This window comes from Helianthus annuus, chromosome 1, assembly GCF_002127325.2.
Source record: "Helianthus annuus cultivar XRQ/B chromosome 1, HanXRQr2.0-SUNRISE, whole genome shotgun sequence".
In the NCBI taxonomy this organism is placed as follows: domain Eukaryota; kingdom Viridiplantae; phylum Streptophyta; class Magnoliopsida; order Asterales; family Asteraceae; genus Helianthus; species Helianthus annuus.
Window position 1 is genome coordinate 71206376 of NC_035433.2, and position 72089 is coordinate 71278464.

Consider the following 72089-nt stretch of genomic DNA (forward strand, 5'->3'; position numbering starts at 1 on the left):
AGTGGTGGAGCAATTTAGGGTTTTCTTTGTCAGATCGATCATTTGTAGTGGAAGATAAACACAAAACTCAAGAGTCGGCTTGGAGTGGGCCTTGCTAATTGGGCTGGGCTGCTAACATAGTACTATAGTAAGGGGATGTTTGGCAACTTTCTGAATGATTAAGGGGTTGTTTGGTAACATCTAAATAGTTAAGTGCTGAACTAGTAACAGCTCTGTACCATTAAGTGTTGAACCAATAAGAAATCTGAACCATTAAGAGCCAGTATAATGTTTAATCATTCAGAGTCAAATGTCTGACCATTTCAGGTTAGAAGTCTTAGTTATTCAGACTTGGTATAATGCTTAACCATTTAGAGGCAGATGTCTGAACCATTCAGACATTTATTCGCGAAACAAACAGTCTGAACCATTAAATAATGAACCAGAAAGATGTCTGAACCATTAAAAGTCCCATTAAGAGCTAAAGAAACATCCCCTAAGTGCTGAACCAGCAAGAGGTCTGAACCATTAAGAGTCAATATAATGCTTAACTGTCTATAGGCAAAATGTCTGACCAATTCAGATTAGAGGTCTTAACCATTCAGATTTAGGTGTTGTTTGTTTTTTCTGAAAAACTCTGCGCAAGCTCTTCTGACTGCGTCGCGCAGACCACACGCAGACTGTTTTTGTTTTTTCGAAGATGTTTTATTAAAAAAAGTCTACACGAGCTCTTCTTGGTGCAGAGTTGGGCCAACCACTTCTAAGATCTTCTAAGTTCTGCAGAGAGTTAAAGACCACCACTCACCACCACCACCATAGTTCACCACCACCGTCCACGACCCACTACCGCCCATCATCACCATCACCGTCCACCACCACTTAAATGTGATAAACTAGAAAAATCTCCTAAAAAAACTTAAAAAACACACCAATTTTTTTAAACATTTTTTTTGGTTATAAGTCTAGCATTTTTAAAAGAATTTTTTTTAGAAAAAAAAAACAAATTAGTATTACACATGTGCAACATATGTTGCACATGCAATTTAGCTTTAGGGTTTAGATTTTCAGTTTAATTTAGCTTTTAGGGTTAGAATTTTGGTTTAATTTGATTAGGATTTAGTTTTTAGGTTTATTTTTGTGGGTGGGTTAGGTTTTTTTTTTTTTTTTTTTTTTTGGGGGGGGGGGGGTGTATGTGTGTGTGTGGGGGGGGGGGGGAGGGGGGTTAGGATGTTTAGGTTTTGCTGTAATGTTACACATGTGTAATACAATATTTTTTTTTCAATTTTTTTTTGTATTTTAAAAAAGTAGATTTACAGCCAAAATGTTTTAAAAAAATGGTGTGTTTTTTAAACTTTTTTAAAGAGCTTTTTAGTTTTCTCATTTAAGTGTTCTCATGATCTATTCCCATATAAATTATTACCTTTTTTAATTATAGAATATCATTTTTGTCATATTTACTGATTAACCCAAACTATAGGCCAATGAACCACTAAAACAATGTTTGGATGTGTTTTCACACTTATTATTGCCTCTTGCACCAAATATGGTTGCAGGATGCAAACTTGATTGTGTTTTTTTTTTTTTTTTTTGAAAGTTTAGGGCCCAAATAATCGGATTTCAAAATGAAATATCTCTAGCTTTGATCATCTTGTCATGACCAATTTCTTGAATATCAATATAATCAATTAAACAAAAGTCCAGTTACCTCTTGAATGGCTCTTTATCTTGCATATCATATATTCAAAAGGATGTTATCTTAATTGAGAAGAAAGATTAAAATCACCTTAACAATGGATTCGTGTGTCGCAAAATATGTCCTTCAAAAGCGAATCAGACTCTAAATATCGAATTCAAATCCTTTCGGCTAAGAATTGGTATCTTGTTATAATGCAGTCACAAAATTCGTTCATCGTGTATCACAAAGACATTTTTTATTTGATGTGTATTCAAACATGATCTGAGATATAATTTTGGATCTTTAAATAGAGAGGAGATTTACGTGCAAATGACGATGATGATGTTGATGACGACAATGATGATGTGAGAGAGGAAGATAAGAAGATCAAGAAGTCGGACGACCATTGGTGAGGATGGACAATCTAAGCGGCGTAGGAATGTTATCACTATCTATTCTCATTTTTATTGTCCATTAAATGGTATAAAAAAGCTAGGTTGCAAAGGGAAAAACTCAAGATTATAGGCACCTTCTATTTTTATGACGACAAATTAAAGGTTTTGGGTCGACTCACACGAATTATTTAATGGATGAGATTGGTATCGTGGCGGTACAAGTACTAAAAATGAGTTAAAACACAAACTGAATAATGTAATGCTTATAATGGTATGGTACCATTTTGGTACCAATAGTGCAGACATACCGGAAATATAGCAAAACCGAAACCCATAAAAATGAATACTGGTACATTTACCAATGTTGTACGGTGGATATCGGTACAGTTACGAGTTTAGGTAAAAAATGTTCGTCTCAACATATTTATTGGTTAACTCAAACACCATCCATTTAAAAAACGGTATATCCGGAATTGGCGGATCGTCATGGTAAAGAACCAAAAAAGTTAACTATATTGACCTGTTAGAATAGAACTTTCATCGAATCGTAGTAAAAATAGGCACAACGCAACAGTATATCTAGAATTTTATAAAACGTCATATTACATTAGTAAAAATAGAACATTTATTCAATCGTAGATAAATATAAACACGTCACAACAGTATATTCTGAATGTTATAAAAATGTTAATATTACGTTTCTAAAACAAAAACTCGGTACATGTACGTTTGTGCTTTGGCCACTTATACATTGTCACTTACAACTCGGTTTTGAGTTATATTTAAATGTAGACGTAACTAAAAACAGACGTTTGACAACAACATACTCAAAACTTTATCTAGCATCCTATTTAAATAGGTATAAACTAAAAAATATAATAAAATTTAAACAGTATTAATACGAAACAAATTTGAAAATACACATATAACAGAAGGTGATTATTTTAAAATTAACTTTCTATGAATCCACTCATCTTCACCATTAGTTTATCAAATCACAATAAATTTAAATCCAACCTCTTTCTCAATCCTCACTGTCCGGGGCGGCCCTGGAGGTGGGCGGGGAGGACCACCGGCCAGGGCCCGAGATTCCGAAGGGCATGATTTTTAAAAAAAATCTTATATATGTTATAATTCTTTTTTAAGAGTATACCAATGTAATTGGATGAATGGCTTAGTGGTTAAGTTCCCACTTCCAAACTTGAAAGCTTGGGGTCGAGTCATGCTTGCTGTTATATTTTTTGAAGGTTTTTTTTTAATCTAATATTAGTTTTGATCTGTGAATTGATTTTGGTGTGGATTGTGCTGACAAAAGTAAACCACATGTAGAGAAATAGGAAATGTGTTTGCTACTTTCATTTTTTCTTATTGTATCGTGTTTTTTATTATGTGATAAATCTTATTTGGCCCGAATCGTTGAAGCGACCCGAAACCCGAAACACATGGCCGTAGTATCTCTGTTTGGTCTGAGCGAATACTATGATTTCGTTAACAGTTATATAAAAAACTAGTTTACATTTATATATTTCGTTAAAGCCGAAGGACACATTTTTTCGAGCTTGAACAGGGCACACGAATTCTTAAGGCCGGCCCTGCTCACTGTCACTTTATCCAATGCACTATAAACAAAATCTACCTATTCTAATATAATAAAGTGGTTTTGACTTATGTGTCATCTAACATAAAACCACCCCATTATTTTGACAAGTGGCTTTTTCTTCTTTCGTTATTTATAAAGTTTACATTTGACACGTGTCTTTCTTAACCTTGCAAGATTTTCATCAGGATCCCCGCGGTTCTTTCCAAACCCTATTCACTTCTACGCCTTCCTACGTTCCTAATCTATCCATTTATTCATGCCTAATCATCTTCGCAAGATCTTATAATCTTCTCCATCACCGTCCAAGAAGTTCCTGATTCTCAAAGCTACCGGCAATCCATCATCGAGCTTTTTGTTGATCAAATTCAACGCGAATCCGGACTCCGTTGTGACAACCCGTAATTTCAAGTCTTCTCCATGTACTGATTTCTTTTCACATTACATGTTATGTTGTAACTTACGAATGCGCTACAAGTTTAGTTAAAGTGTTTAATTGCCTTTATATTGTGACCATATGAAACTTATTTGGCTACACTCGTGCACCGTTAAATGTTTGTATGTGTGTGTTGGTTAGTTATATCGGAACCGTTAACTGTTAGATGTGTTGGCTAGTTATTTTAGGAACTTGTATTAACTCTGCTGGGCCGCATACTTAGTTAACACACACACACTTTTGCCGACATAGGCCCCTCCCATATTGGCCCACACGTTGGATTGGGCCTGAATCAAAACCCCAACCTATGCATTATACGGATACATATGAGGAGGGCATCATGTTACTTTGTTTGGAAACAAGTTGCAAACCCTAGCACCCCATCCTTCCCTCCATTTGATGGTTGTAACCTGTTCGAAGTTCATTCCTCTCGAAGCTTTCTCGCACACTCTCTACTCTCCGGTTAGTTACTGATTCTAGTTTAGCGATGGGTATTCTTGTTAATCTTGGTTGTGTAATACTTGCTAGGGTTGTCATGCTATGTATACGAAAATACGTCGCGATACAGAATCTTGATTATATGTTAATATGGATGCTGGTAAACCGATTTGAGTTAGTGGTTAGTGATTTGTGATGTATTGAGGATATTACTGATTAGTGTATGATTAGTTGGTATTGTTTTATAAGAATCTTGTTCGGCCCATAATCACGATGGCTAGGGTCTGCAAGTGGGCCACAAAACAGTAAAAACATGATTCGGTGATTAACAATATTTAGTAATATGGTTGGTATACGACTTGTGTGACAATGTGTTTGCTAGTTGGTTAACTATTGTTTCTTAAAATGTAAATGCATGAGGAAAAGTATGTTGAAGTTATTTGGCTTGATTTTCAGCGATGATTGATAGATGATGTAATATGATGATGTGATTAAATGAATGTGCGTGAGAATCAGTGCATCACGTTGTGTTCATGTGTGATCATAATGACATTAGGGATTTGTAGGAGTTAATTGATAATTGCTTTGGTCCGAGAGATTGAAGAAGTAATGTCAAAACTTGTGTAGTGGGTGGCACATGCTTATACACTAATACCTTGGCCACATATGAATATTATTGTGCTAGTTAAGTCGATTGAATGATTAATGATGATATTTAGTGCTAAGATGACTAGGGTGCACGGTTAAGAAATAATCATGTCTAAATTGAAGTTGATTACATGTGAGTAGTATTGCTCTAATCGAACTGCATGTCTAATCTAATGATGTTGTTGAAAGTCAAGGGCATATGAGTATAGCAAGTCTTTGAATTTAATGGAATAGGATAGTGGGCCGAGGGGTGTCAGATGCAGCACATGTATTTCGATTTCTCTTTATTATTAAATCATTGGGATTATGTTTTGAGTCATAGGAATCAGTAGCCACATGCATCTAACATTGAGTTAGAAAATTTGTAAACAAATATAAAACAACTTCATTTGAAAGGAGGTTCACATGTGGGAATTGGTCGAGTTTTATTTTATGAGTGGGCCGATCCATTTTGAATATGCAGATCCAAATTCCTTTCTATAACTATAGGTGAATTAAGGGTGAAGTTATAATGTTTGTGCAACATCTGTGCTTTCTGAAATTACGTTATATGTTATCAACTGATATCACCAACTGAACGACCCGTTATGTGTATTGTACAATAAACTGTGATCGCATGTAAACACCTGGTAGTTTGGATACATTAGGGACTGATTGTATAGTAGGGAACAAGGAAGTACATGAGTTAATTTTGTGTATAGTATGTGATTCATGTGCATGTAAAACTGATTGTTATCGGTAACCCTTTTAGGACGTGTTGAACCAACTGATAAACAAGTAACCTTACGTAACATAATCTACCGAGCAAATCTAAGGTGAGTTCACTGCACTTTTCCAAGCATGCGTCCCGGTGGTTTGGGACATCTGGTAAACGTTTCTGAAGGGAATACTGGGTAAACTGTTTAATTGGGATGTTGGTTATTGAACACAGTATAAATCATGTAAGACCCCATACATCTACCGTGTTGCTGAAGAAGCAACGAGGTATTTAGTTGATAGCGCTATTAGGTTTGGCACCCTCACACCGGGCCGAAAGGACGGGCATGAACTAATTACCTGGACTTCATGACCAATGCCTAGTTAGAGGCATTGGGGTTGGGCATTCACATCGTGTACATATAAGACCCCTTACATCTATTCAAGGTTGTTTGATACCTTGACATCATGACCAATGCCTAGTTGGAGGCATTGGGGTTGGGCATTCACATCTAGTCGCCACATACGGTAATCGAGTTAATAACAACATCAAATCAAATCTTTGAACTGTTTTAAACACATATTTGGTAACTAAACTCGGTAACAAAACTTTGAACTCACCAGCGTCGTCTGACACACTTGTCTGCATGCTTGCAGGTCGTTAGATATCTTGGATTTGGGAACTTGCTGTCTGGAGTAGCCAAAGTGGTCATGGGTCGACTGGAGGGATTTATGTGTTTAAACTATTGATACTATTAATTGGTTTTGAAATAATTTAACTTGGTTTTTACTATTTGCTTCCGCTAAACATGTTGGTTTTCATTTAAACTTGTGGGTGGTATTTTTATTAATAATTGAGAATTTTATTTTGAAACTTGTATCGGTTCAACGTAATTAGTGGCTCGTTGTTGGTACGTCACACGCCTAACAGGGACATTCCCTAGGTGGTATTTTGGGGGTGTGACAGTTTGGTATCAGAGCCACTGGTTATAGTGAACTTGGTTTTAAAACGTTTTCATAAAACCAGACTATAACCGAACAGATCCGAATTCTACCATGACACTCGGCTCCAGATTGCAAGGTTCGTCTGTTGTTTACTATTGCATTGCATATCTAGTTTTGCTTATGAATAACATCACACGTGAATACACACTTGGCACTACAGTATGAGTTATATGTTGTCAACCCATGTTACGTGTTTTAAGAGTGCGACTCTTCTTGAATTTTCATGATCTATGTTGTGGTGTCATCTGTCTTACTGCTCGATTTCGGGGAACCTTTTAACACAAGTTGAGAGGAGCTGAGATAAACATGCAAATTGGATTATTATTATGGGTGCACACATAATAATAATGTGGGGTGCATGCGAGTCCCAGTGAGCCTTAACAAGTGAAAAAGGGGTTCTGTTCTGTTATTTAATTAGTGAGAAACATAACAAATCTATAGGAGTCCTAGCAATGATTGCCTCTTACTTGAACGTGATCTTTTCACTTCCCTCTGAATTCTTACGAATCTCGACGTTATCGAGTGATACCTGAACACTCATCTGAACGCCTAGCGAACTGTGTAGATTGTTAGGTGCTAGCACGAACGTCCCTGAGTTGGATGTCGCAGCGTCAAATGATTGGTTGATACCTTTCTCACTTCTCTTTGTTTGCTGGAACTCAATGTATTGACGCCTTAGATCCCGAAGTGCGATCACTTCTGCAACACTCTCGCGACATACCGTGTATTACTCAGTCAAATTGCAAGAACGATGGACAAGAGGGTAAACGTGGTACCTTACCGATTTCAGCATTTGAACAACCTTAGTTACCGGCAATGAACAACAGCGATTTAACTCCAATCGAATCCTTAACCCCTGCCAGCGACTCATGGGAGTCGACTCTTACGAACCAATCGGGACGAAATCGATGACGATTGATTGTAGAGCGGACTGTGTAACCGCCCGCACCATGAGTAGTGCCTTAGGACGTGGCACGAAATGTGAAAAGATGGACCTTGTTGGTGAAAGGACGCAGGACACCGTTACAGGCAACAATATTAGAGGCAACAGTCGCGGCAACATCAAGGTACTCGTGATCGTAGCTTACAGTATGGAAACGAAGGTGACCTCGACAAGGATTGACTGTGTTAAGTCAAGGTGACGACAACCAAGGGAGCGACGACAGTACTGGAAATTCTCGTGACGAAAACAACACTGGAAATGAAGCTCATGGAAGGACATTTAGCATTGGCATAGGCCATATCAGGCGTAATAGCAACACGATAGCTTGGATGGGTAGCTATTCGCTTCGTCTCTGTTCTGTTTAACCATGATGCTTCTTGAAACCGAACCTGTTGTGGAGTCGGCTGATGCAAGTCAATTGAAGCCTTATATGTTCACTAGGATGCAAACTCGACTTTGGGGGACATGTGTTCGACATTGACCTTCCTTCTACTACCCCTGATGGTTACAATGCAGTAGTTAGTGTGGATTGTTTATTCAGAAATCGCGCAGACATACCTCGTGAGGAGAAATTTTGTGTGGAGAATCGTTATTTGTTCTAAAGCAACAGAGTGGTGCAAAGGTTGGCGTCATATCAGCTATGAAGGCCCAGAAGTGTTTACGAAGGGATTACCTCACTATGGTAGTAACCGTTACTGATGTCAAGGCTAAGGAAAAGAGGATCGAGGATCCACCAATTGTTCGTGATTTCTCTAGGTGTGCTACCCGAGGATCTTTCAGGTTTACTTCCACAACTGTTAGGCGGAATCTCAGTTTGATCACGTCAGAGGCAGCCCTGATTACTCGTACTCTTACCATCTTGCACCAGGAGGGTTTCAAGAACTGTCTAATCAACTACAGGAACTGTTGGGCAGGAGTTTTATCGGACCTAGTCTTTCGCGTTGGGGAGCCCCAGTTATATCCATCAAGATAAGCCTATTCGTATATATACTGATTATCGAAAACTCAACAAGGTGACAGTTAAGAACCATCCGTCTTGATCAGGTATTGACAACCTGTTCACCAATTACGAGGGTCAAGCTCCTATTCGAGGGTTGACTAACGAACGAACTATCAGCAGATGGAAGTCCAAGGGGAGAACGTTCCTAAAACGGCATATCAAACGCAGTACGACCATTGAGACTATTGTATCACATGGCCTTTGGGTTAATCAACAACCAGCAGCTTCATGAATCACATGAATCGACCGTGATATTAAGGACGTTTTGAATTATTTTCGGGAGAAAGGAACACCATGGGCTGCATTTGTATTCCACCTTGGAGCTCCCGAGGGAGGAGCCACTACACGCGAAGTCTCATTAAGTGTAACTTTTGGATTCCAGGGGTACATATTTTTCTTGGTCACGTAGCCAATGAAGTGAGAATACACGTGGATCTTGCTAATATCCATTCTGTTGGAAACTGGTCGACACCAAAGACCCCTTTTGGGGATACAGCAGATCCTTGATTTCGCAAGGTACTATTGCAGATTCATCGCGGGTTTTTCTAAGATTGCGCAGCTCTAACCTCTTTAACACAGCAGTGTGCGGTAGGAGACAGAGCAGGAGAACGTTTCTGCAGCTTTTGAAACTCAATTCCACAATGTACTGAGTATTGTCTCTACCCGAGGGTGCGGGTAATCTGGTGTCCCATGCAGGTGGTATACCATGATGGTTTGAATCAGAGTCCCAGTTACACGCTGATGCAACACGAGAAGGTGATGGCTTATGCGGTGATTTACCGAGAACAATTGCACGACTCATAACCTGGGGGTGGAAACCATGGCCTTGGATTCAAGCTGGAGGCATTACTTGGACGGTACCAAATGCACTACGTAGACCGATCACCAGGGGCCTCTCGTATACCGTTGTTTTCAAAAGAGCTAAAACATGTAATGACATCACTGGGTAGAATCTTGAATGATTTTGACTATGAAACCTAGACGTGCGCGAGCCTCGCAGCACACCCTCGACTCTAACCTACACGACCAGGTTCGCCGTGTCCAAATTGAAGCACTGAATGAAGAGAATTTTCAAGTTGGATTCATGCAGGGCATGGAGGAGCAACTTTTGGCAAAGCGAGCGAAATTCGCTGCTTCATGGAACGAGTATGGATTCCACTAAATGGAAACCGTAGGGAACTTGTGTTGAGCAAAGCACAACAGCCTTGTTATTCTGGTCGTCTGGATTTTGATAGGGGATATTAGGATCTATAAATCTGGTACTGGCAACCGGGCGTGAAGGCCCATATAACAATGTATGTGAACGATGTTTGACTTGCGCGAAAGTCAAGGTGGAATATCAGAAACCTTCTGGTTTGTGTCAACAAACAGACTGCCATGGATTTTGTCGCTAGTCTATTTACAACTCGAAACGGAAACAATATCACCTGGGTGATCGTTGACTGTCTCACGTAACCGGCACACTTTCTTGCAATCAAGGAAACTGACGAGTCTTCACATGCTGTGAATGTTCCTCTGAGAGGGGCGGCTTTTAGGCACGAGGTGCCAACTCCTGTTACCTCTGATTTTGAAACTACACCTGATTTATGACAGGCAATACACCACACTCTTGACTCACGTCCAGACATGAGCATTGTTTATCACCGTTGGGCAAATGGTCAGAACAAACGAACCATCCTGACACTCGAAGACATGTTGCGAGCATGTGAGTGATTGCTATAGTGAAAAATTGGAAAGATACTTACCTTTGGTTGAGTTCTACTGCAGCAGTTAACATCCCGGTATTCAGGCAGCTCCGTTTGAGGCATTACTTGGGCGACAATGCCGACCTTCTTGTTGGACTAAGGTGGGTGACAACCAAATCACAGATTCAGGATTTGTACTCGAAGCTCTTGGGGAGATTGTTCAGGTCGGAAAATCATTTGGCGGCAACGCGTGACCGTCAGGAAAGCTGATAAGCTTAGGAAACATTGGGAGTTCGATGTAAGCGAACGTGTCATAATCGAAAGTCTCACCCTGGGAGGGTGTGGTAGCTATGGAAAACGTGGCAAGCTTAGTTTACGATACATTGGGACATTCGGATTTCTGGAACGAATCGGTGACATAGCTCACAAACTCGAGTTACCTGACGAATTGGGTAACGTACACAATGCCATTCATGTCGTGAATCTAAGGCAGTGTTGTCCGATGAAACACTTGTGATACCTCTACTGGGGCTTAAAGTTAACGACAAGTTGTAGTTGTCAAGGAATCTATCGAAAGCATGGACCAGGAAGTCAAGGTTCGTATCAGGGTCAAATTCCAATCGCGAGAGTTCGTTGGAACTCAAGACAGGGACTGGAGTTCAGGAAGGAACACAATCTTGTAAGACTTTAGCATCCTCAATGGTTCAGGCGGTTGAATCAACTTTTGCTGGCACTGGCGAATTTCGAGACGAAATTTCCTTTCAAGTTGGGGATGATGTGGTACCCCTGGGAAAAATCCACAGTCATCCTGATCTAACACTGTGCTGCTTTGGATCGCTTACCAAATTTCGGGACGAAATTTCCTTTAAGTTGGGGATGATGTGACAACCTGTAATTTCAAGTCTTCTCCATGTACTGATTTCTTTTCACATTACATGTTATGTTGTAACTTACGAATGCGCTACAAGTTTAGTTAAAGTGTTTAATTGCCTTTATATTGTGACCATATGAAACTTATTTGGCTACACTCGTGCACCGTTAAATGTTTGTATGTGTGTGTTGGTTAGTTATATCGGAACCGTTAACTGTTAGATGTGTTGGCTAGTTATTTTAGGAACTTGTATTAACTCTGCTGGGCCGCATACTTAGTTAACACACACACACTTTTGCCGACATGGGCCCCTCCCATATTGGCCCACACGTTGGATTGGGCCTGAATCAAAACCCCAACCCATGCATTATACGGATACATATGAGGAGGGCATCATGTTACTTTGTTTGGAAACAAGTTGCAAACCCTAGCACCCCATCCTTCCCTCCATTTGATGGTTGTAACCTGTTCGAAGTTCATTCCTCTCGAAGCTTTCTCGCACACTCTCTACTCTCCGGTTAGTTACTGATTCTAGTTTAGCGATGGGTATTCTTGTTAATCTTGGTTGTGTAATACTTGCTAGGGTTGTCATGCTATGTATACGAAAATACGTCGCGATACAGAATCTTGATTATATGTTAATATGGATGCTGGTAAACCGATTTGAGTTAGTGATTAGTGATTTGTGATGTATTGAGGATATTACTGATTAGTGTATGATTAGTTGGTATTGTTTTATAAGAATCTTGTTCGGCCCATAATCACGATGGCTAGGGTCTGCAAGTGGGCCACAAAACAGTAAAAACATGATTCGGTGATTAACAATATTTAGTAATATGGTTGGTATACGACTTGTGTGACAATGTGTTTGCTAGTTGGTTAACTATTGTTTCTTAAAATGTAAATGCATGAGGAAAAGTATGTTGAAGTTATTTGGCTTGATTTTCAGCGATGATTGATAGATGATGTAATATGATGATGTGATTAAATGAATGTGCGTGAGAATTAGTGCATCACGTTGTGTTCATGTGTGATCATAATGACATTAGGGATTTGTAGGAGTTAATTGATAATTGCTTTGGTCCGAGAGATTGAAGAAGTAATGTCAAAACTTGTGTAGTGGGTGGCACATGCTTATACACTAATACCTTGGCCACATATGAATATTATTGTGCTAGTTAAGTCGATTGAATGATTAATGATGATATTTAGTGCTAAGATGACTAGGGTGCACGGTTAAGAAATAATCATGTCTAAATTGAAGTTGATTACATGTGAGTAGTATTGCTCTAATCGAACTGCATGTCTAATCTAATGATGTTGTTGAAAGTCAAGGGCATATGAGTATAGCAAGTCTTTGAATTTAATGGAATAGGATAGTGGGCCGAGGGGTGTCAGATGCAGCACATGTATTTCGATTTCTCTTTATTATTAAATCATTGGGATTATGTTTTGAGTCATAGGAATCAGTAGCCACATGCATCTAACATTGAGTTAGAAAATTTGTAAACAAATATAAAACAACTTCATTTGAAAGGAGGTTCACATGTGGGAATTGGTCGAGTTTTATTTTATGAGTGGGCCGATCCATTTTGAATATGCAGATCCAAATTCCTTTCTATAACTATAGGTGAATTAAGGGTGAAGTTATAATGTTTGTGCAACATCTGTGCTTTCTGAAATTACGTTATATGTTATCAACTGATATCACCAACTGAACGACCCGTTATGTGTATTGTACAATAAACTGTGATCGCATGTAAACACCTGGTAGTTTGGATACATTAGGGACTGATTGTATAGTAGGGAACAAGGAAGTACATGAGTTAATTTTGTGTATAGTATGTGATTCATGTGCATGTAAAACTGATTGTTATCGGTAACCCTTTTAGGACGTGTTAAACCAACTGATTAACAAGTAACCTTACGTAACATAATCTACCGAGCAAATCTAAGGTGAGTTCACTGCACTTTTCCAAGCATGCGTCCCGGTGGTTTGGGACATCTGGTAAACGTTTCTGAAGGGAATACTGGGTAAACTGTTTAATTGGGATGTTGGTTATTGAACACAGTATAAATCCTGTAAGACCCCATACATCTACCGTGTTGCTGAAGAAGCAACGAGGTATTTAGTTGATAGCGCTATTAGGTTTGGCACCCTCACACCGGGCCGAAAGGACGGGCGTGAACTAATTACCTGGACTTCATGACCAATGCCTAGTTAGAGGCATTGGGGTTGGGCATTCACATCGTGTACATATAAGACCCCTTACATCTATTCAAGGTTGTTTGATACCTTGACATCATGACCAATGCCTAGTTGGAGGCATTGGGGTTGGGCATTCACATCTAGTCGCCACATACGGTAATCGAGTTAATAACAACATCAAATCAAATCTTTGAACTGTTTTAAACACATATTTGGTAACTAAACTCGGTAACAAAACTTTGAACTCACCAGCATCGTCTGACACACTTGTCTGCATGCTTGCAGGTCGTTAGATATCTTGGATTTGGGAACTTGCTGTCTGGAGTAGCCAAAGTGGTCATGGGTCGACTGGAGGGATTTATGTGTTTAAACTATTGATACTATTAATTGGTTTTGAAATAATTTAACTTGGTTTTTACTATTTGCTTCCGCTGAACATGTTGGTTTTCATTTAAACTTGTGGGTGGTATTTTTATTAATAATTGAGAATTTTATTTTGAAACTTGTATCGGTTCAACGTAATTACTGGCTCGTTGTTGGTACGTCACACGCCTAACAGGGACATTCCCTAGGTGGTATTTTGGGGGTGTGACATCCGTACCGGCTGAAAATCATCTGATCTTGCTTGAACTTGTGCAACTCACCTCCAGGTAGTGTAAGAAGTTTGTAATAAATACTACGAGTGCAGGTTGATTCGAATCGAATCGTAATGACTCAAATTGAGGAAAGAGATGCTTACAGATGGTGAAACTGGGCGTGAATCTTTGACTTCTAGGGTTTCGCTATCGTCCTCCATTCGAGAATTGAGATGAAGAGAACGAACTACGACAGGATTTGGGTGATTGGTGGATGTTCATTGACCAGAAGAGTTGACTTGTGAGGAGCAGTTCCTGAATCTTTAATGTGAAGCATATATGATCAGTTTTTTTAATGCATATTATTGTTCAGGTTAAGACAACGAATCCGAAGAAGTATTGTCTCCGTCCCAACACCAGAGTTATTTCACCTAAATCAACATGTGAAATTATAGGTGAATTTTTTTATTTTTTTTTTGTAATTTAGCTTTACTATTTGATCTGTGGTTGCTGGAAATTGCTAATTTTAATCCATATGCCTCTAAAAGTTGTGTGAAATCATCATTAATGCTATTAGTTGGGGCCACTAGAGACGGATGTTTAGCATGATTGGCTTACTATGAGCAATAATTTGCATTCAAGCATTCTGTATAGGCATGATCAATATGTTGACATGTTGAGTTAACAGATTGACTGGTCGTTCAGGTCAGTCTTAAACGCACTGAATTCGAAATACTTATAAAACCGACTGTTTGTAATGTGATGTCAAGATATATAATAGTCTTCATTCAATCATGTTGAATAGAAAGTTTTCGTAACAAACTGTTTCTGCAGGCAGAGTGATCAAAATCTTGTGATGGCTTCAAAGAGGATATCACGAGGAGTTTGTGGTATCGTGGGGTGTCACACCCCGACCGCGTAAAACAACAAACCGCGGCGGAACCGTCGGGGAGTGTCGTAACAGAATCATTGTTTCACAACACATGGAATTTAAAGTTTGGTTTTATTAAATAAAATGTTTACACTTTCTTAGTTTAAACAGGAAACGGAACATAATCTAAACTTGTCTTGTTGGATTTTAAGTCACTAAGACCCAAGTCCGCCTAAGTGTGCCACGATCATCATCACACCTTACTCCTGAAACACATGTGAAAATAGGTATGTCAGCATAAAAATGCCTGTGAGATACATAGGTTTTGTTGTTGAAGGATTCATGACTTGTAGTTAAAAGAAGTGTTTAACAAAAGGTAGTCATGAATCTTGTAAAATGTTTTCTTTTATGACATCATGTGAAAATCAATAAGATAATCAGTTGATATAAAAGAAAGATGTATGGTTAAATAATTAACTAATGAAGATGAATTTGTACAAAACGTGTTATTTGTAAAACAGTGTCTTGTGTACAATATGTCCTGTCTTTGTATAAATGTATCATGTCTTTGTATAAATGTATCATGTCTTTGTCTTGTCGAAGTGATTTAGATAACGCTACGATGTATAATATCATAAAAGCACTTATATATAGGAAATACCAACGACGTATCCACCATACTTTTATCATATTACACACGCCTCGTTATTTAAATCACTTAACAATTAACCACCAAAAATGTCTTGTCAAACCAATGTCAAAAGTCGTGTATAAACAATGTATCATGTAACAATATCGGGTACAATCCATGTCTCGTATAATCAATTGTCTTGTATGGTGAATAAAGAGTATTTACTCAAACCATATGTATAATGTCATGTATATGTATAACCAAATGTCGTGTACAAAACAATATTTCTGAATAAACAAAAGTTTATGTCAAAAGTTATGTTTTGAAATAATTTCTTTTGTCGATATAAACATTTATGAGGTTTGTTAATGAATACATTCAAGCCTTGTCGTCTGTCAGATAACTTTATAAAGACAAAGGATTATCAATGTTCATCTGGTTCTGGCATTCCCCAGATGGTTACTTCCAATCAAACTAGGAAGCGGGAATGAGGTAATCAATGTTCATCGGTTTCTGTCATTCCCCAGATGGATACTTCCAAACAAACTAGGAAGCGGGAATGAGGTATCAAACCTATGGTAAACCATACATACTACTGGTCGGCAAAATAATGTTAATGAATGTATCTAATCTCGTTTAACATACCAAATGTCATAAACAATATAAGCATGTCATGTGAAAACCATGTACTAAGTATGCTAAGTAAACATACAAAGTAGAAATGTTCATGAAATCAAGGTGCTAGATATGCTAAGTCAACATATTAAGCAAAAATGGATCCTTGAAATCAATGAGCTAGCATGCTCAGTCAACATACATAGCACAAAGGCAATTGAAACCATGTACTATACGTGTACTAGATGAACATAGCAAGTATATGTGACAACTGTCAAAATTCCAGGTATCCGTACAACTATTAAACCATGATTAGTGCTTAATGACTGTGCTGAATACAACTAATGACTTGAATTGTTTTCTGATTATTGCCATATATGTACATGTGCATCACATATTGCTTAATGTCATATCATTATTGCATGAGAACTTTATTGACTCAAATGATGCACGAAACACAGTTAGCACAGTTATCAGACAAACCGGGAAAATGCTGACGGAGTTCAGTACATAGACAGACAATGTGCTGAGATACAGAATGAGCCAGAAACCAAGTATTACACTAGTATAGTGTGTAGGAAAGTAAAGATCATAAAACTGCCTTCCTAGAGATAGTTTAAGTGCCGGAAAGTGACTAAAACTCACCTAAAGTACTGAATTCAGCAAAAATCAGCAATTTTCAACATTTAAACACACTAATATCATGCAGAAATATGATTAAATGGTCCTGAATGCTTTCCTAAGTGTCGGGAATCGAAACTGTCACAAAAGGTTACATAAAGCACACTAAACTGCGAAGTTTAGCAACTTAACGAACCGGTAAACCAACCGGACACTACCCGAAACACCAAATTTACACTAGAAGCACTGTTTTAACATTACCAAGCTAGTTATGGTCCCCGAACATGTAAGACTCTTCTTATAATTCCATTGTTTAATGATAAAATACGGACTTTTTAAAACGAAATACATAGTTAACAAAAACTTAGTTAATAAACTAAGATGTACTTCATTATAGCATTTGAACATAGTCAACTAACTAGATTAAAATATTCAACGTTTAGAAGTGTTTACAAAACAACATGGTTTGAACTAGATTAGATTATCACGGAAGCATTCAAAACTTGTGTTCGGTTCTTGATTTCCTTGCTTGATCGACATCCACAATGAAACGAGCATTACCTAAGGTCAAAACCACACCAATTATTAGTTTTGACATCATAATATTAAATAAATTCAAGTTCTATTGCTAAACAACGAAAAACAAACAAAATCAAAATTTTATTTCAAATCGACTGTAGGTTACGGTTTGCCAAGCTCAAAACAGAACTACCAGACTGTGAGCCACGGTTCAGAACCGTGGCCTACGGTTCACCCAGCTCAAAGCAGAACTGCCAGACTATGAGCCACGGTTCAGAACCTGGGCCTACGGTTCGCCCAGCTCAGCCTTCTTTATTATTTTTTTTTTGCTTAATTCCTCATAACTTTTTATTTACATATCCGTTTTAGCCGATTCTTTTTCCTATATGTCCGTATTAAGATTACAGATCTAACCATATAAATTTCACTTAACGAAACCCGGATTATGAACGAATGGCCCACAAAATCCTTGTTTCAATTATTCGACCCGTTAACTATGTGTGCAAATTGTTTGCCAATTTATTCTTTGGCATTCTAATCTTATTTACCCATTCCCCGGGCTTGAAATTCTTGGCGGATCCGTACCATTACATGGCTTAACGCTCATATTCGAATTTCATGCTTGTTTTCTATAAATTCAAGCATTGTCACTTTATGCAATTCTTGCAACTAGTTTCTACCATTCGACCCGATAACACGGATTCATAACCTTAACTTAGTATAACCATTCATTACTAAAATTGCTATCTAGCACCAGCGATATGAGGCTTTCAAATCTTTACGCGTAAGAATCGATATAAGGACATAGTTTTTGACCCGTTTGGTTGACGAGTGAAAATCCTCACTTTAATGTCAAGCCAAACTATTTCTAACCAATATTTGACCCGTTCTCTATGATACACCGAACGATTCTAACCGTTCATTTCAACCCGTATGGTTTATTCCCACCATACTTTAGCCAATTTTGAGCATTTTTTCACAAATTCAAATGTCTAGTTATACATCAACACCTAGACTTATCTCATGGAGCTCAAGTAACACTAGATTAATAATCATAATTCTAGTGTTCATCATCTTTCTACAAAACCCATTAACCACATAAATGGATGATTATGAATCTCATATCTATTGACACTAATGCATCAAATTATTGACTAGGGTTTGTTCTAAATCATGAATTTATCATAACTTCATTCCAAAATCAAACATGCAAGTTCAGATTTCTACTTCATGTGTTCATCAAGAAATCAAAACGAAACCAAAAGACTAAATTCAACATACCTTGTGATCCCCTCACTTGAGTGATCACTAGTTTGAGCTTGGTTTTTGATTTGAACTTGATTTGCCTTCTTGATTTGATCAATTCTGTAAGCTAGGGTTTGGGTTTTTGAGAGCTCTTTTGGTTCCTGTGATTTACATGACCAGAACACACACTTTAGTGTGTGTTTTTGGTGTTTTGTTTTTTAATAAATAAAACCCATTTTAACTTTTGTTCAACATTAGCCCCTTTACTTATTCAAGTTTTGTAAAGGGTATTTTAACCATGTTTGTTCTATTATGTCAAGACACTAACTAACTAGGTTATTTATTCCTAGTTATTTTATCGTGACTATTACCGATGTTTAGTTTACAATATAATATTTATATTTTCGGGGTGTTACAAGTCTACCCCCTTAAAGAGGTTTCGTCCTCGAAACCTTTATCACGTAATTCAATGGGTTAAAGTTAATGAACCTGATTTTGGCGATTTACTTTGGGATTGCTCGCGTTCACTAATCTTACTAGGGAATTATAGTAACGTCTTTTTGGTTTCTAAGCGTATGCGCCTTTTACATGTAAGGCCTCATGGGCGGTTACCTTCGGCTCTTATCCTTTATCTTTATTGATTGCTCGTCTTGGTGGTTAGACTTATTAGTCACTGGTTACCTTATACCCCATTGCCTGGGTATATCCACTTTGCCTTCTTAAGTCTTACAAACTTCTATTATCCCCAATTCATAGTTCACCCTATAACGTGATTATATTCCATATTACTTTTCTTAACCGTGATCGCTTCACGTCATGTTTAAGTTTATATAAAACTTTTCAATATCGAAAATCTTCATTTTTGTCAACCAGACCCTTCATGATCTCTTCATTTAAACTCATTTAATTAACTTAGCGAAACCCATCGCTTCTATACTAACCTTACCTCCCGTTATTATTTTACACGGGGAGTTACAACCAGTTTCCTTGCTTTACATTATTGACTCGTGGGCTCTCTTTTACTTAGGCTCATAGGCTAGGTGAGACTCAAACAGTTTGTTTCTTTCTATTTGTGACCCAAGGGTCTTTCTGCTCTCGTAGACCTTATCATTACTTATAATTCCTGAAGGTTGTGATGATCCGGTAGATTCATCTTTTACTCATCTCGTTCTAAAATATACTTTCGGTGTCAATGCACCCTTTTTAAGTTTAGAAATCATTCGTTTTCGTTCTTGAATTCTATGGACCTTGACCGTAGTCTAAGGCTATATTTGTTTTCTTCTGAATTATCCTTCCGACTCTATGACTTCTAACGTCATTTACACGTCGGTTTGTCCTACGTTTACCGTTACTCGGTTCTTACCTATACTTCCTTACGACCCGTTACCCGGGTTCTTTATCTTAATGTTTTTAACATTCTTATTTCGCTAGTTTGCGTTTTCCTTACTATTTCAAGCGTTATTCCTTTCGCACATCTCCTCAGTCATGAGGAATACCGTATTGTCGCCAATATTTCTTATTTTTATATATTCAAGTTACAAAATTCCATTAAGGTTAAGATAATACTAGTGTTGTTTCTCTAATTGTGTTGGATCGCGAGGCTAGAAAAATGCTGAAAAAAGCGCCAAAGATTTGCTTGATAGGATCCTAGATGTAAAGTTTTCTAAAATTCACAATAATTCATTTTCATGAATTTCTGTTTTAGACATATATTTATACTTTTAGTTTAATTATATAACAGGATGATAGTCTCAGCATGATTCCTGATGAAATTGCTGATTTGGTTGGAAAAAAGTATGCATTTAAAATTGACATTTCCAACTTTAATGTCACAAACAACTACAAGTCTTTCACTATTAGCAACTTCATTGATGATCCCTCCATCATATCAAAGCTTGAAGCAAATCTAGAGGTTTATCAGGTATTGTATATGACCTAATTATATTTAACAGTTTGTTAATGATCTATTTTAATTATTTAACATTTAGGTTTTTATATACAATTTAGGTTAACCCATCAGACTCCATGAATTCCAAGTCCACTGAATTTGAATCCCAAGATACTATCAACTTCAAGGTATTGTCTTTTATCGGATAAACAATAGATATCTTTCAAGTTTTTTTAAATTAATCCTTTATTGTAACAAAATTTATTTCGTTTCTTTATTTAGGATACTACATCATCCACGAGCGACAATGTTACTCCATTGTCACTTATTGTTACAAGTAATGCAAGAACTTTGCTGGATGATGGAGGTGTTGGGAAAACACCACTCACTCTGAATTGAAGCATAATATGGCTAAGGTTTATGATATTGACGATTCTCCTAAACAGTCGGCAACTAAACCCCCTCCTAAATTTGTTGAAGGTGCGAAAGGAACTGCCAATGCAACCCTCCTGATTCCAAAGAAGGAAAAATAATGATATTTATCCGAATTTGAAAGAATCATCTTTTAGTCTTTTTATAAACTATTTATTTATTTAGATTTGGTATTTTATTATCATTAAGAACTAAGAACTTGACTATTTGGATTTTGCTTGGTTTAACGTTATTTCCTTGGTTTGAACATAAGTTTTTTTTGGTTGAACATTTTTTTTTATTATCAAGTACATGTTTGATTTTTTTTTCTAATTTTTATTATTTTATATATTATATAATTGTACTTAAGTAAATATTTATGAATTTACAAAACGAGATTCTATCATTACTTATCAACTATATATTGTTATTTTAATATTACAAATCTAAATATAGTTGCATGTTTAGTAACTAAATATGTTTTAAGTCGACCCATTTTTTGTCAAGAGTTTTGAAAACACTAACTATTTACCAATCAATAAAAGTATGATTATTTACCATTTAAAGTGTCAACATTAGCATAAATTGAGTATACGTTTGTTTATTTCATATACACTTTTAAATTAATTAAATGTTAATTATTGGCATTTGTTAAACTTTTACTAGATTTTAGACATTTGACTACCAAAATGGATAACAATGGCGTTTAATATAAATCGTTTTATTTATTAGACTTACTATCACTTTCATTTTAAAACCTTATTACAGCTCCAAAAAAATGATGGATGCCTATATCTTTTGTAAAGAGAGGCGAAAAATGAGGAGACTTTATCTGGATAGAAAAAGATCAAGGGGCCTTTCACTTGTGGAACCCGTCCATATTGCACAAAGCTTTACATCTGTTACAATGCCTGAAAATAGTAAATGTAAGAATGTAAATTGTACTACTGTATAACAATAGATATACCATATTAATTAATTGTTTATGCATTTTTTAATAAAGCAATGGCCGCTAGCGTTTCTAAAGAGAGGCGAAAGATAAGGAAAACCTATTTGGATAGCAAGAGATCGAAGGAGACTTTTTTCACAAAGTTTTCATGTTTTAGCAACCCCTGGATTTGTTCAAATAACTTAAAACAATAATTGTGAGTATGACATTTATACTACTCTTTTACAATTAAATGTTTCAGCAACCCCTGCATCTATTATATTTTTGCAGTTCAACAGAGTATTTTACAACCAACAACACATTCTAGAAATGGTTCGAATTGCAAAGTAAATATCACGAATCATGCACCTTCACCTGTTATTTGTACTAATGAAACCTTTCCAAGTCCATTGGCTGACATAAGAAAAGGTACACTTTATAAAAAAATATCTTCATGTATCTACTAAAATTAATTACTTAACAATTTTATTGATATACTTTACTATTTTTTACTTTATTTATTTTGTTGCAGTTTCAAATACAGACATGGCCAGTACACATAGTAAACAAATGCGTCAATTGAGTAAAATTTATCTAGATAACAAAAGATCTAAGAATTTTTCTATCACACAACCCGTTGATGTTTCAACTATTAATTTATCTCGCATACTCGCTGGAAACTCAAATCATAATAATTGTGTTTTAACTGCTATTTTTATGAACTCATACATTATAAACTTAAATAAATGATTAACATTTTTATTTTTTCTTTGCAGTTGGTAGCGGAAACATTCAATCATCAATTAGCTCAAGACATGTTTCTAAATGCAAAGAAAATAACATAAAAGATACATCTTATTCATGTCTTGAAACACATTCACAAGTTGTTGCCACTAATGCAGTGGTTAGAAGTCCATTGTCGGATATTACAAAAGGTCTACTTTTATAACTCAAAATCCTATCCCTACAACCTTCCATATACGTAATCAATATATAATTAGATTTTTTTGCAGATATGTCTAACAACACTAATAATAATACTACACCGTCATCAAATACTAGACATGTTTCTAAATTTAAAGAAAATATCATCCAAGATAGATGTTATCCAAGCCCTAAAACACCTACACAAGTTGTTTCTACCAATCAAAGAATTATAAGTCCAATGGACATTATGAGGGGTATATTTTATAACTGAAAAACCCTACTTTTAAATTGAGTTCCCGATTTATTTGACTTCATAATGCTGATTTTGTTTCTTATTTGTAGAGACGCCTAATTACAACAAAAACAATACTCGACCGTCATCAAATACAAGAAGAATGTCTACCTGATCTACTTCGATCACCATCAACCGTACATGTTTGTCATCTCATCAAACTCCTAATGGTAAATAATTACTATTAACAAGTACCTATTAAGAAGTTGTATTATTTATAAGCATAAGTTTCGATGCTAACTAAATTTTTTCTACAGTTTTAAATAAGGACATGGACCATCCATGGCTTCACAACGTAGACTATATAGAAAAAAATATTTGGATACTAGAAAGTATAAGGATTTGTGCTTTCCTAAACTTCGTCAACCGGAAGTTATAACAATTGAATTTGCAGGCGTATCAAAATGTTTAAGTCTTATAGCATTATCTATACTGTTTCCGTATTTACTTCATTTTTTAATGTTATCAAATTATACTTATTAATATTCACTTTTTCTGTATATTTTTTAAATAGATTACCTTGATCACGGTGACTAGAATGTTATATGTAAGATATGTCATGCAATATTATGGAAAGATGAGGCTGCTAGAGGGAAATCAAAAGATCGTGTTAACACAAGTTATTCAGTATGTTGTGGAAATGGTAAAGTAGAGCGTCCTCCATTATAACGGGTTGGATTCTAAAAGCAAGTATTTTTTGAAAACCATTAGACGTTATAACTCAATGTTTTCATTTACGTCCATGGGTGGAAAGGTTGATCATTTTGTTAATAAAGGAAAAGCTCCTTTTGTATTTATAGACTTGGTGGTCAAAATTGCCATTATATTGGAAGTCTTTTACCTGAAGATGGATCTAAACCAAAGTTCTGTCAGTTATGAACTTTTTAATAGACAAGCGGTTCTTGGATATGTATTTAATTGTATGCTTATATGTTATTTATAACATTGTTATACTATTATAAAACTAAAAGACTAATAATCAGTTTATATTTTCTTACTTGTACAGTGATACTAACAAAGCTTCTTCATCAACCACCGATCAAGTTGACCTTCAAATTATTGAATATCTAAAGAAAATGTTAGATTCAGAGAATATTTTGGTGAAAAATTACCGTATGGTAAGAGATTCTTTCAAAGAAAATCCTCATTTGAATTTAAGGTTACGTCTCAATGGAAAGAGAGAAAAAGATGGGAGGACATACAATTTACCAACCGCTTCAGAAGTAGCTGCTTTAATTGTTGGTGATATTGGTCATTCAATTGAAAACCGAGATATTGTTGTAGAAACCAAAGAAGGTAATCTAAAACATATTAGTGAGCTATATCCTTCTTATCTTGCTCTTCAATATCCTTTGTTGTTTCCTTATGGTGAAGATTGTTATAGAGTTGACATCCCTATTAAGGGTCTTATTGCTTCCACAACAAATAAACGAAAAACTTGTAGCATGCGCGAGTTCTTTGCTTACAGGATCCAAGATAGGGTTAGTGTTTTCTCACTAATCCATAATTCTAGACGGCTTTTTCAACAATTCTTAGTGGATGCCTACACCATGATTGAAGCTGAAAGACTAAATTACATACGTTTTCAACAAAAGTCTCTAAGATCTGAAACTTATGAGAATTTAAAAAAACTGCGTAACCATGGTAATACAGACCTATCTAAGACAGGAAAAAAGTACATCTTATCTTCTTCATTTACTGGTGGTTCCCGTTACATGATGCAAAATTATTTGGATGCAATGTCTATCTGTAATTGGTTTGGATATCCAGATATTTTTATAACAGTCACATGTAATTCTAAGTGGCCTGAGGTGAAGAGGTTTCTTAAAGACAAAACCATCAATCCTGAAGACAGACCTGATATCCTTGACCAATTGTTTAAAGTAAAATTAGATTCGTTGATTAAAGACTTAAAGGACAAGTCACTACTTGGCAAAGTTTCAGCAGGTATGTTCCCACTTATTTACATAAGTTACAATTTTATGCAAAATATATTATGTTAAGTAAATAATAATAACTAATATTTACTATTTTGTTTAATGTTTTTGCAGTTGTTTATACGGTGGAGTTTCAGAAGCGTGGATTGCCTCATGCGCATATATGTTTGTTTATGGATCCTGCTCACAAGTTTCCAAAAGTTGAACACATTGATCCACTAATTTCTGCTAAAATTCCAGACAAAAATGAAGACATGGAATTGTACACACTTGTCGGTGAATATATGATACATGGACGATGTGGTAGCCATAACATCAACTGTGTTAAAAAAAAATTGCAAAACAATTCCGTGATCACACGTCTATTGATTCAAGTGGATTTCCTATATAACGAAGACGAGATAATGGAGCTTTTGTCGAAAAGTGTGGTGTCAAGCTAGATAATAGAAGCGTTGTGCCGTACAACAAAACCCTTTTGAAAAAATATCAGGCCCATATTAATGTTGAGTGGTGTAATCAGGTCGGATCTATTAAATATCTATTCAAATATATCAACAAAGGTCCTGATAAGGTTACAGTTGCTGTTGATGGTGGTAACGGAGAAGATGACGATGATCCACCGGTTGATGAGATTAAAAAATATTATGATTGTAGATATGTGTCTGCGTGTGAGGCTTCATGGCGTATATTTCGATATGATATTCATTACAGTTACCCAACTGTTATTCGACTACCTTTCCATCTTCCAAACCAACAAAATGTTGTATATGGTGCGGATGATTATACCGAAAATGTTCTTAACAATCCATTAGTGGCTTCTTCAATGTTTTTGTCTTGGATGGAGTGCAACAAACATAACGAGCTTGCACGAACACTTACATATGTTGAATTTCCGACTAAGTTTGTTTGGAAATCAAACGAACGATGTTGGCAACCTAGGCAGACTGGAAAATCAATTGGTCGCATTCATCATGTTTGTCCAGCTCTTGGCGAGGCTTATTTTTTAAGGATTCTCTTAAATAAGGTTAAAGGTCCAAAATGCTTTGATGACATTCTTGCGGTAAATGGACGTAAATTTAAGACATTTAGAGAGGCGTGTTATGCTAGAGGATTGTTAGATGATGACAAAGAGTATATTGAAGCTATTCAAGAAGCAAGTATTACAGGTTTGCCAAATTATATACGTTCTTTGTTTGTCATCATGTTGATGTCTAATACCATTTCAAGGCCAGAACATGTATGGCAAAAAACATGGCAAATTTTAACAAAAGGGATCCTTTATGGACAACGTAAAATTATAAGTGTTGAAGGTATTAGTCCTGTTTTATAACTGTTATAATTTTCGTTATTTATAAGTTATTACTTTATAATTTTGCACATTTGTTTTTCAGATGTACACTTTGATGATGAAGAGATAAAAAACTTTACTTTATGTGAGATTGAGAAAATTTTAAATCATAATAATTCCACCTTAAGAAATTGGAGTACAATGCCTTATCCTGACTTTGACTCTACCGATTATTTGGATAATCGATTAATTCTTGAGAAGTTGGATTATGATAAGAACAAACAGAAGAAGGAGTTTGACACCCTTTTTTCTTCGTTAACTGATGAGCAAAGGTGTGTTTTCAATGATATAATAAAAGCGGTTGAAGAAGACAAAGGTGGTGTTTTTTTGTCTACGGATACGGAGGAACGGGTAAAATTTTTTTTTGGAAAACATTATCTACGTCGCTTCGATCAAAAGGAAAGATGGTTTTGAATGTTGCTTCGCGTGGGATTGCTTCTTTGTTGCTTACCGGAGGTAGGACAACACATTCTCGGTTTCTAATTTCAATAAGAGGATTCAGTTTGTCATATAAAGCCAAATAGCGACGAATCTGCTTTATTAAAGAAAACATCCTTGATAATATGGGATGAAGCACCTATGGTGCACAGGCATGGTTTTGAAGCTTTTTGTGACACCCCAGGAAAACCAGTAAACGATACAACTTACCTAGCTTCCTCAGTAACCGCATGCTAAATTTCGGGACGAAATTTCTTTCAAATTGGGGATAATGTGACAACTCGAGTTTCCGAGATTCCACTTTCGCATTTATTGCACATTCACTGCTTGTTTAGTGTTTACTTGCATAATTGGTTTGCTTTGTAACTGTATACGTTGTGACTTGATAAAAGGTATTGTGATTATTGCATGTTATGTGTTATCTTTTGAATGATTTGACAAATACATGAACTTAGTGATGAAACTGTAAATTGTATTGAGATGGGTGTGTTTTATGTAAAAGATGATACTTAGGAGATGAGTAGAGCAGTTAGTGAAATCTTAATCACTCATAACCCTAATCCCCTTCACTAATCATTCACACAATCGTCATACGTACCTAAGATTCCTCTCCAATTCTCTCTACAACCATCCTCTTCATCATTGACACAAGTCTTCTGCATCAATCTTGATCTTTCAATCCATAATCAATCCAAGGTAATTGTTCAATGATTTCTTGTTGTTAAGCTTTGATTATGTGATTTATGAAAATCCTAGTTCTACATGTAATGTTTCTGTGTTTATTGATTCTGATTATTGTGAAATGAATATGATCAGTTGTGTAACCACTAGCATGATACTAATACGTCTAAATATGAAGAAGATGTTCATTGTTGATTAGATTACTGCATTGCATATGTATGAATTAGGGTTTCCTGATCGTGAAAACAAAAACGTAACTGTTACAATGAAAGTTGAATGCTCGCATGATTTGATTGATGTTGGTCCGACCTTTGAATGTTATGCTTAAAGTCCGAACTTTTGAAATGTTAATAAGATCCGACCTTTCAATACTTATCCGACCTTTCAATGCTTATGATGGTCCGAATATTATTGTATATATATGAGAAGTCCGAACTTTGTAACACATGATTTAGTCCGAACTTGATGTTGTTGGGTGTTGTCCGAATTTTTGTAATAAAGTTAATAGGTCCGAACTTTTATTATTGTGCATATAGTCCGAGTTTGTGGGGGGATGTAGGTCCGAGTTTTAAGGATGGGAGTATGGGTCCGAATTTTAATGGTGGGGGATGTTTGTCCGACCTTTATGTAACCCAAGGGGAGTCCGACTTTTAAAGAGAACAAAGGGGAGTCCGACTTTTGTAAGATGTAAGGGGTCCGACCTTTTACTTGGGATATAGTGTCCGACTTTTTGCTTGTATTGGTGAGTCTGACTTTATGCCTTGTATAAGATACCAAGTCCGACCTTTTAATGTATGCACACATGATCCGAGCAATTGTTTTGCCATATAGTCCGGATTGTAGTATTAATGCATGATCGAGTTTCTGTTAATTCAGTTAAGCATGTCAAAGATAAGTTGATTAATTCTGTTAATTGTTAATTCTATTAGTTCTGTTGAATGCTAACTCTGTTAAGTGTGTTATTGAATGATTGTATTGGAATAGACTGCAATAGACAACGATGTGGTACATGAATGGCATAAAAATCGATTAACTGCTCATACGATACATGGGATTAACTGTCAAGCACTTTGTGACATAGAATGTATGTGAAACTTAACCAACATGAACTGACTGTGTGTCAATGCATTACCTTAGGCCTTGATTGATTGATTGATTGTTTACGAGCACATAGTTTAGCATACCGAGCAAACCAAGGTGAGTTCACACAGCCAAGGCATGGGATTCCCGGGTTGGGAATTGGGTTGGAAGATTTGAATTGGATAATTACTCGTACTTACGCTATTGCTAGACTATATACCATCGTCCTCAGGTTAGTCAGGACACTTACGTAAAACCTACGTAAACTAGTATCTACCACTGTCTCCCGGTTCGGGAGGACACTTACGTAAAACCTACGTAAACTCATACCTACTACTGTCTTCCGGGTCGGAAGGACACTTACGTAAAACCTACGTAAACCCCACACATACCACTGTACTCGGGGAAGGGCACTCACGTAAAACCTACGTGACCCTGTACGTATTCCTGTTCTCGGGTTAAGAAGAACACTCGTGGTTGCAAATAGTCTAGTAAGGATAAATATGGGAAGCCCCCACTAGTAAGAAATGTAAACATGGGAAGCCCCCACTACTGAACATACGAATTGCCATTACGTACTTTCTTTCTGTGAACTCGCTCAACTAGTTGTTGACTCTCTGTTACATGCCTTGCAGGACCTTAGGTACTTATGGAGCTTGCACAGGGAGGAGCAGGTCGTTGTGGGATGTGAATTGTGGACGTTATGTTAAACGCTTAAACATATGAACTTATGACTTACTTTTGGTTTCCATATTATGCTTCCGCTACTCAAATTATGTTTTGTCGAACACCAGTTATATTGTGATGGGTTGTATTGATTACTTTTAATATTTAAATGCTATGTCAATATGATTGGTGGCTTGATCCTGGTCATGTCACGCTCCCAAGCGGTGATACTCCGCGTGTGGATTTTGGGGGTGTGACAGATTGGTATCAGAGCCATTGGTTATAGAGAACTTGGTTTTAATATGGGAAAAACGTTTTTATTAAAACCAGACTATAACCAGAACAGTGCTCTCAACGATCCACAACGACGCTTCGCTCCACGTGCAAGACTCAACATCCTAGGTAATAAGGTTTATGTTTATTGCCTACATGCTAGAATTACATAGAACTTTGCTCGCAGTATGCTTAGATTACATTGCTTACTATGCGTCATTACATGAGAACACCTATGTGCTTACACTCTTCTGCCATCGCACTACTCGCGAACCATTCTCACTTATTCTACTTTTACTATGAAGATCATGTCTGGACGTGTGAATATGACTCAAGCCCAGTTGACGGCTCTTATCAACGAACAAGTAGCTGCGGCACTTGCAGCTGCACAAGCAGGTCAACACGCCCCACAACCTGTCTGCACATTCAAGAACTTCATGGACTGTCGTCCAGGCACATTCAGTGGCACGGAAGGAGCAGTAGGACTACTCCATTGGTTTGAAAAGCTCGAGTCGGTATTCGAGATGTGTGAATGCCCTGAGGCTCGCAGGGTCAAGTACGCCACTGGCACGTTGGAAGGAATTGCGCTAACTTGGTGGAACGCGCAAGTTCAACTCCTAGGGTTGGCAGCTGCTAACGCCACCCCTTGGAACGAATTCAAAGAACTGATCAAAAGGGAATACTGCTCACGCGACGACATCCACAAGTTAGAAGTGGAGTTTTTCAATCTAAAGATGACGGGGTCGGAGATCGAGGCATATACCAAGCGGTCAAATGAGCTGGCTGTTTTGTGTCCAACTATGGTGGACCCACCTATCAGGCGTATCGAGTTATATCTCAAGGGGTTAGCACCGGAAATTCAAAGCCACGTGACATCGGCTAATCATAACAACATCCAGGATGTTCAACGCCTAGCTCATCGTCTCACTAATCAGGCAGTGGATCAGGACAAACTACCGAAACGTATCAGCGCTACTACTGCTACCACTTCAGCGACTACTCCTGCTACTCCCAGCGACAACAAGAGAAAGTGGGAGGGGGATTCTAGCAAAGGTTCAGCAACAGTTCAGTCTCAAGCTCAGCAACAGAAGACTGACCACTACCAGTGTCCTAGTCAGCAATCTTCTGGTGGTTATAGGCAGAAGAGATATCAAGGATTTCACCCCAAGTGTCACAACTGTAACAGACACCACAGCGGCCAGTGCAACAAGGGTCGTTGCCAAAGGTGTCTCAAGATGGGGCACGAGGCCAAAGACTGTAGGAGCCCACGGCCTGCGAATCAGAACCAGCAACTGCAATTAACAGCTCCACAAAACCCGCAGCAGCAGCAACAGCGGGGCAACAGGGGATGTTTTCAGTGTGGGGCCGAAGGTCATTTCAAGCGTGATTGCCCCCAGTTAAACCAGAACCAGAATCGCAACAACAACAACAACCAAGGCAATGGTAACAACAACGGTGGGAACAATAACGACAATGAAGCTAGGGGTCGTGCTTTTGTGCTGGGTCGAGGTGACGCAAGGAGCGATCCTAACGTGGTCATGGGTAAGTTTCTTCTCGACGACTTTTACGTTACTGTTTTGTTTGATTCGGGTGCGGATACCAGTTATGTGTCTTTAAAAGTTAGTCAAATGTTAAAACGTACACCAACACCCCTAAACACCAAACATGTCGTAGAGTTAGAAAATGGTAAAAGTGTAGAAGCCGCACATGTAGTCAAGGGTTGTAACATCGTCTTAGCTGGTCAGACTTTCTCGATCGATCTCATACCCATAGTTTTGGGTAGTTTCGACATCGTCATTGGTATGGATTGGTTATCCCAACATCACGCAGAGATCTTATGCAAGAAAAAGATAGTTCGCATTCCTCGTTCTGGCAAGGAACCTCTCGAAGTTCAAGGCGACAAGAGTGGTGCTGTGGTTGGCATCATCTCCTACTTGAAGGCTCAGAAATGGTTATGAAAGGGGCACACCGCCATTTTGGCGCTTGTCACTGATGCATCAGCAAAAGAAAAGAAGTTGGAGGATATTTCAGTTGTACGTGATTTTCCTCAGGTGTTTCTTGAAGATTTACCTGGACTACCGCCTCATCGTCAGGTCGAATTTCAAATCGAGCTCGCTCCAGGAGCAGCACCCATAGCTCGAGCACCATATCATTTAGCTCCAACTGAACTGGAAGAACTGTCAAAGCAGCTACAAGAGCTCTTGGAAAAGGGCTTTATTCGTCCAAGCTCTTCGCCTGGGGAGCTCCAGTGTTATTCGTGAAAAATAAGGACGGTACCTTCAGGATGTGCATAGACTACCGGGAACTCAACAAGGTGATGGTGAAGAACCGTTATCCTCTTCCACATATTGACGACTTATTCGACCAGTTGCAAGCACATAGTTTAGCATACCGAGCAAACCAAGGTGAGTTCACACAGCCAAGGCATGAGATTCCCGGCTTGGGAATTGGGTTGGAAGATTTGAATTGGATAATTACTCGTACTTACGCTATTGCTAGACTATATACCATCGTCCTCAGGTTAGTCAGGACACTTACGTAAAACCTACGTAAACTAGTATCTACCACTGTCTCCCGGGTCGGGAGGACACTTACGTAAAACCTACGTAAACTCATACCTACTACTGTCTTCCGGGTCGGAAGGACACTTACGTAAAACCTACGTAAACCCCACGCGTACCACTGTCCTCGGGGAAGGGCACTCACGTAAAACCTACGTGACCCTGTACGTATTCATGTTCTCGGGTTAAGAAGAACACTCTTGGTTGCAAATAGTCTAGTAAGGACAAATATGGGAAGCCCCCACTAGTAAGAAATGTAAACATGGGAAGCCCCCACTACTGAACATACGAATTGCCATTACGTACTTTCTTTCTGTGAACTCGCTCAACTAGTTGTTGACTCTCTGTTACATGCCTTGCAGGACCTTAGGTACTTATGGAGCTTGCACAGGGAGGAGCAGGTCGTTGTGGGATGTGAATCGTGGACGTTATGTTAAACGCTTAAACATATGAACTTATGACTTACTTTTGGTTTCCATATTATGCTTCCGCTACTCAAATTATGTTTTGTCGAACACCAGTTATATTGTGATGGGTTGTATTGATTACTTTTAATATTTAAATGCTATGTTCAATATGATTGGTGGCTTGATCCTGGTCATGTCACGCTCCCAAGCGGTGATACTCCGCGTGTGGATTTTGGGGGTGTGACACTTTTGGTAAGAGTTTGAAAGACATACTGTCATCATGATTCTAGCAATTGTCAACAACCTTTTGGAGGTAAAACGATTGTGTTTGGTAGAGATTTCCGACAAATTCTTTCGGTAATTCCAAGTGGTAGTAGACAAGATATTGTTAATGCTTCTTTAAGTTCTGCTTATATTTGGAATAATTGTAAAGTACTTAGGTTGACCAAAAACATGCGGTTAACTGTTGGAGGTGAGTTACATGATGTTGAACAAACAACGGTCTTTGCACAATGGTTGTTGGACTAAGGTGAAGGGAACATAGGTGGCTCCAACGATGGTGAGGCAATTATAGAAATATCTGATGATCTTATTATGGATTCAAATAATCATGTTTCTGATCTTATCGACTTCGTTTATCCTTCAATTATTCAAAATTTCAGTGTTGCAACATTTTTCCAAGAAAGAGCTATTCTTGCACCAACTATGAATGAAGTTGTAGACGAAATTAATGATCGATTGCTATCTTTAGTTCCCGGAGACGAAAAGGAATACCTGAGTTTCGACAGTATTTGCGAGTCTGAGAATCGACAGGAGGGTTTTGATCAAAGCTTATATTCCCCGGATGTACTAAACGGACTTAAAATTTCAGGTTTGCCACATCACCGATTAGTACTAAAAGTGGGAGTTCCTGTCATGTTATTACGAAACATTGATCAAAGAAATGGATTATGTAACGGGACTCGACTAAAAGTCTTAATGCTAGGATCGCGTGTTATAGAAGCTGAAGTAATATCTGGAAGTAATATAGGCAAGCGTACTTTCATTCCTAGAATTGCTTTAACACCATCAGACAAAAAGATTCCATTTAAGCTTAAAAGAAGACAATTTCCTATTGTTGTATGCTTCGCCATGACGATAAATAAAAGTCAAGGTCAATCGTTATCCAAAGTAGGCCTTTTTCTTAGACAACCAGTCTTTTCTCATTGTCAGCTTTACGTCACTTTGTCTAGAGTTAAAAGCAGAGATGGACTCAAACTCGTAATTGTTGATAAAGATGGTAAACTAACGAATACAACACTGAATGTTGTATATAAAGAAGTTTTTAGAGATTTGTAATTTGTATTTGTATTTATAGATTTCTTAGTTGTGATAGTAAATATGATATGTAATTATAAATAAAGAATTTGCATACGATATATATTTATTTTTTTATAACTTTCTATTTCAGTTTTTCATGTTACCCAACCCCGTGTACCACACGGGTTTTAACCTAGTTTCAACCATATGATCTATTTGGGGGCCAAGAGAATTAAAAAGGAACCACATATTGGTTCTTGATATATCTAAATTATCAAATTGAAATTTAAATAACCCACAAAACACTTCAAAAAAAAAGGTAAAACCGTGTTTAGGAAAAATTGTCCAAAGAAAACCTACAATTAGCACGAGCAAGAATAATATTTATATGGCCATAAACCATATCTAGAAAAATCACACCAAAAGAAAAAAAGTTGAGTATGTCAATCTTATAGGGCAAAATTCCATCCCCTCCCTTCTTCAATATATATTCCCAAATTAACTCAAGTGTGAGGGAAATGAAAATACGAACATTGCGAGCGACAAAAGACTCACTTTTTTTTGTTCTTCAAACATAAGTAGCAGTATATGTTCCAAATTTCACCTAAAGTATTTCCATTTCCAATATAAGATCATCTTCTTCCGGTCAAATACCTCGCCTTCACAAGTTTAGGACCATACACAGTTACACAATCAACTCGAGCCTTCTTTCTAGAACCCTTATAAGGATTCTTTGGCTTCTCTTCTTGATCATCGTCAGTATTAACCATCTTGCATCCCAATCTTGTTTGTATACTCATTTGTCTAGGGATGTATACATTGAAGTAAAAGTTAACTATATCTTTCTTCGATTTTAACGGAAAACATCTCAAAGCAAGTTTAATGAAATCTTGACCTTCTAAAAATCGATTATTTTTCATAAGATGGGTTAGCCTTTGCTCTTCTTGTTGCTTCCATAATTTGGCAACCGCTTCTCCCATTAGATCAAACTTCCATTTCTGAAAAGCGGGCCCCAAGACCGTTTGTAGGTGGTTCGTTTTTTCGATGATGTGGCGCTTAACACATAATACGGAACCAGGGGTCATACAGCCGCAAGATTCTGGTCTTCCTTTCCCTATGGCACACCCTTCAATTCCTGGAGTTGGATTTTTCATCGGCCATATCACAGTGCCTAACCATTTAGAAGAGTCTAATTCAGAAAGGGAACCCATGTTTTTACGAGGTGTGCCGGTCCACTCAGGCACATTAGCTTGAAAACGCGGGCCAATTGGAATTACCAGTTTTGGTTCATCATCATTGATATAGTTGAACCAGTCCTTTCGAGCTGACTTCATGGTTAATGTGTTTAAATATCTATAGCACCTTATATATTGTCACAAATATGCTTTGTTGATGAAATACAAACTTCCAGCACAACAGGGTGAGTGATTCTTCTTGAATTTTCTGAAATTAATATATATGGAATTTGTTTTTGTGATGTGGTAATAACGAAAGGATATTGAAGAATTCAAAATTAGAGTGGTAATAAGCGGGTGTATATCTAATAGTTAATAGAGCGAGAGTTAATACACTAACCAATGAAAGATATGACCGTAAGATTATACTATTTCATCTAAAGGTAAACTATCTTTGGTCCTAATCGTGTTTAGGTAACTATCTTTGTCTTCACTCATAAAAAAGACCAAACTCTTATAATGTATACTCAACAAGGGTAGGCTTCGGCTAGAAATGGTCAAATTTTCTAAAAATATAAAAAATCATAAAACACTATAATTTCAGCTATAAAACACACCTAAACCCACAAATAACAAAGTGAAAACTACTCAAACATCATATTCAAACCATAAATAGTCCATAAAAACTTTAAATACATAATCGTAGAACTATGTATATAAAACACAACATTTAAATCAACATAAACACAATAATGTTTGTCATTCCATAATTAGAGCCTTATTAATAATCTTCATTTTGTTATTTGTGAGTTTTGGGTGTGTTTTATGACTTTTTACACTTTTTAGGAAATTTAGATTTTGTAGCCAACTCCTAGCCTACTCAACAAAACTTGCAACCTAAACAAGTTTGAGCGAAAAAAGGTAACTCGCAAAAACTTCTCTACATCTATTAGTTACCCTAAAGAGGAATTAACTCAACATTGCTACATTTATATGTAATAGTTCTTATACAAAGTCTAATGTTGGTTGTCAAAAAAATATGTTTAAAGGGAGAGAAAAACAAAATATAACAAGTCGAGATTAACGAACGTTGATTCATGAATAAATTTCTCTGGTTCTGAATTGTTGTTATTATTATTTTCATCGTTTTCGAAAAATAAATAACCTGATTGAGCATATATCTTATCAACATTCATTATTGTTCATAAAAAAACTTTTTAAACAAGTACAACCAATAACTCAAGCATATAGGTTTTTCTTAGCTAAATAAAGATCATGTAATAACAAAGGACATGTTTAATGTCCAACCAAATTTTAAATTGACAATTGAGAGAATTGCATAAATGCTTATCATCAGAGCATTCATATTCTTTTGTATCTTTATCTATATAATTTAATTAAAAATTATTATCCACTCTAAATTTTGTTAATAATTTTAAAACATGTTATTCTTTTTTTTTTTTTGAATGACAAGGAATGACGTGGCAACCATCGTGACACCGGGCGTTGTAGCCAAGGTCGACTACTCGACCGCCACCAGCCCATTGGCTCTCCCAGATGCGTGAAAACCCGACCTCCACCCGCTCGAAGGCATAATAGGGGAATAATCGGTAAAACCTCGCCTCCCATCTAAGACGAATCGGCGCCACCTGTATTCGCCTTTCACCTGGATGCCGCAGAAAATAATGGGGAGAGTGGGAGTCGAACCTAGGTCACAAGGAACACCAAGTCTTTCCCAACCACTCCATCACTACCTCATTGACTTAAAACACGTTATTCTATTCTCCATGTTTTGTGACTATTATTCTCTACCATATATTTTAGTGATTAACAACATTCACATCTCATCCCCCGTAACAAGCCCTAAAATGGCTAAAAATATAAAACACCTCTACATCTCTTCCCTCAACCTCAACCCCAACCCCATCTCCATTCCTATATTTTTGTGAGAAAACAATCCAAGCCCTCAAATTTGATTCTTATCTTTCATATCCCATATCTTTTTTTTTATTTTTTTATTGGTGTATGTAAATGGAAGAAAGGAAAAAAATAATTAAAGTTATATTATTTAATTGAAAAATATATAAATATGTAGAATATGATGCAAGAGGTTTTAAAAAGGTGAAAAACAAATTAAGAAAAATATGATTGTATGGCTTGGGATAAGGGATCAGATATGAATGCTCTAAGAGTAGAATGAAGAATATAGAGTGTGAGATGCGAGAGCATTCCATAGTTGTTGAAGATGTAAGGCGTACTCAAGACGTGAAGGTTGATTTGCACTTAAATGGTGAAGACCTTTTTAGACAAGGCATATGGTAAAATATACAAATTTTAGACGCTTTAGACATGTTTTAGGCTTATTAAGGGTTAGTTTAGGTTGTTTTAAGTAGAGCTAAGGCTTGTTTAGGGTTGGTATAATTGTTTGAAACACATTTATTCATAGCGCAAGATGCATTAGACGATGTTTGGCCAACATTTCATCAAGACTAAACCTAAAAAATGTACCAAAGGGCCTGAAAGCGGAGCTTTTAAGGCGAAACGAAAAAGGTTTCTTGGGCCTAAAAAACGAGCCTAGGCGCACGCCTAAAAGAGTCTTTGTTAAATTTTAAAAACTCTTCTAGTTTGATATTTTATTTTTAAAGTAATAAACAAAAACCGGTTGGATTTTTTTGGTTATTAAATGTCTACTAGTTTGACGTTAGAATTTTCGAGTCCGGTTGGGTAACCAAACAGGTAAAACTTTTAACCATACCAAACAAGAGTTCGATTGGGTTGAGTTAGGTTTTGATTGATAACCAAATAAACCAATTTCAACCTATTTAAATAAAAAATATTCCAGTTATTTTTCAAATATTCAGATTTACACTTGCTTTTAGGGTTGGTTTCTGATTTATCTAATCCTAAGCACCAACGTGATTTTATAACTAATAATGAAATTAAACCGTATCAAAACGTATTCAAGCGATTCAACTTTGACCTTATTCACATGATCTGTCAAAGAAAAGTGACTTACAGATCGGAATAACGATGAAGATCGATTTAGGGTTCTGCTGATTCAAGAAAACGAGCAGAACAGTGGGCTTTTGTCTAAAGCTTCCTGGTTTTCTCTTCAAATCGATTCTTCTTCCGTTCCTGATTTTAGTGGAGCAATTTAGGGTTTTTTTTGACAGATCGATCATTTGTAGTGATAAACACAAAACTCAAGAGTCGGCTTGGAGTGGGCCTTGTTAATTGGACTGGGCTGCTAACATAGTAGTATAGTAAGGGGATGTTTGACAACTTTCTGAATGATTTGGGGGTTGTTTGGCAACATCTAAATAGTTAAGTGCAACATCTAAATAGTTAAGTGCTGAACCAGTAAAAGCTCTAAGCTCTGAATCATTAAGTGTTGAACCAATAAGAGATCTGAATCATTAAAAGACAGTATAATGCTTAAGCGTTCAGAGGCAAATGTCTGACCATTTCAGATTAGAGGTCTTAATCATTCAGACTTGGTATAATGTTTAACCATTCAGAGGCAAATGTCTGAACCATTCAGACATCTGTTCGCGAAACAAATAGTCTAAACCATTAAGTAATTAAGTAATGAACCAGAAAGAGCTCTGAACCATTAAGAGCCCCATTAAGAGCTAAACAAACAGCCCCTAATGAACCAGCAAGAGGTCTTAACCATTAAGAGTCAATATAATGCTTAACTGTCTAGAGGCAAAATGTCTGACCAATTCAGATTAGAGATTTTAACCATTCGGACTTAGGTGTTGTTTGTTTTTTCTGAAAACTTTGCGCAATCTCTTTTGTCTGCACCGCGCAGACTGTTTGTTTTTTCAAAGATGTTTTATTAAAAAAACGTCTATGGGAGCTCTTCTTGGTGCAGAGTTGGCCCAACCACTTCTAAGATCTTTTAAGGTCTGCAGAGAGTTAAAGACCACCACTCACCACCACCGCCCATCACCACCACCACCATAGTTCACCATCACCGCCCACGACCCACTACCGTCCATCATCACCACCACCGTCCACCACCACTTAAATTTGATAAACTAGAAAGATCCCCTAAAAAAACTTAAAAAAACACACCAATTCTTTTAAACATTTTAATTATAAAATACCATCTTTGTCATATTTACTGATTAACCCAAACTATAGGCCAATGAACCACTAAAATGATGTTTGGATGTGTTTTCACACTTATCATTGCCTCTTACACCAAATATGTTTGCAGGATGCAAACTTGATTGTGTTTTATTTATTTTGTTTTTATTTTTGAAATTTTAGGGCCTAAATGATCCGATATCAAAATGAAATATCTCTAGCTTTATCATCTTGTCATGACCAATTTCTTGAATATCAATATAATCAATTAAACAAAAGTCCAATCACCTCTTAAATGGCTCTTTATCTTGCATATCATATATTCAAAAGGATTTTATCTTAGTTGAGAAGAAAGATTTAAATCACCTTAACAACGGATTCGTGCGTCGCAAAATATGTCCTTCAAAAGCGAATCAGACTCTAAATATCGAATTCAAATCCTTTCGGCTAAGAATTGGTATCTTGTTATAATGCAGTCACAAGATTCGTTCATCGTGTATCACAAAGACATTTTTTTATTTGATGTGTATTCAACATAATCTGAGATATAATTTTGGATCTTTAAATAGAGAGGAGATTTACGTGCAAATGACGATGATGATGTTGACGACGACAATGATGATGTGAGAGAGGAAGATAAGAAGATCAAGAAGTCGGACAACCGTTGGTGAGGATGGACAATCTAAGCGGCGCATGAATATTATCACTATCTATTCAAATTTTTATTGTCCATTAAATGGTATAAAAAAATCTAGGTTGCAAAGGGAAAAACTCAAGATTACAGGCCCCTTCTATTTTTATGACGACAAATTAAAGGTTTTGGGTCGACTCACATGAATTATTTAATGGATGAGATTGGTAACGTGGCGGTGCAAGTACTAAAAATGAGTTAAAACACAAACCTAATAATGTAATGCTTATAATGGTATGGTACCATTTCGGTACCAATAGTGCAAACATACCGGAAATATACCAAAACCGAAAACCATAAAAATGAATACCGGTACATTTACCAATGTTGTATGGTCGGTATTGGTACAGTTACGAGTTTGGGTAAAAAATGTTCGTCTCAGCATATTTATTGGTTAACTCGAAAACCATCCATTTAAAAAACAGGTTAACCCTATCGCGGCTCGTTTAATAAGCAAGTTGACTTATTTACCCATTTAAGGGTCTTTTTTAAAATTGATATTTAGATATTAGAAGAAGAAGGATGTAGTAGTTTTTATCATTCTCTATGAAGGATGTGGTAGTTTTTTATCATTCTCTATATTTTGCTCTAAATTTTAAAGATGAACCATGTTTTAGAGATTTCAATGTGAATGTTGACATTCCATAGTTTATCCATGTTCATATAATTTAATATAATTTAACTGAAGCCACTATTCCATATATTTATCCCTCCCACATCCCATTTCTTATCCAAAAACATATAAGGATTTACTTTAGCTTTCAATAAATATAAGAACTCTATAGTTTTCCATAAACATATAATGATTTACTTTAGTTTTCCATGAACTCTCTATAGTTTTCCTTAAAATATATGGATAAAGGATAATGATAAAAAATGGATGGAGTGGTGTTTTTTTGATAGTTTTCTTAAATTTTATAGATAAAATGAGTGAAGCATTCACATTTGAGTCTTTATTTTTATCCTTATCCTAAAATTTTAACCAAAATATAAAAAAAAAATTGTTCACTTTTACTTCTATATCAGATTCCTTATCTTTATTCCTCATCCATGGAATTTTAAGAAAAGCAACAATGAATCCATATATTTACCAACTCACTAGTCATCCCTTAAAATTTTGCGTTATTTAATTGAACATGAATAGATATAAGGAATCAGATGTTTGTTAATTTTTGAAAAATCTTTAAATTGATAAGGTAAATGTGTTTTTAGTTAAATTATAAGGACAATGATAAGAACTCGGATGTGAATGCTCTCATTCTCAATCCTTATCCCTATAATTAAGCTAAAACTAATCATTCCATAAATATATCTCTAAATTATTTTTATATTCTAAAACCGCAAACATCTCATTCTCCTTCTCTAAATATATCTTTTGTAACACACCAAAAATATTAAATGTAACACCCCGAAAACGGATTTGGTAATTTAAACTCGGTTAATATTAATGAACGGGTAAAATTGTAACACCCCAAAATCCAAATTTTATATATTCGAAATATGTCCTTACGCGTTATATTATGAAATAAATAACTAGACTATTTAACCTAGTTAAGTGCATGGTAAAAACTATTAAAAGAGAAGAGTGGTCCCAAATATGTGTTAGAAGTAAACTCGAGGGGTTAAAGTGGATAAGATGAAAGTTGATTTACTAATTAAAAGAAATCAACACACAAATAAACACACACATCGTGTGTGTTCGAGAAAGAGCCAGGAGCTCCATGAGAGCTCCACAAACCCTAATCATGAAGATCATCCAATCGAAAGGCAAGATGAAGCCTAAATCCATAACCAAGCATGGATTAAAGATCACCAAGACGAGGGGATCATAAGGTATGTTTCAAAACTAAGATTGGTGATCATGTAGGAAGTGGGTTATGTTATAATCCGTGAGTTAATATGAAATTGATCATGTATAAGGGTTAGAATCATCATATAGAACATGTGTTATGCATGATGATTAATTTGATGTTTGGGGGTGAAACCCACTTGTAGTGGTGAGGAAGATGAAGTGAGTGAATCATCCATGTTCAATATTTATGTAATTCTTGATGTATTATGATGAATATGATGAACCCTTGCAAGTTAGGTTGAATATGGTATGAAGTTAGTTTGATGTTTGGTTGTGTTGGTGGTTAAAAGTAAGAACTTGGAAGATTATGCATGAATTGGTTGTAAATTGTGCATTAAATGGTGTACGCACACCAAGTATTTGATGAAATGTCTAGGAGAGATTACTAGATGAGATCGCATGCAAGTAATAGATGAAAATGTATAATATGAGGATATCATGTATTTTGTGGTAATTGAACATAAGAAATGTATTTCCGATGGAATACATCTATGATTTTTGGTTAATTATATGATTTGGTAAATAGTATGCATTAGAAGTTGTACTCAACGCTTGGGTAATATGATGTACATTATGTGTTGATTTACTTATGCTTAGATGAAATCAAATGTGATTTGGTGTTATGTATGTAGAAAGTGCGTATATTAGTAAGGAGTAAGGTTGGGAAGCTATGTGTGTTAACTACGCTTGGACTATGTTGTTAATTGTAAAATCATGATATTACTAGTATGGAATAAATTGATTATGTTTTGTGTGCATACAACTAGATGATCATGTAGATATATGTGTATTGCTATGAGAGTATGAAATGTATATGATGTCCGTAGTATGATCGACTATAATGATGTGGATATATGAGATTAGATTGATAATTCATAAGATAGACAGTTGATTTTCTGAAAGTCAACTGTGCATAAATAATGTAATAAGACTTTTGTCACAAGTGTTATGTTAGAGAAATCATTAAGTACATGCTATCTCAATATGTGTATTTGTGACGACATGAAGAATTATGTGGAATGAAAAGATGCGACTTCTAGCTTATACTTTGTGTTGTTGGAATTTGACGAGTAAAGTTTAATGTAGGATATGAATGTGAAATGAATGCAATATTAGAATGTGCATTTATACTAATGAAGTGGTAACCATGATGACATGAAAGTATAGGATCATGTCAAGATGGGGGAAAGCATGGAAGGCTAACGGAAAGGATATGAGGAAGCATGTACGAAACGGGCACTCAAGGTAAGTGATTTTCAAAATCACTTCTTATTTATAAATGAAGTTTGGTATGTTGTATATAGGGAAACCAAGTAAGAATTTACAGGTAAGGGTAAGTACCAAGGTAAGTTCATATGAACTTCGTCTATCCTTAATATAAATTAAGATGATAGTTTCATCGTGTTAATGGAATGTGCATTATATTGCTGAATGTTCATTGTGTTAATGGAATGTGCATTATGTTGCTGAATGTTCATCGTGTTAAGGGAATGTGCATTTTGTTGCTGAATGTTCATTGTGTTAATGGAATGTTCATTATGTTGCTGAATGTTCATCGTGTTAATAGAATGTTCATTATGTTGCTGAATGTTCATCGTGTTAATAGAATGTTCATTATGTTGCTGAATGTTCACCGTGTTAATGGAATGTTCATTATGTTGCTGAATGTTCATCGTGTTAATAGAATGTTCATTATGTTGCTGAATGTTCATCGTGTTAATAGAATGTTCATTATGTTGCTGAATGTTCATCGTGTTAATAGAATGTTCATTATGTTGCTGAATGTTCACCGTGTTAATGGAATGTTCATTATGTTAATGGAATGTTCATCATGTTTGTTGGAAGTTAGTCAGTTATGTTTGTTTGTAATTGCATTGATTTGTGTTGATATGTTTATAGATAAGTCTCAACTTACAATAAGTGAATGTGACATGTATGTAAGTACGTATGTGAAGACGTAATCATGTATATATGTAAGTAGATGCGTATATATGCAAGTAAAGGTATGTATGTATGTACGTAGCTTTGTATGTATTGTATACGTGGTTTCAATACATTTAAGTATTGACCTTATTAACAGTGTGCCTCGAGAATGAAATGTAATGCAGGTACATTATTGAAGTTTTGCCAAGGATTAGACACCCGGATGGAATGATTATTAAATCTAGAAAGATAACGGGATGGAAAGTATATGTGGATAGAACGTAACGAGACTACATGATTGAGAATCTTGTTTGTATATAATGTATACTAATGTTGCGAATGTATGTGGTGGGTGCAGGTTGTACGAGTCACAGATTATCATCACGAGGAGTAGCGATCAAAGACCGAGTCACAAGATAGATTGTACGGGAATGCTTGAGTATGTAATTTGATAAACATAAGTTATGCTTTTATTTTATTAAATGAGTACGAAGGATGCATATATTGTAAAAGAGTTATTTTAAAATGAACTTTCAAATAAGTCAAAACGTTTATAATGAAAGAAATTTTATGGTACGTATTTCCGCTGCGTCTTTTCAGTTAAAGCGTGTTAAGGTCTTACAAAAATACCGTCAGCGGTAAAAATTAACCAGGTAAATATTAGGATTTAAATAAATAAACCTATTTATTGTAATGGTTATGAATAAGATAAATTAATATTTTAAATATGATGTTTCGACGCGAAATAATTGATGGTAAAAATGGGTAAAACGGTAATTTTATCATGAAATGACGAACATACAATGAGTTTTTTTTTTAAATGTTACCCGAGTTAATTCAGTCACGTATTGACGAATGCAAGTTGAAGTTTAAAAGATATCCTATGGCGTAAGCCATGATGGGTTAAATACGTAAGAAAAAGATTTAAGAAATATGACCTTATGGTGAAAATCCGAAACGGGTCAAATGAGCGAAATGGTAAATAAATACCATTCGTTCAGACCAAAGGGGTCAAATGGTGATGATATCACCATTTAATGATAACGACTAACGATTGTTTGTCGAGTCTTATGCTCACAGGAGTGAATATCGTATGGAATTTGCGTTGCTATTAATTAGCAATTATTAAGGAAAGGTATTAAAACGGGTCCATGCTTTGACCCGAGCCAGGTATGTGTAATGGGTCAAACTCTCATTGAGAACTTAAGGTTCGATGAGAGTTAAATGAAGTCAAGGATGAACATTGGGTTACCTTAATAGGTAAACCTAATGACCTGAATTGGAGTCATTGTGCTCTTCGAAACATAATGGTTTTAAATAAGATTAAAGCTAAAATAGGTGATATTGGTCAACAGGTTATTGAAAGTCTTTCGTCGTAAAAGAATGGACTAAAGTTGACCAAAACGCCCTTTAATGATAAACCGGGCAAATGACCCCTATGGGTAGTTTGAAAATAAGTTTTACGATCGAGTAAATCCTTTGGATAAGTATAAAAGTGAAAGGTATAAGCCTTTTGGTCAAATGCCTTGAAACGAGTCTTTTCGTAAAATTACTAAACCAAAGGGTACAATTCGGAAAATATGATTTTACCTTATGAAATCCACCACAAATATCGTTGTGGTGGAAAATAAAAGAAGTCTTAGTATGGAAATATGTGGTAAGAAAGAAGGAGCGAGATTTAAGCTTAAATGCTTAAATTCTCTTAACGGGTCAAAATGAATTATGCGCATAACTTGGGTAATGGCTGCGTAATTCATAAAAGTTATGAACCCGAGTTAAGGATTTTGGGTTAAATATGTAGGCCATGGCTTTATGGTCATTTAGAAACAAGATTGTTCGATAAATCATGAATGGGTCAAAAGTTTAATAATTGAATATAAATCCGAGGGCTTAAAATCTAGAAAATTGTTAATCGGATGTCGGATTTTAACTCTATATGATAGAGAATCAAATTACGATCACGTAGGAAGAAACGGGAGGTAAAACGGATAAATTATAAGTTGTTTTCTATTGATACTTTGACAGTACAAAACCGTGAAAACAAACGAGCAGAGCTTCGCCTCAAAGTCTGCAAAGTTACAAATGACCAAGACCTACACTCATATATATACTAGTCCTGGCTTTATACGAAGCCATCATGACTCCCTTTGTAGGAAGCTGGTCACTTTGTACGAAGCCACTAAAGCTTCCTTCGTACGAAGCTGGTTAATCTCATATGGACTTCATACTTTGCTCTATTCAGCACCAGTCTTGAATCATCTGTTTAAGCTATGATACGTGATTGACGGAAGTGACAGACATTATGCACTCATGACTCCCCATTGGATATTACTGCAATCAATCTCATAGTGTTTTATCTCTCTCTGAGTCTTCCAGTAACGTTGACATTTTCAGCATCACAGACTCTCCCTTGTTCTCTAACAGACTCCCCGTGAATCTGCTTACAGCTTCAGCTGCTCCTCCTTTAGGTTAACTTTATCTTCAGGCTCCCCCTTTCTTTAAGATTTCGTGCTTTTAAGGATCGACACCTGGTTCTTTGTCTACAAGCTCCTTCAGGATAGATACCTGGCTCATTGTTTGCAAGTTCCCCCTTGCTTTGAGCTCTTCTTCAAACTCCCCCTTAGTCTCGGCTATCGGGATCATAATCTGGAATATCTGCATATCTCAAACCATTTGTAAGATATTTGACAATTTAAGATCAAGATCAAAAACCTAGCTCTAAACATTTAACATAGATAAGCTGGAGCATTTCAAATATGTGACAGCAGAAGACATCGCTTGTTTACAGAAATCTGGATTTTAAATCTAATAGTGAAAGATTTTTGGACTTCCAGAATCGATGACCTGGCTCAAAATTTCCTAATATTGAGAACCTGGCTCAATATGTAATTTCCCAGGAATAACTTGGCTCTCTCCCCTTATCAAACATCTATATATATGATAGTGAAAGCATCCAAAACCTTTCTCAAATAATCATCCAAGTCCAAATTAATGAACTTGGAGATTTTTACAAACTGCTTTTGAAATCTTTCATTTTAAAAACCTGAAGTTTCAAATTAATGAACTTGTTTATTTTCAGAAACATGTTCAGCATACTTAGAATTTGAAACTCAGCTTTCGAACATCGGTTTTCGAAAATAAAGTAGAAACAAAATCTTTTTGAATTTTTCAAAGTTTATGCTAAAACACACTAAACTTTTTTTTACTTTTTCTTTAACATAAAGCAGTAAAGAAATATTTACAGACAATACTTTTGTTTGAGTTTGTGTCAGAGGATCATATCAGTTTATGACAAATCACTAGCTCCATTGAGCTATAGACACTTTAAGTTCTAAACAGTTCACTTAGATTGTCAGTATACTGATCCACTTAAATTCTCACACAAAGTTCAACTGATTCGAGATACGAGATTAATGTTTTAAGTATTTAACTTATTCGCATGTCCCACCTCAGAATATACTCCCATATCAAGATTCCCTAGATTCAGTCTTACAGGTGAATATACTATATTGATATATGTACTCTGGGTTAGTGTGGGACCTTGAGAGCTCAAGTGTGAACTTCCGTTCAGTCAAAGAGATGAAGCCTCGACTTTAGGTGTGTCCCACTTAGGGATCTTCTTTACAACTGCACTTGATTTATATCTTTCGATATTTTCTCAATTTTTATGTAGAGAGAAAGCTTTTTAAGCATGCAAAGTATGTTATACGAGGTCTAGGCGATTGCTAATGCAAAACCAGAAGACCAGGTATAATACCCCAGATATCAAACAGTATAAAGACCTAGTATCTCAGAATCAGGCAACCTCTCAAACGAGATTTCGGAGGTTATCCATATATCCGAGAGATGTTACCCACAAGATAAAAAAAAGTATTGATATTTAGGTTTATATCTCGAAAGCAATCTACTAAGCGTGTAAAAACCTACTGGCATATCATCAGTGAGACCGTTTATCACATTTAACTTTCCATTTCTTTAACGTACTGTGATTGTCTACTGATGTACTATCATTTCCTCTTTTTACACAAAAACTCATTTTGAATTTTATCATGTTTTGGCTTTTTCAAATTTTCAAATGTTTTTGTATTTTCTGAAATATTTACTCCCCCTAAAATTCAAAACATTTAAAGAAAATTTGACAACCCGATGCAGATAGCTTTGTCTCGCCATCCATTTTCTGCTTCACAAGCTCTGTTTTGCAGAAATACTCCCATGATTTACAACACACTGATTTTTGACAATGTTAAAACCATTTAATCATTTGTGAAATAATCATGTTTGTTCAACCGTGAAGGTTTCGGCGTATTCAATCAACATATTTTTCAAATTTTTATGTTTAACAAATTTAAAAACAAACACATTTTTTCATTTTTCAATTTTTGACAAACTAAAAACAATTTTTTTTTTGGTTTTTAAATTTTTCTATTTTTAGGGTTTTCGATTATGGTTTATTTATGTACAAAAACACATAAACTCCCTGTTTTTCAGTTGCAGGGTTCAGCCTCCTCTCGTGTCAGGCTGCTCCGCTCTTCATCTTGACAAACAATCATCATCTGGAGCACCTGCACATTCACCCAACTCAATTACTTGAACAAAGCAACCCAAGCCTGCTTTGACTCAGGTAGCTTAATATGTATCTTTCCAGGTAAAACTGGATAATTTCAATCATTTTTCTCAAAAATATTTCCTTTATTTTTCTCATCAACAGAAGCTTTTTGTTGTTTGACCACCCAAATTTGACCTTTTAAAAATTTTCTTTTATAAAATCTTGATTCATTTTGAATGTTTTGATTTGGTACAACAACTTTTGGTTTCCAAAACATGTTTGGTTTTGTTGCATAAACCGTTGTTTTCCAGCTTTGTGTTGTCCTAAATCTGGGTGTTTTTGGTTTCCAAATTTGTTGAGAATCAAACTTGTTTGACTTCTGTTTATTAACCTCAACATTCCTTTTCTTTTCAACATCAACAGGCTTCAAATTTGGACATTTGCGACCAACATGTCCAATTTGATCACATTTAAAGCAAGTTTTCTTTGAAACATCTTTAGCTTGTTGTTGTTGCTTTTTCTGAGCATAGAACTCTTCATTAGACTGTCGCCTAAATTTGAGTTCTTTTTCTTCCTCAGAACTTGTTCCATGAACAAAGTTTGTCTTTTTCTGATAATTTGTCTTTTCAAAACGTTTAATTTGTTTTGTTTCTTTTTATAACCCAACCCAACCTTCATGTTTTTCTTTTTGTAACTAGGTTTGTTATAAAAAGTTTTCTTGCTCTTTCCAGCAAATGTTGCAATTTATGACTTCTCAATTTCTACCAATTTGAACACTTTGTCAATCTTTTCCGAAATCACTTTTTAAATCGGAAATTCAATATCTGAGAATAATTTGTCTAATTCAATAATGGTATATGCCAATCCTGTTGGATTATCATTCGCATCTTTCTCAGATTTTGAATTTTTAAGATAATTTTTGTGAAAACTTTCCTCATTTTCATCATGTGATTCAGACTTATCTGTTTTGGTAGACTCCTCTGTTAGAACGCTTTCAACAACCTTACATACCACCTCTGAATCACCAAGATCATCAGATTTGGTGTAAGGCACATCGATATTGTCAGGTAATTGGTCAACCATGTTTATAGCTTTTCCACCTTTTCCCCATCATAGAATGTATAATTATTCTCCAACGGTGGTGGAACCTGATGGTATTCTGACCCAATTCCCTTTTTGTTCTTTTCAGAATCTTTACCATCTGGTGTGATGTTGAAAATACGTTCCAGAATGTATGAAGAAGCATGATAACTTTGAAGTTTATTGACCGACTTTTCTTTTTCAGCCAGTTCTTGTTTAAGTTTGGCAACATCATCAATATAATTATTTAAAACCATTTGTTTTCCTTCATATCTGGCTTCAAGAAATTTAGTTGTCTTTTGACATGCTGACAATCTATCATCTAAACTTTTGACTCTACTCTTCAAAGTTTCATAAGCTTCTTTTACAGTATAGTATAACAATTTCATTCCATCATACTCTTTTTGCAACTCTTGAATATTTTTATCTTTTTGATCACATTCGTTGCAACCAACGAAACACTTTTGTTTAAAATTTTGTTTTCTTTTTCAAGATTTTCACATTTTTTGTGTTAGCTCTTTTTCTTTTTCTTTCAAAAACCTTTCATTTTCAAGCATTTTATTACATTTTTCTTTGAAAATCTTTCTATTTTAGTAAACTCAATGTCCCTGATTTTAAATTTTTCATCTTTTTCAGTACAAGCACTGATGTGTGCAAAATGCAACATATAAATTACATCAAATGAGGCATAAAACTAACCCTTTTTAGTACAAATGTTGGAAAAAGTGTGCTTTTGTTTTCCTTTTGTATTTTCAGGACTAAATGAGCTTAATTGGACGAAAGGAACAAATATGCAGCCAAATCTAACATAAATACAAGAAAAGAAATAAACGTGGCATGCCCGACCCCTCGACAGCATCTTCCCAAGCAAAAACAAGAGAACAAAAGGATGAACACGGCCCGTGCCCAACGGACACGGGGGCGTGGTCAGTTGTATGCAGAAAGGACAAAGCTATAGAAGCTTCTATTCCCGACACGGGGGGCGTGCGCAGCTCAACACAGCCGTGGTCAATGCTTAGATTCGCAGAATCGAAACAAATTTTAATAGTACAGATACGCTTCTTCACACGGGGCCGTGCCCAGCGGACACGGGGCCGTGTGGAGCTAACGCAAACAAATTGAAATTAATGAAGAAAGAGAAAGTGGATGGACACGGGGCCGTGCCCAATGGGCACGGGGCCATGTCCGGGCTTCTGTGCAGGCTATAAATAGAGGTGCTTGGTTTACTTCAAAGGCATCCCTTGGCAAACCACCTATCTCCCACTTCACCCACACTCCACCACCACTACAACCCACATCCACCACCATTATCCATCATCCATCATAGAGTGTGTGTAGTAGTCTCGGGATCCAAGATTGATAGTAAGAGTTCTTGACAATCAAAGGCCATGTTTTCCTAAGTCTCTTACATCACTTGGTGAAGACAAGCATTTAGTGTAATACTTTTGATTTTTAATCTTTTCGCACTTTTTATTTGGTTTTGTATTAATGACTTTAGTAACTAGTTTCTTATGTTGAAGGTGAAAATTTCTTATCATTTGTCCGTGGTGTCTTGGCATTATTTTACTGTCTATATAAAATAAAAGATTTTCACCATTCATATCTCTACGGTCTATATAAAGATATGTTGGCTACCTGGTTGGGGGTTAAGGGAATGGTTTGGTAAGGTTCTTGCCTTGTTCAGTGTATAAATCCTGCAAGGACCTGGGTCAAGCTTACTAGGACCTCCTTCAATACCCACTGGTATTGGATGGCGGGGGTGCGAATTACTTGATCCCCTCATACGTAAACTATTGTTAATACATTAACCCGGCTACTTTGGATTGTATCCCTGCTGACTCAAACCACTTAGCCGAGGGTAACGTCACCTTCAAAAGAGGGGCCTACCACATTACGCATTAATAACTTAATTAATTATCTTTCAATATTCCGACCCTTTAGGATTGTATCCTTGTTGACTCAAACTACTGGGTTGAGGGTAACGTCACCTTCAAAAAAGGGGCCTACTACTATAACTAAGATAATCTCTTAAAAAGTGCAAAAGTGCGGAAATCATCAAAGGTTACGCTAAAGGTGAGTCGGATCCAAGTGATTCATCTTGTCTATCTGTTTTTATTTTATTTTTATTTTCAGCATTTTTAGTTTTTATTTTCATGTTTAAACCTTTTTCTAAAATTTTGATTTGATTAGACGTTGAGGATAAACCAGTACTAAAAGCTCTTGTGTCCTTGGACGACCTCGGTATCTTACCAACGCTATACTACGCTCACGATGGGTGCACTTGCCCATATGTGTGTTTAGTGTTAGTAGAATATCGTGTTTTATAAATTTAAAACTTGACTAAAGTGTTAAAAATGGCTTAAAATATACATAAAATATATCACGCTACACATCCATTTTGGAGCCGTTGCCGGGGACACAACGATTTTAAGAAAGCTTAAAATCGACGGCCTAATCAGTTTTTCAAAACCTTTTTAAAACGCGCGCACATTTTCTGCATTTTTGTTAGTTTTTGCATTTACAGTAGACTGAACACGGGGTCGTGCTCACTGAACACGCCCATGTGCTGCATAATTTTTAACAAAAGTCCCAGATACAGAGTCTGAACACGGGGTCGTGTTCGCTGAACACGCCCCCGTGCTGCACAAAACCAGTCACTTTTATTAAAACGCCCAAATACAGAACCTGAACACGGGTCGTGCTCACTGAACACGGGGCCGTGTCCAGCCTCTGTTCCCGTTTTTGTTTTTGTTTTCTGGTCCCGAGACTCTGTTGTGGCCCGCTGAGTAATTCTTATGGATCAATACTCAGGAGATTACAACTACCACTATGAGGAGGATGATTATAGGAAAGAATATTGCACCATTTGTGGTAACCCTCACTCAGTACAATATTGTGACCTCTTTGAACCATCCACTTCATACAACTACTATGAGGAGCCCAGGTACGAGCCATCCACTTCATATTCATCCTATGAAGACCCAAGGTATGAACCTTCTCCCCCATACTCATATTTTGATGAACCAAGGCATGAGCCTTCATACTCATACTTTGAGGAACCAAGATATGAGCCTCAACCTTCATATACTTACTATGAGGAGCCATGGCGTGAACAACCCACCTCATATAAGTATTATGAAGAACAAAGTTACGACCCTTATCCATCATATACTTACAATGAGGAACAATGGTGTGAACCATCTACCTCATATGAGTATCATGAGGAACCAAGGATCGAACTTCCAGATTCAAGCTTCGAGGATCCAGATCCTTATTCTATCACCCACATAGCCGATAAGATAATAGAACACCTAAAAACTATCGAACGTTGTATAAAAGAAGCCCGCGCAAGGGAAGAGGAATCCCGCGCAAAGGAAGAATTAACTTGTAATAAAGAAGAGATAGTTGAAAAGGTAAAAATGGAAGAACAAGTAAGTGAAAAGCCGACACATGAGTTAAACAACGAAAAAGGTGAGTCCGACAACGTTAAAATTCAAGAAGAGTCTAATTTTAAAGAAATTAACCTCTTGTCACCTTCTTTCGAAAATCATTATTTAGTACCCACTCATGCAAAATTTTTAAAAGAGTTAAACACTAACACTAAAATTGACGAAACGGTAAGCATTAAGTTAACAAATGATCTAACTACGCTAATAAAAGAAGATCCATTTGAAATTAACATTACACTGGTTCCATGTTTTTTTTTTCAAAACTCCTTTATTAGTAATATTACAATTGATAAAGATCTTTGTGTTAATATAATGCGAAACTACATTTTCGAAAAATTAAATATTGGTGATTTTTTCTCCACTTCAAATACCCATTTTTCTATCTAATCGGAAAACAATAAAACCAATAGGGATAGTTGAGGATGTGCTGGTCCAAACCAATCAAATGGTAATCCCAACTGACTTTGTCATCCTTGATGACGCTCCACTAATGTTGGGACGACCTTTTGTAAAGACCCACGAAGCTTTGAAAAATCAGAAGTACAACAATCTACCTATTCAATTAGGGGCATTTGAAAAGAGTGTCGACCTTGAGCGTTCAATGAAATATCCATTCGGCAATAATGACCCCCTAATTGAAGATGAAGCTTAACCACCCGATACAAGAGAAGAAATCGACCACTTTGTTGAAGAAGAGGCCACCATAGAACAAACCTTCTTGGTTCTTGATCAAAACGAGCAACCAAATAAGGTGTCTCCTAAAGACCCACCTCTTGAGCTCAAAGAACTTCCAAAAGGTTTGGAATATGCTTTTCTCGACAAAGATGGTAAATCACCTGTAATTATTTCGTCAAAATTAACTAGTCTAGAAAAAGAAAAATTAATTTCGCTTTTGAAAAAACACAAAAACGCGATCGCTTGGAAGCTTGTAGATATTAAAGGAATAAGTCCTTCCATGTGCACGCACAAAATTGTAATGAATGATGACTATAAATCGGTAACATAGCCACAACGTAGAGTAAATCCAAACGTCCAAGAAGTGGTTAAAAATGAAGTAATCAAATTACTTGACGCCAGACTCATTTACCCAATCTCCGATAGTCCTTGGGTAAGTCCCCGTCCAAGTAGTTCCTAAGAAAGGAGGTATGACGGTAGTAACAAATGAGAAAAATGAATTAATACCAACAAGAACCGTCACAGGATGGAGAGTATGTATAGATTATCGCCGATTAAATGAGGCAACAAGGAATGATCACTTTCCTTTACCTTTTATTGATCAAATGTTAGAAAGATTATCCGGTCAAAAATTTTATTGTTTCTTATATGGTTTTTCATGTTACTTTCAAATACCGATAGCACCCGAAGACCAATAAAAGACAACATTCACATGTCCCTATGGAACTTTTGCTTATCGACGCATGCCTTTTGGTCTATGTAATGCCCCCGCAACTTTTCAACGTTGCATGGTGGCCATCTTCCATGACATGATAGAAAAGACAATGGAAGTCTTTATGGATGACTTTTCTATCTTTGTAGATTCATAGGACCAATGCCTCGATAACCTTGAACGAATGCTATCCTGATGTGAGGAAACTAACCTCGCCCTTAACTGGGAAAAAAGCCATTTCATGGTAACGGAGGGAATAGTACTCGGTCACAAAATCTCAAGCGAAGGAATGGAGGTTGATCGAGCAAAAATAGACACTATTTCTCGACTACCACCCCCATCCTCCGTTAGAGCTATCAGAAGTTTCCTAGGGCATGCCGGATTTTATAGACGATTTATTAAAGACTTTTCAAAAATATCAAGACCTCTAACAAAATTACTTGAAAAAGATGCCCCTTTCATCTTTGACAAGGATTGCAACCAAGCATTTCTAACACTAAAAGAAATGCTAGTCAATGCAGCTATCATGATAGCGCCTGATTGGAAATTACCTTTCGAAATCATGTGTGATGCAAGCGACTTTGCAGTTGGAGCCGTCTTAGGACAAAGAAAAGATAAGCATTTTCACCCAATATATTACGCTAGTAAAACACTTAACGATGCACAAGAAAATTACACAACAACAGAAAAAGAATTACTAGCTGTGGTATTTACTTTTGATAAATTTCGTTCTTATCTTGTTCTTTCTAAAAGGATAGTTTATACAGACCATGCAGCCATTCGATATCTCTTTAAGAAACAGGATGCTAAACCACGTTTAATTCGGTGGATTCTACTCCTCCAAGAATTTGACTTTGAAATTAAAGACAAAAGAGGAGTAGAAAACACCGCTGCAGATCATCTTTCCCGCTTGGAACATCCAGCTTTGGAGGCAACTAGGGGCGAGCAAATCAATGAAAAATTCCCAACGGAGTCCCTAGAAATGGTGGAATACCGAGAAGAGCCATGGTACGCCGACTATGCTAACTACTTAGCTAGCGGTATAATCGCAAAAGGATGGCCACATCATCAAAGAAAAAAGTTCTTTGCTGATGTAAAGCATTATTTTTGGGAAGATCCTTATCTTTTCAAAATGTGTGCCGACCAACTTATCCGTCGATGTGTACATGGTAGTGAAGCAAGAAGAATTCTCCGCCATTGTCATGAGGGTCCATACTGAGGACATCATGGTGCCGCTAGTACCGCACGAAAGGTATTTGATTCAGGATTTTGTTGGCCAACCATTTACAAAGATGCACAAAGTCTTATAAAAACATGTGACGCTTGCCAAAGGTCAGGTAATATTTCTTCCAAAAACGAAATGCCACAAAATGGCATTCTTGTTTGTGAAAATTTTGATGTGTGGGGACTCGACTTTATGGGATCCTTCCCACCGTCAAAAGGAAACAAATATATACTTGTGGCAGTGGATTACTTGTCTAAATGGGCCGAGGCCGAAGCACTTCCAACAAACGATGGAAGAGTTGTGGTAAGATTCCTGAAACGATTATTTTCTCGTTTTGGAACTCCAAAAGCATTAATAAGTGATAGAGGTACCCATTTTTGTAACCACCAACTTGAAAAATTTTTAACACGGATGGGGTCTATCACCGGGTCTCAACAGCATATCACCCTCAAACAAACAGACAAGCCGAAGTGACTAATCGAGGTTTAAAAAGAATAGTTGAAAAAACCGTAGGGTTAAATAAAAAGAATGGGCTGATAAATTAGACGATGCTTTATAGGGTTTTCAAACCGCATATAAAACAACAATAGGTACAACCCCATATAAGCTTATCTATGGAAAAAGTTGTCATTTGCCGGTAGAAATAGCACACAAAGCCTACTGGGCAATTAAAAACGTAAACTTAGACTTAGAAATGGCCGGTGAAAATCGATTTTGTCAATTGAATGAATTAGATGAGTTAAGGGATCACGCATACTCTAACTCTGAAATTTATAAGGAAAGAATGAAAAATTTGCACGATAAACACATTAAACTAAATGAATTTCGGGTAGGAGATCAAGTTCTATTGTTTAATTCACGACTTCGATTATCTCCTGGTAGATTAAAGTCTAGGTGATTGGGACCTTTTTCCATCACCCACATTTTTCCACACGGTGCAATTGAGATTAAATCTCAGAAAGGAATTCCATTCAAAGTCAATGGCCAATGGCTAAAGCATTATCAAGGATTTATTGAGGATGAAGAGGAAGAAATCTCGCTACAAGCGGTCGAAGAATGAAACGAAGGTTTGAGCATCAACATCATATCTTGTAAGTTACGAACATCGGGAAAGCATCTAAATCGGTAAGATTTCTAAAACCAAGCTTCGGGAAACAGGGCACTCACATGAGCACTTAAAAAAAATTTTAAAATTGCCCGCCGACGGGGCCGTGTCCAGCAGACACGGGGCCGTGTTTGCGCAACTGTCGGGGATAAAACCCCTTTTTCTTTCATTTTCTCATTTCAACAGGCCCCGTTTCCCCAAGAACTCTCTGGTTCCGACGAAATTTTCTGCAGATTTTAACGTTCCCCCGACTTCTAACAACGTCAAGGTATGATTCTATCATCATAGTTAGTTAGTTTAATCACTTGCATGTAGTTTAATATCAAAAATTTGGGGAAAAATCTGGGGTTCTTCAACTTGAACCAAATCAAACTTCAAGTTTTTGCTTAGAGCTGTTAGAATTAGTATAGATGCATGTTATAGGAAGTAAATCCACTTGATTTTTATTGTAGATTTACCCGATTTCTCACAAAAACCTCAAACCCTTATTTTTGAACCAAACGGTTTGTTTTGGGAAAAAACGGCACTTGGGGTTTCATTTTCGGGGAAAAACGCCCCTACTGGACCAAAAATTTTCAAGTTTTCGGGACCGGGTCGAAAAATGGGATTTTTGGGAAACAGACGCCTGAGCACGGGGTCGTGCTCGGTGAACACGGGGGCGTGTCCAGCTGAATTCCGACGAACATGGGGCGTGTCCGCTGAACACGGGGTCGTGTTCAGCTGACTGTTTTTAGTTTTCTTTGAAAATTTTACTGTTTTGTGCTAATTGTTTGGTGATTTCTTTCAGATGGCCAAGAAATTTACCAGGTTCAACGCGAGTGAGTTGGCTGCTCAAGCGCGGTTTAAGGTTCTCAAAACAAGGCCCGAAGAAAATCCCCGACAAGTTTGCTTGGATACTCTAGAAGCAGTAGGCCAAATAGACCGCTTCAACAACCTTGTTACTGGCCGACTACGAGCAGCTCTTTGCACTCGGCTTCACTCCGTGCACGAATATAACATGGAATTTTACAGCACGTTTGCTTTCAAGACAAGAGCGGAGCTGTTTGAGAATGAGGGGGTAGAATTCCGTTGTGCAGGGGTTATGTTCTCAATTTCAATAGCATAATTCGGGGGGTATCATCGGGCTGTATTCGGAAGAGGATGCTGGTGAGGAAAAGAACACTGGTGGTCTACGCGAACTTCCAGAAGATCAACGCCAAGCTGCATGGGCTCAGATTGGGGAGGGACACTATAACCCGAGTCGAACCAAGAGCACACTGTTGAGGGACCCTCTCTACCGCTACATCCACAGGGTCCTCAGCTACTCCCTTTGCCAGAGACATGACAGTGGTGGTGTTCTAGGGTTGCGGGATCTGATAGTCCTCCATTGCATACACAACCGTATCAACCTCGATGTTCCATACCTGCTACTTCGCAACATGAACTTGAACCAACTTGCCACTCCCCCGACTCCTATCCTTTTTGGAGGGTGGATCTACCGCCTCTTTAAACACTTTGTGCCAAGGATGCCAAGGTCCTTTCAAAAGGGCCCGTGGTCGGGAAAAGTGGAACTTGTCATTTGTCGCTCCATGAACTTAATCAACGAAGCAGATGACGGGACGATCAGGTTTCAAACGGTTCAAGGGCATGTGTGGAACCCTTAGAAGCTCTCGTCCTACACGCTCCACATATCCGTCCTCCTCCCCAGTACAAGTATTAGCACCATGGTGACCTGGGTCAATCCTCCTCTCAAGGGGGTGGTTTTCCTAACTTTCAAAGTTTACATGATTTATTGTAGGAAAAACTCATGTATACCCGGAACACCTACAACATGGCCAACAACACGTACGCCCGGGTCGGAGTTATAGAAAGAAACATCTCTGACATGCAGGATGACATCAGCAACATCCGGGAATACATGGCGGGCCAAGGAGGGGATGATGACGAGGACGACGACATGGATTGAGGTGGAGGGGGTTGGAGGTGACATAACATGGTTGACGGACGTAACAGGTTAACCCTTTATCTCTCACGAACAATTTCATGGCCTACGTGCCACTTGTTGAACAATTTACTTTTTCTAACACTTTTAATTTCCTGCATTTTTCTTCTTTTTAGTTTGTGATGTGAATGATGAACTTATAGTTAAGTAGGATGTTGGTTATTTTGTTTGGTGTGGTATTTATAAGAAAAACAGGTACCTACGAGGCTTGAAGCACTAAATATTAGTGCTACAAAAGCCAGGAAAGCAGAACCGAAAGCCGAAACCTGTTTTCCATGATTGCAGATTGTCAACACGAGGCCGTGCCCAGCCAACACGCCCACGTGTCCATCGCCCAATAACTACTGATTGTTTAATTTCTGGGTCGTGTTCACCAGGCACGCCCCCGTGTCCACCTTCTGTAAGTTTTTGTTACTGGCATTCTGACCACGGGGCCGTGCTCAACCAGCACGTGGCCGTGTCCAAATGTCCAGTATAAACAAAACCTTGTTTTTAAACACCTTTTTACACATTCAATAAACCTAAAAATTTCTTTTTGGGACACATTGAGGACAATGTGTAATTTAATTGTGGGGGGATGCTAAATTCTTGAATCTTGCAAATCCTAATAACAAGCCTTACACAAAACTCTATTGGACCGCTAATCACCCCAAATGTTTTCAAAAACTTTTCATTTTTTTACTTGTCTTGGTTTAATTTGGGAATAACAAGTTCTAAAAAGGTTATATTTTTACAAATTTACAACCGATAGCGTCGTGATAAAAAGAACCAACATAAGAAAATTTTGAAACGACATGACAAATCTAGTTAAAATTTGATTATATATATTTGATCACATTATAAACCCATTCCCACAAAAAGTGAGTTTTGAGCCTTTATTGAGCATACAAATACACATCTTTAAATTAAATGCTCACTTTTCGTTTCTTGTGTGAATAGCCGCTTGGTTTCTTGCGACTCTAGAACTTGCCGTGACGATACATTCCCGGTCCTTACCAACTTAAACCCAAGTAAGTAAATGATGGAGGCATTAGAACTAACCCTTTTTTTTTTCAACACCATTATTTTTCATTTTTTTACCACCTACCCAAAAATCCCCCTAGTTAACCCCTTTGAGCCTAAACCTTTTCGTTTCTAAACCCACAAAACAAACACCCTTTACCCACCAAAACCCTTTTTATTTTTAACTCTTTATTTTAGTAAAAAGCTCGGTTTTCATATGACATTCCTTATAGAAAAAATTTGAATGAAGTATAACAATAAACAAACAAGTTCCTCAAAAGAAACTTTGTTTGAAAAATGTTTCATTTGAATAAAAGTCACAAAAACAAAAAGTTTTACGACGACCGACGCTTTTTACGCTTTTCGCCCTTTTTACTAACCACTAACCCAAAACCACCTACCTTTAACCCAAGCCTAACCCTTCCCCAAGTCCCTTGATATTTACAAAGGTTTATAGTTAAAAAGGAGGAGGATTGATTGCTTGGCAAGCCTATGGTGGAAGTAAGTTCCATGCCGGTCTCGAGTGTTTCACAAAAATACATCTTCGGCCGAGTATTGAGTGATCTCCCGTGAGGTATGTGAACTTGTATATAAATGGAATTTTAAAGAGGCATGTTATGCCCAAATAAGTAATTTCTTTTATGAAACGTTGTAAATAAATCATAACAAATAGGATTGTAAATAGCAAAAAAATAAAGCCTAATAATGATCTTGGAATCCCGACACTCAAGACAAGCCCAAAACTTCTCTTCTGTCCATTCCATTTGGGTGTGTAAGCCACTTTATAAAGAGTTTTGCTTGAGGACAACCAAAGATTCAAGTGTGGGGGTATTTGATGTGTGCAAAATGCAACATATAATTACATCAAATGAGGCATAAAACTAACCCTTTTTAGTACTAATGTTGGAAAAAGTGTGCTTTTGTTTTCCTTTTGTATTTTCAGGACTAAATGACCTAAATTGAACGAAAGGAAAAAATATGCAGCCAAATCTAACATAAATACAAGAAAAGGAATAAACGTGGCATGCCCGACCCCTCGAAAGCATCTTCCCAAGCAAAAACAAGAGAACAGAAGGCTGAACACGGCCCCGTACCCAGCGGACACGGGGGCGTGGTCAGTTTTCTACAGAAAGGACAAAGCTATAGAGGCTTCTATACCCGACTCGGGGGCGTGCCCAGCTCAACACGGCCGTGGTCAAGGCTAAGATTCGCAAAATCCAAGCAAATCTTGATAGTACAGATACGCTTCTGCACACGGGGCCGTGCCCAGCGGACACGGGGGCGTCTGGAGCTAATGCAGACAAATTGCAATTAATGAAGAAAGAGAAAGTGGATGGACACGGGGCCGTGCCTAATGGACAGGGGGCCGTGTCCGGGCTTCTGTGCAGGCTATAAATAGAGGTGCTTGGTTCACTTCAAAGGCATCCCTTGGCAAACCACCTCTCTCCCACTTCACCCACACTCCACCACCACTACAACCCACATCCACCACCATCATCCATCATCCATCATAGAGTGTGTGTAGTAGTCTCGGGATCCAAGATTGATAGTAAGAGTTCTTGACAATCAAAGGCTATGTTTGCCTATGTCTATTACATCACTTGGTGAAGACAAGCATTTAGTGTAATACTTTTAATTTTTAATCTTTTCGCACTTTATATTTGGTTTTCTATTAATGACTTTAATAACTAGTTTCTTATGTTGAAGGTGAAACTTCCTTATCATTTGTCCGTGGTGTCTTGGCATTATTTTACTGTCTATATAAAATAAAAGATTTTCACCATTCATATCTCGACGGTCTATATAAAGATATGTTGGCTACCTGGTTGGGGGTTAAGGGAATGGTTTGGTAAGATTCTTGCCTTGTTCAGTGTATAAATCCTGCAAGGACCTGGGTCAAGCCCTAGGACCTCCTTCAATACCCACTGGTATTGGATGGCGGGGTGCAAATAGCTTGATCCTCTCATATGTAAACTACTATGAATACATTAACCCGACTACTTGGGATTGTATCCCTGCTGACTCAAACCACTTAGCCGATGGTAACGTCACCTTCAAAAGAGGGGCCTACCATATTACAAATTAATAACTTAATTAATTATCTTTCAATATTCCGACCCTTTAGGATTGTATCCTTACTGACTCAAACTACTGGGTTGAGGGTAACGTCACATTCAAAAGAGGGGCCTACTACTATAACTAAGATAATCTCTTAAAAAGTGAAAAAGTGTGGAAGTCATCAAAGGTTACACTAAAGCCGAGTTGGATCCAAGTGATTCATCTTGTCTATCTGTTTTTATTTTATTTTTGTTTTCAGCATTTTTAGTTTTTATTTTCATGTTTAAACCTTTTTCTAAAATTTTGATTTGATTAGACTTTGAGGATAAACCGGTTCTAAAAGCTCTTGTGTCCTTGGACGACCTCGGTATCTTACCAACGCTATACTACGCTCACGATGGGTGCACTTGCCCATATGTGTGTTTAGTGTTAGTAGAATATCATGTTTTATAAATTTAAAACTTGACTAAAATGTTAAAAAGGGCTTAAAATATACATAAAAATATATTACCCTACACACACATCAAGCACTACACGTGTAACACCTCGAAATTTTGTGTCCAATAATGTGTTAACACGTGTCATGAGTTTACATGTGGCATTAAATATTTAAATAAAGGACTAAAGTTGACAAACCTTGAAGGTATGTAAATTCGAGGGTTATAAATGTCAACAAAGGGTAAATATACTGTATAGTAACCCTAATTGATGCTCGTACCTTCAAACAAATAAATCATGGATCGTACGGAGCGAAACGCGGAAGAAAGTGAGGGATTACAAGCTGCAGGGGTTAATTGTGTCAACATGTTTAATTTATACCTCTGAGTGACCCTTTAACAAACCCAAGGCTTTGTAACAGTAAAATACGCTCACTAGAATATACAATATAAATTTCGCGAAGTTCCGTTTTAAAACGAGAAAGTTATGATCAAATTCGTATGCGAAGGGTTAAAAGCGTCAACAATAAAAGTTAAGGCTTTTCGGATAGTAATTAAACTAACCGGGGACTTATCAGTGCGAGTAAAAGGCATGAGGCCCTTAACTGTAATTAACCGAGGGCCAAATCGCAAAGTTACCCCTTCGAAACCGAAAGGTCAGGTTAATGATTACAAAAGATTTGGTTAATGATTACAAAAGATTTAAAAATCTTGAAAATCAAGTCTAATGCGGGCCGCGTTAAGGTTATGCATGATTTAATGCGGGCCGCGAGCCAGGTGTAGATACGTTTTCTGACATTAGGATCCATGCGGCCCGCGTGTGAGTTGCTTGATCCTAATGCGGGCCGTGTACAAGTCCCAGATGCAGAAACTTTGGACAGATTCAATGATTTAGCTTGTGAACGAACTTGTGAGCATTAATTGAAGCATGGGCGCCCTCTACTTGCCCCCTAGAACCAAGGGCCACCTGCTGATCATCCATGACTCAATGTAGGGTGAGTTGTGATGATCCTAAGCTCAATATCTCACTATAAAAGCCAATGCATTGTGCACAATTGAATCACACCTCAAAACTTGCCTTTTGATCATTCTTGGAGCTCTCAAGAATTCCTCTATCATTCTTAGTCGTGCACCAAGCTTCTGTAATTTGCCTAATCCTTTGTGGTTTCGTTTTTCCATAGTTTTAGCCTAAAAGTCAATCCGTCGTAATTAACGATTGACTTTGCGATAAATCACAAATGGTCCAGTGATTTGTCGAATCAAAGATAGTTATATGTTGGTAATCATGTGGGCTTTAAACCCCTAAAAGGACACCCTCTGATTCCCACTCTAACTGGATCAAATATCGAGTCAAACGTACTTAGAAAAAGTCAACAGAAATGTCATTTTGCGATTTCTTGCATAATCTGTAATGTAGATGATATGTAACCTGTTTGAACACTCATAAAACATGATAATAAGTATATAAACTAGTCTAAGCTTGTTTGATCCGACCATTTTCTGATTAGACCCGGTTCGGAGCCGAAAGTCGCAAAAGTTTGACTTTTGCATTGACTTCAGTTCTGACCCGTTAAAGTTTGATTTAGATATGCCATAGGACTCTCTTAGGACCAGGTTACATGATGGTATAACCCTCTGTGACCGGTTCATTGTTTGTCCGAGTCTTTTACACATTTCCGTTAAATACTTAAAAGTTGACCGTAACGCCCTTTTTGAATTAAAACGAGAATTTCGGACATGTGAAAGAATCATGACCTTGGTTACTGATTTCTAAGCATGTCCCTAAAATTTCATGTCAATCTAAGGTCCAGAATAGGAGTTATGTTAAATAGCGCAAATTGCGAAACTTTAGTAATTAAATAGCGCAATTAGCATAACGCCTATCTAAACCCGGATTTCGACACCAAACCTTTTACTTACTGAGGTAAAATAATATTTTGGGATTTTTAAAGATTTTTAATTATTTTTAACCTGCTCATAACCTGCGGTTATGGCAACGGTTCGGTAAATACCGAATATACCCTTTTCGGCTATAACTTGAGTTCTACAAGGTCTTTTGACCCGATTCCAGTTGCTACTGATTTTAAATAATAAATAAAGTATTTTAGACTTTATAAACTGTTCGGGAAACTCAGATTTCCTGTAGAACTCATAAACCTCTTTTATAATCTTTAAAAAGACCGAAATACCCCTACGGGGCATAATATGAACTTAAACTCGTTACGGGCATTATGGAAGGTATCCTACTGATACCACAACCTCTTTAAAGCATATTGACTTAGGAAAACAGTGTAGGACTCTCACGGTTACCCGTTGCGCCTTTTGCGCGCACGGTTCGGCTTATGTAACTAGTTTACATAAATTAGCCGAAACGGGTCAAACCATATTGTTTTGACCCCAAAATCCAGAGTATGATTATTATACCCATATAAAACAAGTCTTCAAACTTGTTGGGTCAAAATCACACTCCATTCACGGTTTTCGCCCTTCACGCGATTAAACCGTAGCTATCCTTCGAAACTGACCGGTCTAGGCTACAGCTAAATTAAAGACCCGTTAGGATTCTAATAGGTTATTATAAAACCTTCATTCCAGATTAGGAGGACTAGTAAAAGCTATCTGCAATTTATTCAATTAAGGAATTATACTTGCAAAGGTAAATACTTTTAACTTATTTTCCGTTATACGGGCTTGGGTTACGGTATTTAAAATACCGCTTGGTCGGGCAATTGACCCCAACTCATTAGTAGTTGGGTATTATCAATGTGACCCGTTTAAAAACTTGTTTTGTTGGCTTTACGCCTTTGAGGGCTTAATGATCATGTCCCGGATATCCTTGGCAGCATTTACGAATGGCCACGACCTTGACATCCCGGTGTAGGCGTACACCCGGCATTATGTCCATAACTATAAAAGTGTAGCCGTTGGTTACCCGCCACGGTTTTATGCTATGTGGTGTGTCTATTAAACTTTAACCCGGCACGACCCGAGCGACCGAACGCATAGTAACATGTAAATCTTTACAAGATTTGATTATAAATTATCCCAAGTTATAAAGAGTTTGTGCCTTGAGCATTTAAACCAATTTTATTAAACATTTTACAAAAGTGTTGGTTGAATGTATTTACCAATGTAAACTGACGTATTTTCCCAAAAAGACTAAATGCAGGTACTATGCGTAATTGGCTGGGATTTCTCATTAGCATCACTAGAAGTCTCGCAAGCTTAAGATGCCTGAAGTCTGTTGAACAATACTTTTGTTATTTATTAATTGATCCCCTGTGGATTTTATTTCAACATTGGTGATACTTCGATATTACACTTAACGTTGAAATATATTATCTTTATGCTTCCGCTGTGCATTCATTTATATTGTGTGGTTTGACTATATTGTTGCCAACTACGTCACGGTAATCCCCCACTGGGCCCACCGGTGAGACACGTGGAAATCGGGGTGTGACAGGTTGGTATCAGAGCCAACACTGAGTGAATTAAACACTAACCTTTGTGTTTAATCTCAGTTACACAATTGCACGTACTTGAGTCTAGACAAGAACATAGGACAAATTCGAATTGTTATTCCAGTTTGTCTTTTTATTGGTTATTGTTATTTAAAGTTTTGAAAGCAGGAAATATGCCACCTGCAATCAGACGAGGAAGAGGAGGAAGAGGAGGAAGAGGCAAAGGAACGATCATTACTCACAGTGATCACGAAGCTGGACCCTCGAACATGCGAGCTCCTTCTAGTACCAGAAGTGAGGAACCACAGAGACGAAGGAGAAACCTTTTTGAACCTGCGAGACATTCTACCTCGCATAGCTCAACACCCTCATACCGCCATTCATTTGGACCAGATTCGGAAAATAATCCCAATAACCCTCAACCATCCTTTATACCTCTACAGCGATCTGCTTCGCACCGATCTTATGGCGATCCTTCACCTTTCTTCATAGGACAGTTTAACCCCGCGGATTACGTCCAAGAGCCTATAGGGTATAACCCTCTAGGACCAGAGGATCACTTTTCTGAAGATAATGCAGTGGATATGGACGAGGATACAGACCCCGTCGAGCCTGCAAGGGGTACTCCCAATCATCCAATCGAGATCTCGGATGGGTCATCCTTCCATGGAACACCCTATCAAGGTCCCGACAGCTACCAGGCGAGGTTTGACCAATGTAATTGGTACTTTACACCATCACATCATTACTCACCTCATGATCAACAGCAACAACAGGATCCTTCTGAGGATTCGCGGTTTGTGGCCGTTACGCCACCACCACCGCCACCGGTTCAACCAATAATTCCAGATCCGCCAAGGCGTAGAAGATCAGGTGCACGGATGTCTACCCGAGGAGGGGAATTTCATTTCAGCACCCCTAGCCACTCGAGCGCTAGTCATTTTCCGTCAGTACCTGAAGAAGAACCACAATTAGGGGAACCTTCTGGTCACCCTGCAGAGGTGAAATCGTCACCAGTTGCACCACCTCCGCCACCATTCGGATATAACAATCCGATACCAGCGTACGACGCTTCCACGGCATACAATCCGTTTGAGCAGCCGACTCACACGCACTACAACTATAACTACGATGCCGACCCATATGTGATAGCAGCTAATTATAATGCCCTCCATGGAACCTCTAGGAGAGCAGATTACTCAGCTCATGGGTATCCAATACCCTTTAGACCTCCGGTTCAGCAACCGTCGCAGCAGCCACGTTTTTCTCCACCGGAGCAAGAAGAAATACTCCACCGTTTAAACCGTGTGGAATGAGACTTCAAACAAGAACGTAAGAGTAATCGTGGATTTCTCAAAGGCTTAGCAAACCTACTGAAGGGAAGGAAGAAACAAGACCATTAGTCTCCTTATGTAATGTTGTATTTGCAATTTAGTCCCTGCGTGGACATGTATCGTATTTCAGTCCCTACGTGCACTTATCTTTTAGTCCCTGCGAGGACATCTATCTTGTATTTGGTCCCTGCGTGGATATGTTTTTCTATAAACCTCTGCGTAGGTAGTTATTTATTTAAAAAGTCCCGTTTAGGGCAGCGTGTAATCGTATTTGCAGTTATGGAATGTTATGTTATGAATTTCATTATTGTTATTAGATATGAAATAAATCAAAAATCATTCCTTTTAGATTTAAATCTGCCTAAATAAAGAATCTTAAGAGTGAAACCTAGCCAGGTATCTTTATAAGATCCGGCCAAGATGGTAAGACCTGATTAAAAGATTCAGAATTCCAGTTAACCTCTGTAATCATGTTAACGTTCATGGCAGATGTGATTCGTTAAAATCGCACGTGTCATTCTTATATAAGAATCCTTCTAAGGATTCCAATGAGAACAGAACCATCTGCCATGAAGGATGTAGTGCCTACGGACCAAATTATAAAACATTAAATATTTAAATAAAGGACTAAAGTTGACAAACCTTGAAGGTATGTAAATTCGAGGGTTATAAATGTCAACAAAGGGTAAATATACTGTATAGTAACCCTAATTGATGCTCGTACCTTCAAACGAATAAATCATGGATCGTACGGAGCGAAACGCGGAAGAAAGTGAGGGATTACAAGCTGCAGGGGTTAATTGTGTCAACATGTTTAATTTATACCTCTGAGTGACCCTTTGACAAACCCAAGGCTTTGTAACAGTAAAATACGCTCACTAGAATATACGATATAAATTTCGCTTATATAAGAATCCTTCTAAGGATTCCAAGTGACCCTTTGATAAATCATGGGTTAAATCATCAATAAAGATGATCACTTATTAAAACATCCATTAGTGATGTAGTGCCTACGGACCAAATTATAAAACATCCATTAGTGGTGTAGTGCCTACGGGCCATAATTATTGTCATATAAGACAAAAGACAGTGGTGGTCTATGACTCCCTGTCAGAAAGGGTAAAAGGACTACAGTTCAAACCTTCGTACCTTGATTCTCTGTGATCTCGGCTAATATTATAAAAACGTCCTCGTGACTAGGCTTTTATGCCAATAACAATATTGTTGTAATTAGGATAAGTATGTTCAAATCCTAAATAAAAGCGAGTAACAAATTAACCAGATATGGTCTCTGTTACCATGGTTAATGAATTGCCATAAAAGACAATTCCATAATAAACTCCTAAATAAAATTTTCGTTATCGTCTGTAACAGATTCAAGTTACCATGGCTGATCCTAGTGGAGAAAATAGCCACTCGAAAGAAGACGAATATGATAACGCCCAAGTTCATCTGACGGGCGCAGAGTTGAAAGCTCTTGTCGATAATGCTGTCAAGGCAGCTCTGGATCGACAATATGAGGAATATACTGAATCTCGGAGCAGAACCATATCCAAACCACACTCCAAGCCGAAAACCCACTCAAAATCACACAGCAAGCCACCGTCCAAGCCTAAAAAGGACGATGATAATCACTCGTCCAATGAGAACAGTGTTCGTCAAGAGAGAGTGTATACTGATGCGTCTCGCGCCAGGGGCTGTACCTACAAGTATTTTGTATCTTGTAAACCCCGTGACTTCACTGGGGAGAAGGGCGCAGTTGACTGCATGACGTGGCTAGACGAGATGGACACCGTGGTGGACATCAGCGGCTGTGCAGAAAGAGATGTGGTAAAGTATGTGTCACAATCATTCAAGGGCGAGGCCCTGGCTTGGTGGAGGGCGTTGGTTCAAGCCTCGGGAAAGGCTGTTCTATACAGCATGACATGGGAGGAATTCATTTCTCTCATCAAGGAGAATTACTGCCCTCAACATGAGGTTGAAAAGATAGAGACTGACTTCCTGTCCTTGGTGATGACAAACCTTGACTGCCAAGCTTACCTAACGAGCTTCAACACGATATCCCGGTTGGTTCCATATCTGGTAACCCCGGAGCCAAAGAGAATCGCTCGTTTCATCGGTGGGTTAGCCCCCGAAATAAAGGCAAGCGTGAAGGCCTCTCGGCCAGCGACCTTCAGATCTGTAGCTGACATTTCTTTGTCCCTCACTCTTGATGCGGTCGATAAAGATCGCTAAGGAACAAAGAAGCGGAAAAGAGAAAGCGTGAGGATGATACTTCACGGAGGTCGGGCAAGAAGCACCGTGGAAACGGTGATAACAAGAGAGGGTCGGAGTCAAGGAAGGATGGGCAACAGGCTGGTGAGAAGCCCAAGTGCAATACTTGCAAGAGACATCACTTTGGGAAGTGTAGGCTCGAATCAAACTCGCAGACTCAGTCGAAGTCGTATGCTTGCGGGTTGTGCAAGTCCAAGGACCACAAGACCGTGGACTGCAAGAAGATAAAAGATGCAACCTGCTATAACTGCAATGAGAAGGGGCACATTAAAAGCAACTGCCCTAAATATGCTAAGAAGCCTGAAGAGGCCAAGAAGACCAATGCAAGAGTCTTCAGGATGGAGGCAAAAGAAGTAGTGCTGGATGATAACGTGATCACATGTACTTTTCTCGTAAATGATATCTTTGCAAGAGTACTTTTTGATTCGGGCGCTGATAAGTCTTTCGTAGATCATAAATTTTGCAAATTGCTGAAAATACCTGTCAAAACCTTAAATGTGAATTACGAGGTAGAGCTAGCAGATGGCACCATAGAAACCGTCTCCACTGTGTTAGATGGATGTGTGATATCCATTAAGAACCACTCTTTTCCTCTATCTCTACTTCCCTTTAAATTGGCCGGTTTTGACCTAGTATTGGGTATGGACTAGTTATCTCACAACCAGGCTCAAATCGTCTGCAACAGAAAGCAAGTGGTGATAAAGACTCCGTCTGGTGAATCGCTTACCATTCGGGGAGATACCCAGTACGGATTGCCTGAGCAAGTGACTATGCTCAAAGCTTCAAAATGTCTAAAGAAAGGTTGTGTCATCTACATGGCACATGTGATCATTGAAGAGCCTAAACCGAAGATAGAAGACATTCCCGTCATTTCGGAATATCCAGAAGTTTTCCCTGAAGATCTACCTGGTTTGCCACCAGATAGGCAAGTGGAATTCAGGATCGATATCATCCCTGGAGCAGCACCTATTGCTAGAGCGCCTTACAGGCTAGCACCGACCGAAATGAAGGAGTTGAGGACCCAGCTGGATGAACTGCTAGCTAAAGGTTTCATCAAACCCAGTTCGTCTCCCTGGGGAGCACCTGTCCTGTTTGTTAAGAAGAAGGACGGATCGATGCGTCTGTGCATCGATTATCGCGAGCTTAATAAAGTCACGATAAAGAATAGATATCCATTGCCGAGGATCGATGATTTGTTCGATCAGTTACAAGGGGCAAGTTATTTCTCGAAGATTGACTTGAGGTCAGGCTACCATCAACTAAAAGTCAGAGATGAAGACGTACATAAAACCGCATTTAGAACTCGTTACAGTCACTACGAGTTCCTAGTGAAGCCTTTTGGGCTCACTAATGCACCGGCTGCGTTCATGGATCTCATGAATCGCGTCTGCAAGCCGTACTTAGATAAATTCGTCATCGTTTTCATCGACGACATTCTTATCTACTCTAAGAACCGAGCTGACCATGAGAAACACCTTCGTTGTATTCTCAAACTCCTGCATAATGAGAAACTCTATGCCAAATTCTCCAAGTGCGAATTTTGGCTACGAGAAGTCCAATTTCTAGGACACATTGTCAGCGAGCGTGGTATCCAGGTGGATCCCGCTAAAGTAGAGGCTGTCATGAATTGGCAAGAGCCAAAGACGCCTACAGAGATTCGTAGTTTCCTGGGGTTAGCAGGATACTACAGGCGATTCATTGAAAACTTTTCAAGGATTGCTGTGCCCTTAACTTCCTTGACCAAGAAGAAGATAAAATTTGTTTGGGGCCCCAAGCAGCAAGAGTCCTTTGATATTCTAAAGCAAAAGCTGAGCAACGCTCCTGTGCTGACATTACCTGAAGGTACCGAGGAGTTCGTAGTTTACTGCGACGCATCACACACTGGCATGGGATGTATGCTCATGCAGAAAGGCAAAGTTATTGCCTATGCTTCGAGACTGTTAAAGGTGCACGAGAAGAATTACACCACCCATGACTTGGAGCTGGGTGCCGTTGTGTCCGCACTAAAACTGTGGAGGCATTATCTGTATGGTATCAAGTTTGTGATCTATTCTGATCACAAGAGCCTTCAACATCTATTTAATCAGAAGGAGTTAAACATGAGGCAACGCTGTTGGATGGAGACTTTAAATGATTATGATTGTGAGATCAAATATCATCCCGGCAAGGCGAATGTAGTCGCTGATGCCCTGAGTAGAAAGGAAAGGGTGAAACCCATCCGAATCAATGCCAAGAGCATTGAAGTGAAGAATAATTTGATTGAAAGGTTGTTAGCTGCACAGCAAGAAGCTGTGTTAGAAGCTAACTATCCTAAAGAGAAGCTGGGAGTAACTGAGGAGCAGTTAACTCTTAGCAAGGACGGAATTTTACAATTGAATGGACGAATATGGGTTCCAATTTATGGAGGACTACGAGATGTTATCCTCCAGGAAGCCCATAGTTCCAAATATTCTGTTCACCCGGGAGCTGATAAGATGTATCAGGATCTAAAGGCAAATTATTGGTGGATAGGCTTGAAAAAGTCTGTAGCCGCTTATGTAGCAAAATGCTTAACTTGTGCGCAAGTCAAGGCTGAGCATCAAAAGCCATCTGGCTTGCTACAACAGCCTGAACTTCCCGAATGGAAGTGGGAATGTGTAACTATGGATTTTATTACCAAGTTACCCAAGACGAGGAAAGGAAATGACACAATATGGGTCATAGTCGACAGACTGACTAAGTCAGCTCATTTCTTACCCATCAAGGAGACTTATAGCTCCGACATGTTAGCCCAGTTATACGTTGATAAGATTGTAGCCTTACATGGCATACCTGTGTCTATTATCTCCGACAGAGATACTAGATACACGTCTCATTTCTAGAAAAGCTTCCAGCAATCTTTGGGCACACGTTTGAATTTTAGTACGGCTTACCATCCTCAGACAGACGGTCAGAGTGAGCGTACTATCCAAACGTTGGAAGACATGCTACGTGCATGTGATATCGATTTGCGTGGTAGTTGGGATAAGAACCTACCACTAATCGAATTCTCCTACAACAATAGCTACCATACCAGCATTAAGGCTGCGCCTTTCGAGGCATTATACGGTAGAGAGTGTAGATCGCCTGTTTATTGGGCGGAAGTTGGAGATGTCCAATTATCAGGACCAGAGATAGTCTTCGAGACAACGGACAAGATTGTCCAGATTCGAGACCGTCTCAAAGCTGCCCGAGATAGGCAGAAG

At 37.6% G+C, this 72089-nt stretch overlaps 3 protein-coding genes and 1 long non-coding RNA gene across 8 annotated transcripts in view; 1 reads left to right on the forward strand and 3 right to left on the reverse strand.

The window, feature by feature from the left end:
* LOC110868549 (AT-rich interactive domain-containing protein 1-like) overlaps positions 1 to 114 on the reverse strand; it is a 9011-nt gene extending 8897 nt beyond the window's left edge. Inside the window, exon 1 of one of the 3 annotated variants that reach the window (XR_004866094.1) lies at positions 1 to 114. This exon is cut by the window's left edge and continues 147 nt beyond it. The gene's annotated coding sequence lies outside the window, so the exon portion shown is untranslated. The other 2 variants (XR_004866093.1, XM_035977084.1) reach the window with 2 other exon arrangements.
* A 17129-nt stretch (positions 115 to 17243) lies between these two features.
* On the reverse strand, positions 17244 to 20124 carry LOC118479348. The gene is made up of 2 exons (XR_002552558.2): positions 18691 to 20124; positions 17244 to 17451 (listed from the first exon to the last, which is right to left on the reverse strand). It is a non-coding gene; the product is annotated as an uncharacterized LOC118479348 (long non-coding RNA).
* A 1646-nt stretch (positions 20125 to 21770) lies between these two features.
* Positions 21771 to 33829, forward strand: LOC118490361. The gene is made up of 13 exons (XM_035987949.1): positions 21771 to 21879; positions 21957 to 22052; positions 22173 to 22310; positions 22414 to 22434; positions 22658 to 22785; positions 23151 to 23270; positions 23615 to 23727; positions 24107 to 25047; positions 25152 to 25465; positions 25558 to 26203; positions 26429 to 26657; positions 32782 to 32963; positions 33021 to 33829. The coding sequence occupies exons 1-13, from the start codon at positions 21771 to 21773 to the stop codon at positions 33827 to 33829; spliced, it is 3846 nt and encodes a 1281-aa protein (XP_035843842.1).
* Positions 33830 to 34102: 273 nt separating this feature from the next.
* Positions 34103 to 38209, reverse strand: LOC110868557 (AT-rich interactive domain-containing protein 1-like). 3 transcript variants are annotated; one of them, XM_035977090.1, is made up of 3 exons: positions 37982 to 38209; positions 34686 to 34961; positions 34103 to 34594 (listed from the first exon to the last, which is right to left on the reverse strand). In XM_035977090.1, exons 1-3 carry the CDS (start codon positions 38145 to 38147, stop codon positions 34587 to 34589), a joined length of 450 nt encoding a protein of 149 aa, XP_035832983.1. In that variant the 5' UTR covers positions 38148 to 38209; the 3' UTR covers positions 34103 to 34586. The 3 variants fall into 3 exon arrangements, with proteins under 3 accessions (XP_035832983.1, XP_021973446.1, XP_021973453.1); XM_022117754.2 differs by having other exon boundaries at positions 34103 to 34961; positions 37982 to 38208; XM_022117761.2 differs by having other exon boundaries at positions 34103 to 35233; positions 37982 to 38206.
* Between the last annotated feature and the right edge of the window lie 33880 nt (positions 38210 to 72089).

What these genes read in the sequence shown, in the direction of transcription:
- LOC118490361 (XM_035987949.1), top strand. Translation starts at nt 21,771, where the DNA reads ATGAGGAGACTTTATCTGGATAGAAAAAGATCAAGGGGCCTTTCACTT. An exon ending in TTGTTGCCACTAATGCAGTG is followed by an intron (nt 22,786 to 23,150) that starts GTTAGAAGTCCA and finishes TCTTATTTGTAG; the next exon opens with AGACGCCTAATTACAACAAA. An exon ending in TCAAGAAGCAAGTATTACAG is followed by an intron (nt 26,204 to 26,428) that starts GTTTGCCAAATT and finishes TTTGTTTTTCAG; the next exon opens with ATGTACACTTTGATGATGAA.
- LOC110868557 (XM_022117754.2), bottom strand. Translation starts at nt 38,147, where the DNA reads ATGATCGATCTGTCAAAAAAAACCCTAAATTGCTCCACTAAAATCAGG. An exon ending in CTTCATCGTTATTCCGATCT is followed by an intron (nt 34,962 to 37,981) that starts GTAAGTCACTTT and finishes CTAAATGGTTAG; the next exon opens with GCACTGTGATATGGCCGATG.